This window comes from Salmo salar, chromosome ssa25, assembly GCF_905237065.1.
Source record: "Salmo salar chromosome ssa25, Ssal_v3.1, whole genome shotgun sequence".
In the NCBI taxonomy this organism is placed as follows: Eukaryota; Metazoa; Chordata; class Actinopteri; order Salmoniformes; family Salmonidae; genus Salmo; species Salmo salar.
The window spans coordinates 17,865,082-17,937,170 of NC_059466.1; the positions used below are offsets into that span (position 1 = coordinate 17,865,082).

The 72,089-nt window shown below is 42.7% G+C and overlaps 1 protein-coding gene across 1 annotated transcript; it reads left to right on the forward strand.

The window, feature by feature from the left end:
• Positions 1-4,263: 4,263 nt before the first annotated feature.
• sh3b4 (SH3 domain-binding protein 4) lies at positions 4,264-49,217 on the forward strand (the record flags this gene model as incomplete). Its single annotated transcript, NM_001141055.1, is given in 3 exon segments — positions 4,264-4,377; positions 48,804-49,027; positions 49,123-49,217. Coding segments are annotated over 2 exon segments (216 nt in total), but the record flags the coding sequence as incomplete, so codon positions are not given.
• Positions 49,218-72,089: the final 22,872 nt, after the last annotated feature.

Genomic DNA, 72,089 nt, shown 5'->3' on the forward strand with positions numbered 1-72,089 from the left:
TGGGGAAATCATTTCATTGTTGATTAGATGCTTTTTCATTAATTAGGCTATTTTCTCTTGAACCATGTGTTCTATCCACAAGAAAGTAACGGACAAAATGGACACATATTGTATATAAACATTATTTCTGTCCAATATGAAAGATAAGTTCCAAATGTTTCCAAGAACGTATCGCAAGTGAGGTGTATTAACATTTAGACTGTAAACCCAGAAGACCAATGGATTGCAATACCAATGACCGTATCTGTGAATGGACAAAGCCATTGATCACGCGACACCATTCATTCCTATGTGAAGACTCAATAGCACATTGAAGCCAAATGAAGTCGGCTAAGATGGCGATTCATGGAGAGATAACATGCACACTTTGAGCTACTCCAGGAAGTGATGTTGCAAGGCTAGCTCAGTGCTGCTCCCGCTCAATGAGTAACTCAAGTTGAAGGCCGACCGGGTTACTGATGTTTGCATTAGCAACTAAATTATCCGTATAACGTCTTCTGTGTGCAACATTAAAATAATCGGGTCAAGGACATACATCTGGTGCATTAGAAGCAATTGTTGGTACCATGAGTGTCTTAAAAAAAAAAATTGTGACCATGAAGATCGCCATTTTTCCATTCACTGTAATGGGGGAAGCTGTTTTCTCCTAACAATGCCTGCAGTACTGCAGTCGGCCTTGAACTTCCGTGGTCGGCCTTGAACTTCCGTGGCTTCAATGAGAGAGGGCAGTCCTCCTCTGAGCAATACATTAGGGGGCAGTCCTCCCCTGAGCAATACATTAAGCACAAGCACAGCCTAAATTGCGAACAAATATATATATTGTAGTGTGTGTGTGTGTGTGTTATCTGATGGAATTACTTTCAATTATGTTGTAATGTCACATACATTTACATTTTTGTCATTTAGTAGACGCTCTTATTGTACTTTCTCATATATACACAAGTGAAATCAAGTTGTATTTGTCACATGCGCCAAATACAAGTGGTGTAGACTTTACTGTGAAATGATTGCTTATGAGCCCTTCCCAGCGATGCAGAGTTTAAAATGAATCATAAAAATAAAATAGTAACACAGGAATAAAATAAACAAGAATGGAGCTATGTATAGGGAGGAGAAGTACCACATCAATGTGCAGAGCAGTTGTGGAAAAAGTACCCACTTGTCATACTTGAGTAAAAGGAAAGATAACTTACTCATTACTCAAGTAAAAGTGAAAGTCACCCACTAAAATACTACTTGAGTAAAAGTATTTGATTTTAAATATACTTAAGTATCAAAAGCAAATGTAATTTCAAAAATATACTTAAGTATCAAAAGTGAAAGTATAAATCATAAAACCTTCCTTAAATATGGCAAACCAGACAGCACGATTTTCTTGTTTTTTTAATTTACGGATAGTCAGGGGCACACTCCAACAATCAGACATCATTTACAAGTTAAACATTTGTATTAATTGGACCATTTTCCAATTAATACAGGGTAAAGAGGCTGCGCATCAGGGTAAAGAGGCTGCGCATCAGGATAGATAATAATAAGAGTAAAATAAAGAACAGAGTAGCAGCAGAAAATGATGAGTGTAAAAGTGTGTGAGTGTGCGTGTGTAATGTGTGTTTGTGTTGTGTCGGTATGCATGTGTGTTGTATGTGTGTGTATGTGAATGTGTGTGGGTTTTGTGTGGGAGTGTCAATGTAGTGTGTGTGAATGATTGTGTATATGGTGTGTATACATAGTCTAGTGAGTGTGCGTAGGGTCAGTGCAAGATCGAGTCAGTGCAAAAAAAAATCTAAAATCAAAAAGAAATGTATTTATATAGCCCTTCTTACTTCAGCTGATATCTCAAAGTGCTGTACAGAAACCCAGCCTAAAACCCCAAACAGCAAGTAATGCAGGTGTAGAAGCACGGTGGCTAGGAAAAACTCCCTAGAAAGGCCACAACCTAGGAAGAAACCTAGAGAGGAACCAGGCTATGAGGGTGGCCAGTCCTCTTCTGGCTGTGCCGGGTGGAGATTATAACAGAACATGGCCAAGATGTTCAAATGTTCATAAATGACCAGCATGGTCAAATAATAATAATCACAGTAGTTGTCAAGGGTGCGTAGTTGTCGAGGGTGCAACAAGTCAGCACCTCAAGAGTAAATGTCAGTTGGCTTTTCATAGCCGATCATTGAGAGTATCTCTACCGCTGCTGCTGTCTCTAGAGAGTTGAAAACAGCAGGTCTGGGACAGGTAGCACGTCCGGTGAACAGGTCAGGGTTCCATAGGCAGTTGAAACTGGAGCAGCAGCATGGCCAGGTGGACTGGGGACAGCAAGGAGTCATCATGCCAGGTAGTCCTGAGGCATGGTCCTAGGGCTCAGGTCCTCCAAGAGAGAGAAAGAAAGAAAGAAAGAAAGAAAGAAAGAAAGAAAGAAAGAAAGAAAGAAAGAAAGAAAGAAAGAAAGAATTAGAGAGAGCATACTTAAATTCACACAGGAGACAGGATAAGACAGGAGAAATACTCCAGATATAACAGACTGACCCTAGCCTCCTGACACATAAACTACTGCAGCATAAATACTGGAATCTGAGACAGGAGGGGTCAGGAGACACTGTGGCCCCATCCAATGATACCCCCGGACAGGGCCAAACAGGCAGGATATAACCCCACCCACTTTGCCAAAGCACAGCCCTCACACCACTAGAGGGATATCTTCAACCACCAACTTACCATCCTGAGACAATGCCGAGTATAGCCCACAAAGATGCAGACAGATTGAGTACCATTAATTGACTATTTAGCAGTCTAGCTATTTGCAGTCTTATGGCTTGGTGGTAGAAGCTGTCTAGGAGCCTGTTGGTCTGAGAGCCGATGCTCCGGTACCCCCTGTATATAGCCTCGCTATTGTTATTTTACTGGTGCTCTTTAATTATTTGTTACTTTTATTTTTATTTTAGGTATTTTCTTAACTGCATTGTTGGTTAAGGGCTTGTAAGTAAGCATTTCACTGTAAGGTGAAATATTGTATTTGTTGTACCTGTTGTATTTGGCGCATGTGACAAATAAAATTGTATTTGATTTGTTCAGAGAAAACTGCGTGAATCAGGCCTTCATGGTCGAATTTCTGCAAAGAAACCACTACTAAACGACACCAATAAGAAGAAGAGACTTGCTTGAGCCAAGAAACAGGAGCAATGGACATTAGACCGGTGGAAATCTGTCCTTTTTAAGACTCAGAGTAGGTCAACAGATGATCTCCGCATGTGTGATTCCCACCGTGAAGCATGGAGGAGGAGGTGTGATGGTGTGGGGCTGGTTTGCTGGTGACACTGTCTGTGATTTATTTAGAATTCAAGGCATTCTGGAGCAATATGCCATCCCATCTGCTTTGCTCTTAGTGGGACTATCATTTGTTTTTCAACAGGACAATGACCCAACACACCTCCAGGCTGAGTAAGTGCTGTTTGACCAAGAAAGAGAGTGGTTTGGGATGAGTTGGACCGCAGAGTGAAGGAAAAGCATCCAACAAGTGCTCAGCATATGTGGGAACTCCTTCAAGACTGTTGGAAAAGCATTCCAGGTGAAGCTGGTTAAGAGAATGCCAAGATTGTGCAAAGCTGTCATCAAGGCAAAGGTGTCTAATTTGAAGAATCTAAAATATATTTAGATTTTCTTTAACACTTTTTTGGTTACTACGTGATTCCATGTGAGTTTTGTAATAGTTTGATGTCTTCACTATTATTCTACAATGTAGAAAATAGTAAAAATAAAGAAAAAACCCTTGAATGAGTATTGTAGGTGTGTCCAAACGTTTGACTGGTACTGTACATATTACATCGACTAACCTGTACCCCACCACGTATATAAATTCGTTATTGTTATTTTATTATTGCGTTTTTATTTTTAACTTTAGTTTATTTAGTAAATTTTTTTCATTGTAAATAAGCATTTCACGGTAAGGTCTACAACTGTTGTATTCGACGTATGTGACAAATAACATTGTATTTGATTTCACACATTTGATTTTCACATCAGTTTGAGAACTCTGTGTATAGACCTTACGTATCTGTTATGTGGTATTTTCAAGCAAGATTGTAGTATGGTGAGAATGAGAATAGTAGGCCAGCCTATTATCATATTTCTTCTTTACACTAAAGCCAAGACAGTGAAAAGTTATCTGACTCCTAATGACATCGTTTCCATATGAAACGCCTCAGATCCTCGCCCCTCCCTCTCGCCATGACGTACCTGGGTCCTGCTCTCGCTCTCTCTTCCCATCGCGAAGTCATTCGCCAAAGACTGTGGACACACACTAGGCTACAACTGGATAGTCGGAGATCGCAAAACTACGCCCATTTCATGCATTTATTTCAATGGACTTATTCACAGGACTTTTACCAGGTGAGCTAAGATTTTAAAGTTCTTATTCCCATGTTTTCAAATGTTAAACGTATTCACTCATCCAAACAGAAGTGCTCACGTCGACAAAACCGTTTGCATCATCTAGGTGCGTTCCCGTAGTTTATGCCGCGTTCAAAACAACACGGAACTGGAAATTCTCTGACTTCAATGTGTTCAAGACAACAGGGAACTCTGGAAAAAAACGATACCGATTGGGAAAAATCGTATTGAACGGTCATCCAACTCGAAATTCGAAGTTTGAAACTCGGACATCTTTCTAGTGCATCGACTTTCCGACCTGTCTTGAAAGTACCATTAGATTCAGGTTATTATCACATTTTATGAATAACTTTAGATAAATTCAGAATGTGGACCATATTGTTGGAATGCTCTATCAATGGGATTTGTTATCGTTTTTAATGCTTGGACATTTTTAGGAGCTGTGTTCGGTGAGGAGTAATGCCGCGTTCATAGCTAGTCGGAACTAGAAAACTCGGTTATTTGAGACTTGCTAACTGGTTGTAGTTATACACGTGCCTCGTTCAACCAGTTATCAAGTCAGAAATGTCCGAGTTACCTAGCTCGACTATCACATGAACGCGGCATTACTCCCAGCGCAGCCACTTTACTGCGCAAATGTGGGTGGGTTTTTCTTTCGTTGCGGTCCTAATTTGTAAAAATTTATGACTAGCTCTAGCTACATTGTTGCTTATTTTATTTCCACGACATGCATCCTATACGTCACTAATACAATGTCTGTCTGCCACCGCTCAAGTTTAGCTCCCATCAGTTAGAAAACCAGTTTTGCCTTCTTGAGTAGAATTGACTCCACTCAGCATCACCTATTGAACACAACTTACAATGTTTTATGAGTGGTGCATATGCAACATTGATGTAGCTTAATCAAGTCTCTCCCTGCAATATAAAGTTGGTATAACGGCACTGGGCTCGCATGCGTGACATTCGTTGGCAATTGCCATGGTTTCAAACAATCGAACTCACCCAATATGTAAATTAAGAGTTTGAACCATGAAGCAGTGAATTTATGTTGTGTGGATATGGTGCGCTTTCTGCTGTTCATGTTAAGTTTTCCCAAATTGCATTCAATTTTCCTTTGTGAGTCACTGCGTTCTATTCTAAAACCTTGATAGCAGAGAAAGCTTCACTGGTCAGAATGTTAATTTATGCATTGGATGCTAAGAGGGAAATCTCACAACCTTTTTAAACAGTAAGCCTATTTGTCTGTTCGTTCCTCTATGCTCTTTTGCCAGCGGTGGAAAAAGTACCCAAATCTCATACTTGAGTAAAAGTAAAGATACCTTAATAGAAAACGACTCAAGTAAAAGTTAAAGTAACCCAGTAAAATACTGTAATGACCCGGCTTGGTCATAAAGGAAAAAGAGATGGACTCTAGGTGTGCAGGTCAGAACACAGGTTTATTCCTAAACTGTGCTATTGTTCAGGCCACAGCCCACGCCGCTAAATGCCGAACGTACACAATTATACCAAGTCTAATTAAGGGTTACTCCCATAGGAACAGATCAAGGCCCCGAACAGAAAGAGAGAGAAGATGAGACAGTAATCCCTATTTATGCATTTCCAAATCCCGCGGGATTACCCATCATACCCCCCCAACCTTTCCCTCTGTCCTGACATATTTAACCCCTGCTAGTAGCCATGAGAACCATAACACACCCACAACCACAGAACACAATACCGGGTCGTTACATAGCCCCCCCCTTTCTAAATCCTAGCCCCTAGGGTTACACAACAAAATCCTTAAAACGACCCGGAGGTCGCATCAGTCTCTTGGGCCTCCCCGTGGCTCTCACCGGTGAACCCCCAGAACACTAATCTGCCCCAATGTCATTTCCAGCGCCCTCCGAAGAAGCAGCCCCCATCCCAGGCTCAGGTTGCGCTAGAGTCTCCTCGTTAGACTGTTCCCGTGGGCTCACATCAGAGACCTCACTCCCATTTCCTACCGTTTTCCTCCCTCTGTAGGGTGCCAATCGGTCCCGGTGGACCACCACCTTCCTGCTCCGTGGGGGGACCTCCACCCGGTACGTCACCTCCCCCACTCTCTCTATCACCAGACACGGCCCCACCCATGCACTGTCCAGCTTTGGGCACCGCCCCTTCTTGCGCGTGGGGTTGTGAAGCCACACACATTCTCCCGCTCCAAAGTGACTCCCCCTAGCGCGCGAGTCGTAGTGGCGCTTTTGGCGCACCCCTGCGTTCTCGAGTTGCTCTCTTGCGAAGGTGTGAGCCGCTTCTAACCGGTTCTGCAGACGACACACATAGTTCGGGCCAGGCAAAACCCCGTCGTCATTATCAGGAGGGTGGCCAAACGTCAGTTCGGCTGGGGTGCGCAACTCACGACCTAACATTAGTAGTGCTGGGGAGCACGCAGTCGATTCTTGAACAGCCGACCTACATGCCATAAGAATAAACGGTAAGTGGGTGTCCCAATCTCTCTGGTGTTTTGAGGTAACGATGGCCAGCTGCTGTGCTAACGTTCTGTTAAATCTTTCCACCAGCCCATCACTCTGGGGGTGAAGCGGAGTAGTGCGCGTCTTCTCCGCACCTAACCGTCTACACAACTCTGAGAACACCCGTGACTCGAAGTTTCTCCCCTGGTCGCTGTGAATAGACTGTGGCACCCCAAACCGACTGATTATTCCCCCCACCAACGCATCAGCTACTGTCTCTGCCTCCTGGTCTGGGAGAGCGTAAGCCTCCGGCCACTTGGTGAAGTAGTCCATAGCGGTTAGAATCCACCTGTTACCTCTGTCTGTGGTTGGAAACGGCCCCACTATGTCTACCCCCAGTCTCTCCATGGGCTCCCCTACTGGGAATTGTTGTAGGAGGGCGTGTGACTGACCTGGAGGTCCTTTTTAGCAGCACACTCGTCGCACTGCCTACAAAAGTCCTCAACATCCCTCCTGTGCCTGGCCCAATAGAAGCCTTTACGCATGCGCTTTAACGTTTTGGAGACCCCAAAATGCCCTGCGCCAACTCCCCCATGAAGCTGCTGTAACACGCTCCCCTGCAGCCTTTTGGGCACCACTACCTGCCACGTAATTTCTCCAGTCGCTGGCTTTTTCCACCCCCTCTGGAGCACTCCCTCAGCCACTCTAAGGACTGTGAATTTAGCCCACAGTCCCTTGGTGACTGGTGATAGAGGGGCTACTTCCCCCACGGCGGTCGTCTTCTCTCTTCCACCCACCGCAGCACAGGACGCAGCTCTGCGTCCTCCTCCTGGCGACGCCTCCACTCCCCCAACGTCCACAGCCTCAAGCTCCCGGCACTCTGTCACACTCAGCTGACTCACCGTGGCGGTGACTCCCTCCTCCCTGCACAGTTCTCTCTCTCGCTCCACCCGTTTGGCGCAGTACCCACAGCCATCCTCAGCACACGGGCGGCGGGACAAGGCGTCTGCATTGCTGTGGCGAAGGCCGGCTCTGTGCTCCACCTGGAAGTCGTAGGGTTGCAGCTCCTCCAGCCAGCGGGCAATCTGACCCTCTGGCTCCTTGAAGGAGAGAAGCCACTGCAGGGCGGAGTGATCCGTCCGGACCACAAACGGCAGGCCCCCCAGGTAGTACTTGAAATGGCGTACTGCTGCCATGACAGCCAAAAGCTCTCTCCTTGTCATGCAGTAGCGTTTTTCAGCCTTATCAAAAGTCCTGCTGTAATAAGCTACTACGTGTTCCCCATCAGGACCACGCTGAGACAGCACAGCCCCCAAACCCTCATTGCTAGCGTCGGTGTCCAGGATGAACGGACGGTTCGGGTCTGGTGAGGCCAGGACAGGGGCCTCCATCAGGGCACGTTTGAGAGCCTCAAACGCCCGCTGGTGCTCTTCCCTCCACTGAAAAACAGTGTCCTCCTTGAGAAGGTGGTTCAAAGGAGCCGCTACCCCCGCAAACCCCTTCACAAACCTACGATAGTAGGATGCCAGCCCCAGGAAGCTCTTAACCTCTTTTTTTTCCCCTGGAACTGGCCACCCCCTCACAGCCTCTACTTTGTCTGGCATCGTGCTGATGCCCTCACCACCCAGCTGATGCCCCAGGAACGCCACCTCCCTTTGCATGAAATGGCACTTTCCCGGATGTAATTTTAGCCACGCCCCCGAGATCCTCTCCAACACTCGCCTAAGTGCCCCCAGTGCCCCCTCGAACGATGTGCCGTGCACCAATATGTCGTCTAGGTACACAACACACTCGTCTCTCGGAACCCCCGCCAGCACTCTGTCCATGAGCCTCTCAAAGGTGGCAGGAGCATTACAGAGCCCGAAGCACAGCACCTTGAACTGCCAATGGCCCCTATCTGTGGAGAAGGCTGTTTTTTCACGTGCCCCTGGCGAGAGGGGCACCTGCCAGTAGCCACTGCGCAGATCAAGGGAGGAGAACCACGAGGACCCTCTCACGTGGTCTAGCGACTCATCAATCCTCGGTAGGGGATAAGAGTCTTTAGTGGTGACAGAATTTAGGCCCCTGTAGTCAACACAAAACCTAAGTTTACCCCCTTTCTTAGGCACCATGACGACCGGCGCGGACCATGGGCTATCTGATGGCTCAATGAAATCAGCCCGCAACATGTCAACAATAGCTGTGTCTGCTGCTTCCCTCCTGGCAAGGGGAATACGACGGGGCCGAATTTTAATGGGTCGGGCGTCCCCAGTGTCTATTTCGTGCTGAACTAGGCGCGTTTGTCCTACCTCATCTTCCCCCCAAGCGAAGCTATCTTTAAAGTCCAAAAGCAGCTGCTTTAACTGTCTCTGTTGTCTCTCATCCAGACCCTGACAGTTCTTCAGCCACACAGCCTCGACGGCGTCGATAGCTTCCTCCTTCCCCCCGTCGGGCTGATGGGGTGAAGGAGCCCGTGTGTTTTGGGCTACTGAGCTGCCTGTGCTTGCACCATGATGGGGAGTGAAGGCCGTCGCCGCCGGAGACAGCTGCTGGAATGGCACAACGACCAAGGGAGCAGCCGGGATGACCGGTGGAGTTTCTGCAAGCTTGGAGGAGGACGGAGGGACAGCCCTGCCCCCTGCTGGCTCTCCCGAAGGCGACATTCCCACTGTGGGCCCCCCCGACAGCCTCAAAGTGCCCGACGCTAAGTCCAACTGAGCCCCACAGTTTTTCAAAAAGTCCATTCCCAGTATACAGGGGTCCTGCACCGCTGCTACCCACGCCAGACACCCCACAGTTCTCCCCCCCACAGTCACAGATAGCTGACACTTCCCTAACATGGGGGCTAGCTCCCCCGTGACAGTCCGTAGCTGGACAAGGGTCGGCTCCACCCGCACCCCAACAGGTAGTATGTCTGGTCTCACCAGGGTTACTGTAGAGCCCGTGTCGACCAGGGCCAAACATTCCACCCCCTCTACCTTGACGATGACATTGCAGAAGTCCCCAACGGTGGTACGTCCCACCACAACTGCCGGACTAGGAAACACGGCGGCAGCTACACCCTGGGGGAGCAGGTCCCCACCCTCTTGTCTGCGCTGCTGGGTATCTCTTTTGCTTACAGTGGGTTCGGGGCGGGGGGGTGGGTCCGCGCTGCCCCCCTGCGCGAGAACCCGCCGTCGTTTCCCTGGTGACGGGGAATCTGCCACACTCCCGCTGAATGTGGCCAGGCTGGCCACAACCCCAGCAGACAATAGGAGTTGAGCTGACACTGCGACGCTGCCTGGAGCCCCTCTCCATGACAAGCGAAGCAGTCTTGACTAGCCCGCCCAACTCGTCGACCCACTCTGGTTTCGTGACCCCTGGCACCCCAGCCACCACTGCTCTCACCTCTGGTTGACTGGCGACTTCCACTCTCACTCCCTCACCCCAGATCAGCTCCCTCTTCCCGGCTATCTCCACTGCAGCCCGCAGAGATGGTGGGTCCGCCATCTGAACATGCTTACCCAGTTCGGTGGAAGAGAGCGCTCTAATAAAACTGTCCCGTGCCAGCTCGTCTTACACCCCAATCGGCATAGTTGCATAAGCCCGCCTGGTCAGGCTCAGAATACCACTTGCCATCGCCTTTAATGATTCCCCCTGAAGTCTCTTTTTGTTACTCAGTTCAATCCGCAGCATGTTGGGCTGCGCGTCGCTGCCGAAACGGCCCCCCAATGCCTCCACTAGCGCACCGTAGTCGCCCCTCTCGTCCGAGGCTAGCGTTAACAGGCATTCCGACGCCTCCTCTGTCAGGCTCAGGGCAAGCTGTAACGCTTTCGTCTCGTCAGACCACCTCCCGGCTCTAGCCAACAACTCGAATTGAGTGAAAAAAACGTCCCATTTACCTTGTCCATTGAACTTTGGTAGTTTAGCCGCTACCGTGGCTAATGGCAATAGGCCGCTGCCATCTCTGTTTACATAAGCAGGCCCCGCCATTTCCGCACCCGGTGACGTCGATATCCCCGTCGCCGTGACGTCTGCTCTCGAGCGGTGTGAAGGAAAACCCGCCAGTTCTGCCATCTTGCTGACTGACAATTTAACTCACGCCATGTGGCCCTCCAGCTCTTCTACGGCAGTCGCCGCCCGACCCTCCCGACCGGGCACCCCCGAGCCCACAACGGACACATTGTCCGACTCTTCCTTAATTTTCCGCCTCGCCCCAAGCATCATGACCGTAGATGCGAGTCACGCTAAAGCTAACCCGGTCTATACTGAACAGCTAACTCGCCTAGTCTTGATCCCGTAGTTCGAAAGCACTTCTGACGCCAATGTAATGACCCGGGCTGGGTCATAAAGGAAAAAGAGACGGACTCTAGGTGTGCAGGTCAGAACACAGGTTTATTCCTAAACTGGGCTATTGTTCAGGCCACAGACCACGCCGCTAAATGCTGAACGTACACAATTATACCAAGTCTAATTAAGGGTTACTCCCATAGGAACAGATCAAGGCCCCGAACAGAAAGAGAGAGAAGATGAGACAGTAATCCCTATTTATGCATTTCCAAATCCCGCGGGATTACCCATCATACCCCCCCAACCTTTCCCTCTGTCCTGACATATTTAACCCCTGCTAGTAGCCATGAGAACCATAACACACCCACAACCACAGAACACAATACCGGGTCGTTACAATACTACTTGAGTAAAAGTCTGAAAGTATTTCGTTTTGAATATACTTAAGTATTAAAAGTAGAAGTATACATCGTTTCCAATTCCTTATATTAAGCAAAACAGATGGCACAATGAAACAATATATATATATATTTATATTTACGGATAGCCAGGGGCACACCAACACTCAGACATAATTTATAAAAGAATCTTGTGTTTAGTGAGTACGCCAGAGACAGTATGTTCTACAGTATGACCAGGGATGTTCTCTTGATGCAGTGCATTCGGAAAGTATTCAGACCCCTTGACTTTTTCCACATTTTGTTACGTTACAGCCTTCTAAAATGTATTAAATAGTTTTCCCCCCTCATCAATCTACACACAATACCTCGCAATGACAATGAAAAAACAGGTTTTTAGAAATGGATGCAAATGTATACAAATAATAAACATAAATATCACATTTACATAAGTATTCAGACCATTTACTCAGTACTTTGTTGAAGCACGTTTGGCAGCGACTGGCACACCTCTGCAGATCCTCTCAAGATCTGTCAGGTTGGATGGGGAGTGTCGCTGCACAGCTATTTTCAGCTCTCTCCAGAGATGTTCGATCGGGTTCAAGTCTAGGCTCTGGCTGGGCCACTCAAGGACCTTCAGAGACTTGTCCCAAAGCCACTCCTGCATTGTCTTAGCTGTGTGCTTATGGTCGTTGTCCTGTTGGAAGGTGAACCTTCGCCCCAGTCTGAGGTCCTGAGCGTTCTGGAGCAGGTTTTCATCAAGGATCTCTCTGTACTTCGCTCTGTTCATCTTTCCCTCGATCCTGACTAGTCTCGCAGTCCCTGCTGCTGCAAAACATCCCCACAGCAAGATGCTGCCACCACCATGCTTCACAATAGGGATGGTGCCAGGTGACACTTGGCATTCAGGCCCAAGAGTTCAATCTTGGTTTCTTCAGACCAGAGACTCTTGATTCTCATGGTCTGAGGGTCCTTCAGGTGCATTTTTGCCTACGCAATCTCTACTGCACTCCACACTACCTTTTCCCACCTGGACAAAAGGAACACCTATGTGAGAATGCTGTTCATTGACTACAGATCAGCGTTCAACACCATAGTGCCCACAAATCTCATCACTAAGCTAAGGACCCTGGGACTAAACACCTCCCTCTGCAACTGGATCCGGGACTTCCTGACTGGCCGCCCCCAGGTGGTAAGGGTAGGCAACAACACATTTGCCACGTTGATCCTCAACACGGGGTCCCCTTAGGGGTGCATACTTAGTCCCCTCCTGTACTCCCTGTTCACCCACGACTGTGTGACCAAGCACGACTCCAATACCATCATTAAGTTTGCTGACAACACAACATTGGTAGGCCTGATCACTGACAACGATGAGACAGCCTATATGGAGGAGGTCAGAGACCTGGCAGTGTGGTGCCAGAACAACAACCTCTCCCTCAACGTTAGCAAGACAAAGGAGATGATCGTGGACTACAGGAAAAGGAGGACCGAACATGCCCTCATTCACATCGATGGGGCTGTAGTGGAGCTGGTCGAGAGTTTCAAGTTCCTTGGTGTCAACATCATCGACAAACTAACAAACTATCATGGTCCAAACACACCAAGAAAATCATGAAAAGGGCACGACAATGCCTTTTCCTCTCGAGACTGAAAGGATTTGACATTGGTCCTCAGATCCTCAAACATTTCTAGAGCTGCACAATCAAGAGCATTGTGACTGGTTGCATCACCGCCTGGTATGGCAACTGCTCGGCATCCAATCGTAAGGTGCTACAGAGGGTAGTGCATACAGCCCAGTACATCATTGGGGCCAAGCTTCCTGCCATCCAGGACCTATATACTAGGCATGTCAGAGGAAGGCCCCAAAAAATTGTCAAAGACTCCAGTCACCCAAGTCATAGACTGTTCTCTCTGCTACCACACGGCAAGCGGTACCGGAGCGCCAAGTCTAGGTCCAAAAGGCTCCTTAACAGCTTCTACCCCCAAGCCATAAGACTGCTGAACAATTAATGAAATGGCCACCCGGACTATTTGAATTGACCCCTCCCATTTTTTTTTTACATTGCTGCTACTCACTGTTTATTATCTATGCATAGTCACTTTACCCCTACCTACATGTACAAATTACCTCGACTAACATGTACCCCTGCACATGGACTTCGTACCGGTACCCCTGTATATATCCTCATTGATGTTATTTTATTGTGGTATTATTTTTTACTTTAGTTTATTTAGTAAATATTTTCTTAACTATTTTCTTAACTGCATTGTTGGTTAAGTGCTTGTAAGTCAGCATTTCACGGTAAGGTCTACACCTATTGTATTCGGTGCATGTGACAAATACAATTTGATTTGATTTTGGCAAACTCCAAGCGGGCAGTCGTGTCTTTTACTGAGGAGTGGCTTCCGCCTGGTCTCTCTACCATAAATGCCTGATTGGTGGAGTGCTGCAGAGATGGTTGTCTTTCTCCACAGAGGAACTCTGGAGCTCTGACGGATTGACCATCGGGTTCTTGGTCAAATCAAATTGTATTGGTCACATACACATGGTTAGCAGATGTTAATGCGAGTGTAGCGAAATGCTTCTACTTCTAGTTCTGACAGTGAAGTAATCTAACAAATTCACGACTACTACCTTATACACACAAATGTAAAGGGATGAATAAGAATATGTAGATATAAATATATGGAGGAGCGATGGCCATGCGGCATAGGCAAGATGCAGTAGATGGTATAGAATACAGTATATACATATGAGATGAGTAATGTAGGATATGTAAACATCATTAAAGTGGCGTTATTTAAAGTGACTAGTGATACCTTTATTAAATCCATTTATTAAAGTGGCCAGAGATTTGAGTCTGTATGTTGGCAGCAGCCTCATGGCTGTTTAACAGTCTGATGGCCTTGAGATAGCTGTTTTTCAGTCTCTCAGTCCCAGCTTTGATGCACCTGTACTGACCTAGCCTTCTGGGTGATAGCAGGGTGAACAGGCAGTGGCTCGGGTGGTTATTGTCCTTGATGATCTTTTTGGCCTTCCTGTGACATCGGGTACTGTAGGTGTCCTGGAGGGCAGGTAATTTGCCCCTGGTGATGAGCCGTGCAGACCGCACTACCCTCTGGAGAGCCTAGCAGTTGAGGGTGGTGCAGTTGCAGTACCAGGCAGTGATACAGCCCGACAGGATGCTCTCGATTGTGCATCTGTAAAAGTTTGAGTGTTTTAGGTGACAAGCCACATTTCTTCAGCCTCCTGAGGTTGAAGAGGCGCTGTTGCACCTTCTTCGCCATGCTGTCTGTGTGGGTGGACCATTTCAGTTTGTCCGTGATGTGTACGCCGAGGAACTTAAAACTTTCCACCTTCTCAACTATTGTCCTGTCGGGGCGATAATCATTTAGTTCACCTCCCTTCACCAAGGCCCTTCTCCCCCCAGTTAGGCCAGCCGGCAAGAGTCTTGGTGGTTCCAAACTTCTTCCATTTAGGAATGGAGACCTTCTGTGCTGCACTTTGTCATTATGGGGTATTGTGATGTCATTATGGGGTATTGTGTGTAGATTGATTTTGGGGGGAAAATATTTGATCCATTTTAGAATAAGGCTGTAACGTAACAAAATGTGGACCAGGTCAAGGGGTCTGAATACTTTCTGAATGCACTGTAAGTGTGTGAATTAGACAATTTTCCTGTCCTGCTAAGCATTCAAAATGTAGTAAGTACTTTTGGGTGTCAGGGAAAATATATGTAGTGAAAAGTACAATATTTTCATTAGGAATGTAGTGAAGTAAAAGTTGTCACAAATATAAATAGTAAACTACTTAAGTAGTACTTTCAAGTTTTTTTTACTTAAGTACTTTGCACCTCTGTCTTTTGCTCTCTCCTCACTGAGCAAGGCAACAATTAAAAGTGCTACATGTTCAATCGGACGTCTGCATTGTCTGCATTTACGGTGATATGACCTCTGCAGAAGTCAGGGTATTCGTCCTTCTTGACCTTCGCCAAGCAGCGCAGAGCTGTTGTGAAGGAAGTTGTCATGGAAATTAGTTTGTGTTCATACAGGACCTCCCGCCCTCACCTACGGTCAACCAATCATTTCACTACGGAGCTATATGGAGCCCTCCGCATTGTTATAAAATTTGAGAGGCTCACAGAAATGTGGTACAGAGCTCAATTTGGCCTCTGCGTGCCTTGCTTCAAATATCCATATGGTGCCCCCGACCACATTTCAGATCAAGCATAAATTGGCTCTTACTGTGCTTCTAAACAAGGTATGGTGTGATTCTGCAAACTGGGGTAGATGTTTCCCATTCATGGATGCTAATAACTTTTAGTGACTATTGACGATAGTATCTTCTGGTCGGGGGAGTTTTGTTAACCTGTTAGGGCTAGGGGGCAGTATTGACACGGCTGGATAAAAAAACATACCCGATTTAATCTGGTTACCACTCCTACCCAGTAACTAGAATATGCATATACTTATTACATATGGATAGAAAACACCCTACATTTTCTAAAACTGTTTGAATGGTGTCTGTGAGTATAACAGAACTCATTTGGCAGGCAAAACCCTGAGACATTTTCTGACAGGAAGTGGATACCTGATGTGTTGTATTACCTTTAAACCTATCCCATTGAAAAACACAGGGGCTGAGGAATATTTTGGCACTTCCTATTGCTTCCACTAGATGTCACCAGCCTTTACAAAGTGTTTTGAGTCTTCTGGAGGGAGATCTGACCGAACAAGAGCCATGGAACGATGATGTCCCATTAGACACCTGGCGCGCGAGTTCATGTTGGGTACCCTCGTTCCAATACGTTATAAAAGAGTATGCATTCGTCCACCTTGAATATTATTCATGTTCTGGTTAAAAAGGCCCTAATGATTTATGCTATACAACGTTTGACATGTTTGAACGAACGTAAATATATTTTTTCCCCCTCGTTCATGACGAGAAGTCCGGCTGGCTTAGATCATGTGCTAACAAGACGGAGATTTTTGGACATAAATGATGAGCTTTTTTGAACAAAACTACATTCGTTATGGACCTGTGATACCTGGAAGTGACATCTGATGAAGAGAATCAAAGGTAATGGATTATTTACATAGTATTTTCGATTTTAGATCTCCCCAACATGACGTCTAGTCTGTATCGCAACGCGTATTTCTCTGGGCGCAGTGCTCAGATTATTGCAAAGTGTGATTTCCCAGTAAGGTTATTTTTAAATCTGGCAAGTTGATTGCGTTCAAGGACAATATAATATTTTACCAATGTTTTCTAATTTTAATTATTTAATTTGTGGTGCTGACTTGACTGCCGGTTATTGGAGGGAAACGATTTCCTCAACATCAATGCCATAGTAAAACGCTGTTTTTGGATATAAATATGAACTTGATAGAACTAAAAATGCATGCATTGTCTAACATAATGTCCTAGGAGTGTCATCTGATGGAGATTGTAAAAGGTTAGTGCATCATTTTAGCTGGTTTTATGGTTTTGGTGACCCTGTCTTTGAATTGACAAAACATTACACACAACTCTTGTAAATGTACTGTCCTAACATACTCTAAATTTATGCTTTCGCCGTAAAACCTTTTTGAAATCGTAAAACGTGGTTAGATTAAGGAGATGTTTATCTTTCAAAGGGTGTAAAATAGTTGTATGTTTGAAAAATTTGAATTTTGACATTTATTTGGATTCAAATTTGCCGCTCTTGAAATGCACCTGCTGTTGATGGAGTGCACCACGGGTGGCACGCTAGCGTCCCACCTAGCCCATAGAGGTTAAGAGCCCTGACACTGTCTGCATGGTTTTGGAAACGTAAGGAATTTATCTTCCATATCAGCAAGAAATAATACAAAATTAAAAAAGGTTAAATTACTACACACCTTTTTATAGGGTTCCCACACAGCCATATTCCCATGTTACAGTGCTTGTTAATGGAAAACAGACGGAAGACAGAGTCGACTATCTGTGCAAATTAGCTATCTGCGCCTTGGAACACCTGTGTGTAAATGGAAGACTGACGCCACAAACGTGTTGTCACTGAAAAATACTGCCGCTGCATCCGTGTTAAAAACTGGTTAAAACAGTGTACCGCAGTGGAGGCTGCTGAGGGAGTGGCATCAAACACATGGAAACCATGTGTTTGATGTATTTGATTCCATTCCACTTATTCTGCTCCAGTCATTACCACGAGCCCGTCCTCCCCAATTAAGGTGCCAGCAACCTCCTGTGGTGTACAGTAAGTGTATATTTTGCATTTGTGAATTTATTTGAATGTGATATGAAGGTAGATGGCTTTATGTTTCTAGAACCGTACCGCAATGGAGAATCGATTCACGTTTAGATGGAGTATTTGGCTGTTTTGGCTGCCAGAGCCAATTCGCTTCTAAACAGAACATGTATGATTCTTGGACTATAAGGAGTAACGTTAAGCTCCTTTAGTCCATTATTGGGCTAGGGTAGGCGTAACATGCTAAACAAAAATACGGGACACTCAAATGACTATGTGTTACATTTGGTATGGTATGTATTCATTTGTGGTTGTTCATCATTCATTTCGTGTGATATGTTACGAATTACAATTCGTATGATATTTTACAAATTCCAATTTGTTGTGGCTAATGTTAGCTAGGTGGCTAATGTTAGCTAGGCTAGGAGATAGGGGTTAGGAGTTGGGTTAAGGTTATTAGAAGGGTTAGCTAACATGCTATGTAGTTGCAAAGTAGCTAAAAAGTAGTAAACACCCACCCATCCACGTCCACCAACCACCATTTGTTTTTTGCCTTAAGTAACCTTCTGTCTTATATAACCATAACAAGCATAACATATTATACACATTTGAGTGTCCCGGGTTTTCGTAACTATGTTACATATAATCTATGAGACCAGCCTGAATTCTGTGGACCATTGGTGCAAATAGACACACAGTACGAACAGTAAAACAAAAACTGTAGCCATCGATGACTGCTGTCATGTCTGTCCTCTGTTCTATTTGTTTAATTTCACATATCTGCATTAGAGGAACACCTTGGAGAATAATTATCAGTGTGCATAATTCATCTGCCAGGCCTGCGGAACAGCATATCATCTAAAATGCTTGCCTTTTCCCATCATAATGTCAGTCACCTTCAAGCTTTATAATTGGAACAAAATCTCTACAAAACTAGTTTGCACAGGTGTTTCTTCAAATGACCATTTATAGATAATTAACTTACAACTTTGTGCAACGGGTCCTGTGTGGCTCAGTTGGTAGAGCAGAGCCCTTACAATGCCAGGGTTGTGTGTTCCAAGTCCCACAGGTGACCGGTATGAAAATGTATGCACTCACTGCTGTTAAAACATGACTGTAAATCTGCTAAATTACTAATATGTTGGTAACACTTTACTTGACACCCAGTGTCATAACACGTTATGACAGTCATGTCATAATATGTCATGACCGTTATATATTTAGACCTTTTGTGACAAAAATTGCGTTAATTTGTTGCTGGTTAAGACAAATTATATTTTTCCCGGCAAAGAACTTTCCTTTCGTTTGAAAGTTTTTCTTAAATCCTTTGTTGTAATGAATTATTTACAGCCATGTTTTTTTCATCGTATTTTAAATAGCTTGTATAAAATACACCTTATGACACCGTCAGGAAGAATTATGACCATCATAGTCATATAAGCCAGATAGGCCTATCACGTACATGCCCTTATATCAGTCATCAGTCTAACAGAGGGTGTCTTGTCCTGCTCCTGAAATCTGCTCCTGCATTCATCCCAGTCATCAGCAAAAGAGCATTGGGTAGGTGCATGTCTGACATCACTGTGTGCGCAATTACAATGATAATTTAATATGGTTAATAAAAAAATGTTAGATCGCCTACCTGTTTGTTATGTTGTAATGGAATGTTTTTCCCTATGTGGTAGGTTTTGAGGTTTTTGACACTCTTGTGTCATAACCAGCCATAAAATAACGCAATATATGTCAAAACAGCTCTAAATATACAGTACTCCCAATTTGAAATGGTTTGGGATGAGTTGGACTGCAGAGGGAAGGAAAAGCAGCCAACAAGTGCTCAGCATATGTGGAAACTCCTTCAAGACTGTTGGAAAAATCATTCCAGGTGAAGCTGGTTGAGAGAATGTCAAGAGTGTGCAGAGCTGTCATCAAGCCAAAGGGTGGCTACTTTGAAGAATCTGAAATATAAAATATATTTAGATTTTTTTTAACCCTTGTTTTGGTTACTACGTGATTCCATATGTTGAATTCTTCACTATTATTCTAGAATGTAGACAATAGTTAAAATAAATAAAAACCCTTGAATGAGTAGGTGTGTCCAAACTTTTGACTGGTACTGTATGTGTCATGACAGGTTATGTAATTTGATATGACATGGTTATGACCGTGTCATAACGTGTTATGGCACTGGGTGTCAAGTAAAGTGTTTCCAAAATGTCAAATGTAAATGTGACATTAACCCATGTTGCTATCCAATTCACAACATAGCGTCTACTGTAGATGTAATGGATTCAAATATATTTCACACAGTTTGTGTGTGCCAGAAGAGGGGTCATACTTGGCTCCATAGTCTCGCTTTTTATCTAGTCAGCCGAGGCATGAGAGTGTCTTACTTCGCTAGCGAGTGACATGGAGATCAGACATTTTCGTGGTACTGTACTGTATGCTCTCCAGATATCTTTAGACATGTATCAGTCAACAGACAGACATATTAATATCAATGGAGGCTCCTCACAGGAGGAAGTGGAGGACCGTCCTACTCAGTGAATTTCAGGAAAAAAAATTGTGAAACATTTAAAAAGTTTTAAAAAATAAATAAAACTAATCTAAATATATTCACGTCACCAAATAACTGGTTAAAACACTGTTTTGCAGTGAAAGCCTCCAGAAGCCTCCTCTTGGGTAGCACCATGGTGAAGCCAGAGGACAGCTATTTTCTTCCTCCTCTGATACTGTCGGACCAAGTACGCAACTATAAACACCATGGGACCATGCATCCGTCATTCTGCTCAGGAAGGAGACGCATTCTGTCTCCTAGAGATGAACGTACTTTGGTGTGAAAAGTGCAAATCAATCCCAGAACAACAGCAAAGGACCTTATGAAAATACTGGAGAAAACGGGTACAAAAGTATCTATATCCACTGTAAAACGAGTCCTATATCGACATAACCTGAAAGGCCGCTGAGCAAGGAACACGGTTTTGGAGCACTGCTCCAAAACCGCCCTAAAAAATACCAGATTAAGGTTTGCAACTGCACATGGGGTCAAAGATCGTACTTTTTGGAGAAATGTCCTCTGGTCCGATGAAACAAAAATAGAACTGTTTGGCCATAATGACCATCGTTATGTTCGAAGGAAAAAGGGGGAGGCTTGCAAGCCAAAGAACACCATCCCAACTGTGAGGCACCGGGGTGGCAGCATCATGTTGTGGGGGTGCTTTGCTGCATGAGGGACTGGTGCACTTCACAAAATAGATGGCATCATGAGGGAGGAAAATTATGCGGATATATTGAAGCAATATCTCAAGACATCAGTCAGGAAGTTAAAGCTTGGTCGCAAATGGGTCTTCCAAATGGACAGTGACCCCAAGCATACTTCCAAAGTTGTGGCAAAATGGCAAGGTATTGGAGTGGCCATCAAAGACCTGACCTTAATCCTATAGAACATTTGTGGGCAGAACTGAAAAAGCGTGTGTGAGCAAGGAGGCCTCGAAACCTGTCTCAGTTACACCAGTGCTGTCAGGAGGAATGGGCCAAAATTCACTCAATTTATTGTGGGAAGCTTGTGGAAGGCTACCCAAAACGTTTGTCCCAAGTTAAACAATTTAAAGGCAATGCTACCAAATCCTAATTGAGTGTATGTGAACTTTTGACCCACTGGGAATGTGATGAAAGAAATAAAAGCTGAAATAAATGATTCTCTCTACTATTATTCTGATGTTTCACGTTCTTATAATACAGTGGTGATCCTAACTGGCCTAAAGACAGGGATTTTTTACTAGGATTAAATGTCAGGAATTGTGAAAAACTGAGTTTAAATGTATTTGGCTAAGGTGTATGTAAACTTCCAACTTCAACTGTAGGCCTAAAGGCAGAGACAATAAGAAGACACAGTGGTAGAATAAATTCAACCACACCTTTGTTTCATCACAAAACTGAAGAGCAGCCTTTGTCCGGTGAAGTCCACAAAGCATATTGCATGTAACAAACAGTTACATGACCTACATCATGGTCACGCAATTTCATGTTTCCGACAATGTCGGACCACTAAACAACTATTGATTTAGAACCACAATGAGTTACCGCAAGTCACAAAGAAAACAGGAACTGTGTCAATTATTCCAGCACCATTTCAACTTCAACATTTCAACATCATCAAATCACCAATACTTTGTCTAATACAGTGATATACCAAAATGTACCAAAAGCTATTTAGTCCAATCAACATAAGCTAAATATGATGTGGCTCTCCAAGGTTCTGATTTATGTGTGTGCACATTCAAGCAAGTAGAAAAAAACATGTTCACTCACCCCACTTGTAGAGAAATGACAATTTCATTTTGACGAAAAGGTCTGTCACTGTCATAGAGTACATACTTTTATTTTGTTTTGTCCTAGGCTACCTGGCTAAAATGCTTGCTCACTAGCCTAACTTCCTTTCTACATCTAGCTACATATAGCTACATATTGAACTTCCATCCTCTCAGGCCAGGGGTACAATGTATGAATTAATGGTTGGATCAGAATTGCCACTATAATCATTGGCCAGTAGAGAATTAAGTAAAACCACATTTCCCAATCCCTATTTCCATCCATTGCTAATTACAGAAAGGGACAATTCTATCTAGCTAGCTAGCCACCGGAGGACAACAACACAACGAGATGCAACAATTGAAGTTGTTTCTGTCAATGACGTATGTTCTCAATGCGATTTGATAGGAGTGATGCCAAATCCAAACTGGATTCCCTTGACACTTTTTTTTTGGTGCGCCAGGACCATTCACAGTTGAGCTCACTCAGTTTAGCTCAACGCTGATTAGCTATTTATTTAATACTTTTTTTAACGAGAGAGGCCAGATGCTCGCTGGCTTCCCTTGCATTCAATGCTACGGTCGGCAACAATGTCATACACTTTTGGACCAGACAGCATCACACAGATGGCCTACAGAGACAGAGAGGCTCTGTTTCACTCGCTTGGGTGCTTTCTCTGGTGATGTACATTCAGCCCCTTGCGAATTTAAGGACAATTATGAAACACAGAGAGACGAAAGATACATTATTTGGTGTTTATTTTAGCTTGGTCAATTATTTGGGGTAGCCTGGCTTCCCTTGACGTCCATGAATACACGCCACTGGGAATATGAAAGACTGTAATGGAAATAAGGCCATGCTCATTAACAAAATCGTCCTGCCTAATCTTAAATGGCACTGACCGCCACTGATTGATACACAATATCAATGGCAACATAGTGCAACCAATAATGAGTAGATGAGGACGTTTGTTCTATATGACATTTGAAATTGTAATCTGGTGATACCATTTAATTTCTGATGGATGGAATTTATCTCCATTTCCCATCTTCAGCCTACTCTCTGATGTTCTGTTCAGATCATCTGTTTAATGATCAAAGTCTCTGCCCAAGCATAACTTATTTTTCCTTCTCTCAGCTCGCTCTTGAGTGAAAACTGGAGTTCATTGTGTGAATGAATGTGCATGTGATTCCAGATAAGATGCTCCCACAGTGAGAACGTGCCACAGTCTCTTGGTGTACGTTAGTGCTGAGCCGAGAGTCCAGTTGGTTAGTTACAGCATGCATTACAACATAGAGGGCACACTGGCACAATTGGCATGAGACAGTGCAGCTGCGTTGGCCCCAGGGCACCCTGGCACTCTCTGACACATTGGATTATAGCCAATTATTACCAGGTGTGATTCATGCTAGAGGTTAGGTTGGCTCATTATGTATCGTGGGTTTTAAGTAGACGTGTTCTCCCAAATGTTGAACAGTTTTAAGCAACATTGATTGATGAAGAGGGAGCAGACCAACCTTCCCTGTAGCTTCTGTTTTTTTATTTGTTCCAATATTTTGATTGCCCATTTCCACAGGGATTTATAAACTATATTAACTGGAGAATATTTCTCTACGCTTTATTTGTATAGCCTTTGAAATTCTGGGTCTTTGTGCACAACCAGAGTGTTATCAACCTGGAACATGCAGAGCGGATTGTTGAAAGGTAGATTAGGAAGAGAAACCAGAGGGTACATTTTCCCTTTCATTCCAATGTTTCTATACCATTTGTCATACTCCATGCATGGCAAGACTGGCGTTGTGATAAGAAGTCCACTGAAATGTCTGATTAAATTGCCTGAAATGACAGTGGGAACACACCCTCTAACCCTGACCTTGTTATTGAAAAAAATATATGTTTTCCTCGTCTTCTCCTCTTTACATGATTAAGGCATTGTATCTCTTTGAGTCCAGACATTCTTGGCATTCCTTTTCACTTCTTCCCTTGCACAAATGTACAATGATGTGTTTATATTCAAAGCTTGCAAGTGGATTGAATGAAGTGGAGAGGGATAGCCAAAGCTAGCAGGAAACATATTTTCCCTCAGTTTTCCACAACCATTTAAGGAATAATGCCCGTTTTAGACTCTGCAATGTGATTCACAACCACAACATAGTTTTAATGCATTTTTCTAAAGTGTTGGAGGAAAATTGTATTACCATGTCTGATTTGCAAGACAGGTGTTTGCATGCAGATAGATGCTGGGCTATTAGTCAAATGTTTACCAACCTAGTAAAATCTCTTCACTGTCTGTAAGATTATCTCAGTAGGGTACTAAGGGGTAACTAGCCCCCTCTAAGAACAATGTCTAATTGCTGACACAAAAAAAGAAATGTTTGTAGAAATAAATGCTATGTGGATGAAGGTCATGCTTAGGCGAATAAACTATAAACGGAAATATATGGCTACAGTTGACACTTTTTTAGTTATTTCATTACATTTAGTTTTTTTAGAAAAGGGTGTTTTTTTAAAAGCACCGAGGTAACTTAAAATTACATTCCGGAGCAAAAGGTTTTCAATGGTTGTTTTTAGTTCCCCCAAAAAATATTAATTGGAATATAGTATTGGAATTGAATATAACTAATAGCATGAAATAACATTGGAATATAACATTTGATAAAAATAACTTAACTAATTCATTCAGTGTAACATTGTGACAATTCTCTTATGTTCTGCTATTGCACATTTCTAATTTGTATATAGGTCACAAATAAAGCTATCCCCAGTAAAATTGGAGTACAACTCATGAGCCCACCTCCTGCACTGCTCACACATAATCCAGTCCCCACCTTTGAGAGATGCCAATTGAAAAGCTCTCTCTTTAAAAATGTAGCTATCTATCTAGCTATATGACAACATGTTATGTAAAATAGCTAAAAGGCTATAAAGTAACATTAACTGTAAAGCTATCAGTCACTAGTGGAAACATTTACAATTGCAATTAAGTTACGTTATATTTTTGAATGTATTTTACCACAGACGATCTGGTGGTAAGGTTGCTAGCTAGCACTTCTAGCAGCTTATGCTAACTAGTTAGCTGGCTAGCATTTACTGCTAGTGAAGTTGCTAGCTAGCAAGTTAGCATAAACTAGCTAGAACTGGGCTAGGCATTGTCTAAATGACAGGTAGAAACACATTCATAACCATAAAGTGGTAACTAACCCCCAGGGGCCAGTTACACCCTCTCTCTAAACAGGTGGATTATTTATCTTAAGGCCTTCTGTGATGACACAGACAAAACATTTTGTTGAGCAAGAGCAGTGGGAAAGTGTTGGGAAAATAATTTGGTCACATCTTGTGGTCTTAATGTGAATTACAGAGAGGGGCTGGGGAGGGAGCAGTTACCCCAGGAGGCTAGTTACCCCCTATTTCTCTACCATGTAAGACTGAGTTGATGTCACTGAAGAATCCAGATACTGAAGCTGTCAGAGCTCGCAGACAAAATCAGTCAATGTACACAGTGAGGTGTCTGTTATGGTTCTCATCAACATGTCTTGGATGACATTATCTTTATTAAAGACTTGCCAATGGTCAATATAGCCCCACATAGTACCATGAAGAGTGTATGTCTGTATTATGTTAGAGCTCTATTTTTCTGCAGACTATAAGGACCACATGCTGGTTATAAAACTTACAACACAGTCTAGACACCTACTGAAACGTTTACACCTATTCTTTAGTGCATGCTTTTATTACATTTGAGGTTCAGTGGTAGCCACAGGTATTCAGGCCTCAAAGGTAGTAAAATTGTTTACACAACAGCTTATTATTAGCTAAGACTACCTTCAGATCTGTTACTAAGGTCTGGTTTTGACCAGCCAGGGTGAGGTGAACAACACTATCTGTTTCCTGGGTTATGTGTCATCAGCACTATTTGGTCAATTCCCAAGCAATTTCAAGTACCTCAATCTTGAGTTTGAAGAAGATAAATTCCATCATATTCCCGTGAATTTGCCATATTCCATTGGTTTTTAAAGTGCTTGAATTTCTGTTTAATCACAATAATTGAGTACAATGCACAAGTCAAGAACAAGTCAAGCTGAGTCACAGTTGAAGTTAGGGGATTGGAGGGATGGGCGGGAGGCAGTGGGAGGCATGTGGGATCTTGTTGCCACTCATCAGAAAGGCATTTCCTCCTTGTTGCTGCTCCTCAGGCACTTCCTGTTCACGAACAACCCTCAAACACAGAGGCAAGAACCTCCTCAGTTCCTCTGTGCTGTGCGCCAAAGAGAACATGAACCCAAATCTCTCAGCTATCAATGTCCTGCTCTCAACAGGGTGCTAGCATGTACTGTCTGTGCATCTTAGGCCTTAAACACAGATTTACTACAACTGTAATGACAATAACTGTCAGTGTTCGTCCTCGTTTTTTTCATGTACACAGACTGATTAATGTTCTGAGAATGTTTCCCAGTCTTACATACAGACAGTTAGCCTTCCTCTTGTGTGGAACAGTGTCATTACTCAAAGTGATCTGCAGTACAACAGAAAGGAAGTCATAATCTATTTTCATGATATTCAAACTAGCATTTTGAAATTGTTGCTCATTGCTCACTCATTTTTACAGCTGTGATGACAAGTGATGTCAGGCAACTTCATCTGCAAGCCAGCATTGTTCCACACATGTCTGATGTGCACTTTTATTGCCAAAACAGGTCAGCAGTATCTCAAGCCTAGAGTTGAAATGAATAACAACGGCACATAACCAAATATGATGTATGACATATTTATTACAAACGGGTTGGAACCTAAATTAATTTCTCATTGTTTCGTTCTGAACAGAACCATTATTTTTTTTTGTTCCTCTGTTCCGACCAGCAAAATATAGTTCTGAACCGGTTCGATCACCAAAAAAATAACAGTTTATATCAATCGTTGCTGTTAATTTTTTTATGTGCAGAGCGGCACCAGAATTTCTTGTAGTTAATAAATCCAATGTGAAACGTGATAACTATAGTATCCTTAACTAGCATTGGAAAGTTTAATGCATTCTTCTCTAATAAAAAAAATAATCTCCCATTTCTGAATCATGCTTGTAATGTCAGTAGGCTACTAGACTATGCTTCCGAGGGGGAGGTTCAGGGGCAGGTTGCCTACAAAAGCAAATAAACAAAATTGTAGCAGGACAATCTGCCCGAGAGCCTGTCTATCATAGCCTACACCCCGAATTCGCGCTTCAGCACCGTTCTGACACACGTGCACCTGCTGCTTAAGAGATAGAGAACTAGAGAGCCTTGGCCTAGGCTACTGTTGATTATGAAGATGGAGGCCTTTTTCATTGAAGTAAAACACATGTTAGAGGATAAATCAAATCAAATCAAATGTATTTATATAGCCCTTCTTACATCAGCTGATATCTCAAAGTGCTGTACAGAAACCCAGCCTAAAACCCCAAACAGCAAGCAATGCCGGTGTAGAAGCACGGTGGCTAGGAAAAACTCCCTAGAAAGGCCAAAACCTAGGAAGAAACCTAGAGAGGAACCAGGCTATGAGGGGTGGCCAGTCCTCTTCTGGCTATGCCGAGTGGAGATTATAACAGAACATGGCCAAGATGTTCAAATGTTCAGAAATGACCAGCATGGTCAAATAATAATAATCACAGTAGTTGTCGAGGGTGCAACAAGTCAGCACCTCAAGAGTAAATGTCAGTTGGCTTTTCATAGCCGATCATTGAGAGTATCTCTACCGCTCCTGCTGTCTCTAGAGAGTTGAAAACAGCAGGTCTGGGACAGGTAGCACGTCCGGTGAACAGGTCAGGGTTCCATAGCCGCAGGCAGAACAGTTGAAACTGGATCAGCAGCACGGCCAGGTGGACTGGGGACAGCAAGGAGTCATCATGTCAGGTAGTCCTGAGGCATGGTCCTAGGGCTCAGGTCCTCCGAGAGAAAGAAAGAAAGAAAGAAAGAAAGAATTAAAGAGAGTATACTTAAATTCACACAGGACACCGGATAAGACAGGAGAAATACTCCAAATATAACAGACTGACCCTAGCCCCCCGACACATAAACTACTGCAGCATAAATACTGGAGGATGAGACAGGGGGGGGTCAGACGCTGTGCCCCATAAAGAGTAGACCTATGCCTACAGTGAAAGCCTACAAGAGAAATGTTCTCCATGTGGACAAGTTTTAATATAGTAGTGGACTAAGATGAGAAGAACTCGCTATTAAGGTAGAATGATCATTTGTTTTATCATTATTATTGTATATCATTACTGTAAGCCTATTTATTTATCGAAACCAGTTCTTTAAATATGCTAAATTGAAACATTTTTGTTGGCTAAATTAAGGTTGATTTATAAGTAGGCATATAGTACCAAAAATCCCAAATTTGGACTCATCAGACCAAAGAACAGATTTCCGCCACTCTAATGTCAATTGCTCGTGTTTATTGGCCCAAGCAAGGTTCTTCTTATTTCTTTGCAGCAATTCAACCATGAAGGCCTGATTCACCACAGTCTCCTCTGAACAGTAGATGTTGAGATGTGTCTGTTACTTGAACTCTGTGAAGCATTTATTTGGGCTGCCATTTCTGAGGCTGGTAACTCTAATCAACTTATCCTATGCAGCAGAGGTAACTCTGGGTCTTCCTTTCCTGTGGCATTCCTCATAAGAGCCAGTTTCATCATAGCGCTTGATGGTTTTTGCGACTCCTGAAATTATCCGGATCTACTGACCTTCATGTCTTAAAGTAATGGTGGACTGTCGTTTCTCTTTGCTTATTTAAGCTGTTCTTGCCATAATATTGACTTGGTATTTTCCCAAATAGGGCTATCTTCTGTAATGTTGGCTTTCGCCGACTGGTCGAGCACCGGTACACTGCCAAGTAAAACTAATACTAATACTAGTGATGCACAGTGGACGCCTAAGCCTATAGGCCCTATGCATGCAATGCCGTGATGTATCTTGTGCTCAAATCTGACAGCTGAACCGAACCGTAAGGTGGAAAATTATTGCTTTAAGAAAGTAAAAAACTAAACATAAAATAGGCTTTAAAGGTTTACATATCCTACACATCAAAGTACAAGAAACTGTTTTTTAAATTTGTTATATGCTGTTTTTAACCTCTATGGGCTAGGTGGGACGCTTGCGTCCCACCTACGTAACAGCCACTGCCAGCCTGTGGCGCGATTTTCAAAACCTTAAAAATCCTATTACTTCAATTTCTCAAACATATGACTATTTTACAGCCATTTAAAGACAAGACTCTCGTTAATCTAACCACACTGTCCGATTTCAAAAAGGCTTTACAACGAAAGCAAAACATTAGATTATGTCAGCAGAGTACCAAGCCAGAAATAATCAGACACCCATTTTTCAAGCCAGCATATAATGTCACCAAAACCCAGAAGACAGCTAAATGCAGCACTCACCTTTGATGATCTTCATCAGATGACAACCCTAGGACATTATGTTATACAATACATGCATGTTTTGTTCAATCAAGTTCATATTTATATCAAAAACCAGCTTTTTACATTAGCTTGTGACGTTCAGAACTAGCATACCCCCGCAAACTTCCGGGGAATTCGCTAACATTTTACTAAATTACTCACGATAAACGTTCACAAAAAGCATAACAATTATTTTAAGAATTATAGATACAGACCTCCTCTATGCACTCGATATGTCCGATTTTAAAATAGCTTTTGGTGAAAGCACATTTTGCAATATTCTAAGTACATAGCCCAGGCATCACGGGCTCGCTATTTAGACACCCGGCAAGTTTAGCACTCACCATAATCATATTTACTATTATAAAAGTTTGATTACCTTTTGTTGTCTTCGTCAGAATGCACACCCAGGACTGCTACTTCAATAACAAATGTTGGTTTGGTCCAAAATAATCCATCGTTATATCCGAATAGCGGCGTTTTGTTCGTGCGTTCCAGACACTATCCGAAATAGTAAAGAAGTGTCGCGCGCATGGCGCAATTCGTGACAATAAAATTCTAAATATTCCATTACCGTACTTCGAAGCATGTCAACCGCTGTTTAAAATCAATTTTTAAATGTAAATGTATGGTAAATGTAAATGTTCCCGGTCACGTGTCTGGCGCTACATTTTTTTTAGGAAACCCTGGCACACACGCTTGCAAAGATTTTCTGGCAGGCAGGCTCACACTGGAACAGCCGTTTATTTTTTTGTGGGACGGGGGAAAAATGTTGGGAACGTAAAAGCACATTAACCAGTTCCCATGATTTTAAAATTATGTTTCTGTTTTGCAACATTATAGATCACTTTCGTTCGCGGTTCTGATTCTGTTCCTCGAAAATGACATTATTTTTGTCACGCCCTGATTGTAGCGATCCTTAGTATTCTCTATGTTTGGTTAGGTCTGGGTGTGACTCGGGTGGGAAAGTCTATGTTTTCTGTTTCTTTGTTTGTGGGCCGAGTATGGTTCCCAATCAGAGGCAGCTGTCTATCGTTGTCTCTGATTGGGAATCATACTTAGGCAACCTGTTTTCCACCTGTGTTTGGGGGGAGGTTATTTTCTGTTTAGTGTCTGTGCCTGACAGAACTGTTCGCTTTCGTTTTGTTGCTTTTGGATATTCTTGTTTGAGTGTTTCTTGAAATAAAGTATCATGAACACTTACCACGCTGCGCCTTGGTCCACTTCTCCTTCTATCAACGAGCGTTACAATTTTCAGGTTTTCGGTTATTTTCCCTGAACCGGTTCCAACCCCTGATTTTACAAACACGGTACACACCAGTGAAATCTCATCATAGGACTGCTTGGTCCATCTGGTGTCAGTAAACATTTCAATGTAATTAATCATGCTAGTAAATTTATCAGCTTCATTCTTTAATCAGATCTGGAGTACAATGTGCGCAGTCAGTCAGGCATGCAATGCCACTGTCTATAGGGAGACAACACAATGACCTGTACTCTCCTACAGAGGGACGACTCTACATTGAACATTAATCACATCACCTTGGTGTCTGAGTCCATATCCTGTGTGGAGGATGATGGTGGATTGAGAATATCTTCATAGCTGAATACATTATCTTGACAAAGTAGAGGCAATTAGCAAATGACACAGTGACTTTGATGTAGATGGCTGATAAGGTTCTCATTGTTTTGACTGTTGGAGCTATTAAACAATACACAATGTCCTTTGTAGGCATTGTTTTACTTGGGAACTCTTTCCCTTTGAAACTTGAAAGAAGGGTCACCTCCTTCCCTATTTCAGTTGGTCCACTTGAGTTCCACACTAATTCTCAACTTCACACCAAGACAATGACAACTGTAGAGCCCTTTTTCAATTTTCACATTCAGCAGATTGTCTGATAACCGAGAGTAGCCTAGATTTAGCAGTAGAGTGGAGAATAAAGTGCCAGTTCAAGAAACACACTTTCTGGGATTATTTTAATTATGCAGCCTGTCTCTTATTTTCTTGTACTTGCATGGTAGGAGAGATATACTGTACTACTGTTGGGCGGTATACCGCATTTTGAAAAACCCACAAGAGTTTTTCAATAAATATGAATATTTGTAGCAATCTTTTAACCCCTGTGCAGCCTCGGGACGGACATCCAGCGAAAAATCCTATCACCATTAGCATAACAAAATTTAATTAAAAAAAAATTCCATTTTTTTTTCAAATTATATCGTTTTATAGATACACCTCTCCTGAATCGAACCACATTGTCCGATTTCAAAAAGGCTTTACAGCAAAATCAAAACATTAGATTATGTTAGAGGAGTATATCGTAAAAGTACCCACAGCCATTTTCCGACCAACCACATGCATCACAAATAACCAAAAAACAGCTAAATGCAGCACTAACCTTTGACAATCTTCATCAGATGACACACCTAGGACATCATGTTACACAATACATGCATTCTTTTGTTCGATAAAGTTCATATTTATATATAAAAACAGCATTTTACATCGGTGCGTAACGTTGACTAACTATTTTCCCTCAAATGCATCCGATGAAACAGCGCTACAATTTACTAAATTACTATTCGAAAACATTTTTAAAATCTAATATTGTCATTCTAAGATTTATAGATGAATATCTCTTGAAAGCACCTGTAATGCCAGATTTAAAAATAACTTTACTGGGTAATCACACTTAGCGATAAAAGGGGATGCGATACTCAGAACAATAGGCTAGCAATACAGGTCAGCGCCATCTTGGAACAATCACATATCAAATCTAGTCTTGTATACTATTGTCAATAATCCCTTACCTTTGATTATCTTCATCCTTAGGCACTTCCAGGAATCCCAGGTCCACAACAAATGTATTTTCGTTCGAAAAAGTTCATCCTTTATGTTCCATTAGCTTGTTGTTGTTAGCGCGTTCTGAAGGCTGCACCAAAAGTTCCGACGTGCGCGGGGCTACTCTTTCAACAAAATGCATTTTTTTCTTATTTAGGTTCGTTCAAACATGTCAAACGTTGTATAACATAAATCTTTAGGGCCTTTTTCAACCAGAGCTCCAATAAGATTCGAGGGGGACGATTGCATTGTGTTTCAAAACGTTTCGAAAGGGGAGGATAGCTAGGGGCGCCGGCGTCATAATGGTGATGGCCCTCTCTGTGTGACCACGTTCCACAGCGTGTCATTCTGTCAGTTTTCACAGTAGGAGACTCAAATCACTTTGTAAAGACTGGGGACATCTAGTGGAAGCAATAGGAAGTGCTCAATGAACCATAGCTCACGGTGTGATTAATAGGCAACGTGATGAAGTTGAGTCCGCAATTCAGAATTCCACTTCCTGTTTCGATCTGTCTCGGGGTTTTGACTGCCATATGAGTTCTGTTATACTCACAGACACCATTCAAACAGTTTTAGAAACTTTAGGGTGTTTTCTATCCACAAGTATTAATTATATGCATATCCTAGCTTCTGAGTTTGAGTAGTAGGCCGTTTAAAATGGGCACGAATTTCTTTCAAAATGCGCTGTGGCGCCCCCTATCCTAGGCGACCGTCAAGAGGTTAAGTTAATACCTGCAGTCAACTTGTGCAATACATTAGGCAATAAAGCAGATTGCGTTCTTAATTTCACCTGTCACAAATATTTTACATTAAAAGCTTACCATAGTGTCCCAGAACAGTTGAGCCAGTCACGTGTTTGTTTTAAAGAGCACAACAAGAGAAGCATGAGCTGGTGAGTCCATAGTGTTCTATTGGAGAGTGTCTGTTGTGTGGCGGTAATGAAGTTACACTTGTATGCAATTCACAACTAAATGTTTGCCATCAGATATCTTATAACTGCATTCTGCCATGTTTTAGAAGTCCGAGAGCTCTGTTAAAGGCACAGCAGCCATTTTTCCCCTGTGCTTCCTACTAGCGTTTTTTCCTCCGTTCTTCTCCCATCTGCTCCCCTCTTCTCGGTGTACACATATGGCTCTTTCTTCAGAAAAGCATGCATCAAATCTTTGTTCATTTGCACAATTTCTCTCATTCACTTTTGCTTGTAAATGTCCACACTCACCAAAAAGACATTCGTAGCTACTAGATATGTTTGTATAACTTTATGAGCTGGATTTACCTATCTTAGCAATTATTTCATGTTAGTTTTCGCTTGTAAGCATTTAGCTAACAGTGTCTTTGGGATTTTGCTATTACTTGTGCTAATCTTATTAGCATTTTAGTAATAGAGGCCCAATAGGATTTGTGTGTTTTTAGCGCCCCCTTGTGTGCGATGTCAGTGATACCGTAAATCCAGGGATGGCAGAAGAACGGTATGAAAATCTCAATACCGCCCAAGCCTATTAACTGTACTGTATTTAATTACCAAAGCCCATTCATTTACATTTCAGTGAACATATTGATTGCTTTTGTGTTTTTGCAGGATGTATTTAATGACATGTTACACCTTAGATGAGGATTATGAGCACATGTATCTGACCTGGATGTAAAAGACAGGTGTAGCATTGTCATCTGCTACTCTGTAATAAAACCCATTTGCACCAGCCTTCCCCTGGGGGGCCTGAACACAGTAGGAACCAAATCACTGGATATAAGGTGTGGTGTGGATGATAGATTCATAGTGCATTTCCCCTGTAGGGATTTAAGAGAAAGGGCATTTAGGTTGTTCTGTCATGGCCTCAGCACTGTTTCAGAGTGTGATAGGCTAATCCGCTTACACTGCCTGGTGCTGCAGTTGAGTTACCTGCCACCTACCGCCGCATGGTGATGGTAGGCTCCTTGGAGCAGCAGAGGTTGAACTTATAAACATGTAGTGTTTATATTCATGCTGTGGTGTGTCTATGCCAGGGTCTGCTTATGTGGGCAAGATGCACTAAAATCAGCCTATCCTCTGCTGATTGCACCCCCATCTTTCTCTCTCTCTTTGTCTGCCTCTGTCTCTCTCTGCCTCTCTCTCTCTCTCACTGCCTCTCTGAAGTTGAGAATGCTGACAGGAAGTATGGGTAAAAGTACGAGTCAAATTAGGGCAGCACACAAGGGACCATCTGATTTCATATAACCAGCAGCCACGTAGACTAACCAACCCAACCACCCATATTATTATGGCAGTTTGTCACTCATAAATAATTATGTTGTTCATTGTTTCTTTAGGTGACTAATGATTGGCAGGTGAGGTTTAGAAATAGATGGCCTGCAGTAATGGTACTTATCAGGGTTTAATTAAAGGTACCACCTGTAGGTTGATTGATTTGGTTTAACCTGTTTTTAAAGACAGATGAAGAAACCTCATGAATGCAAACCTCACACCCCCTCTTTGTCATTCATTAGTCTAATGGCACCATCAGCAGTGGCAAAACATCTTTGCTTTTTGTTTGGTTTAAATTGACTTCTTCCACTGTTTTTGAGAGATATTTTCAGTGATAGCAAGACAGTGTTTCCCCCCTTCAACCCCCTTGTGCAACCTAATGCTGGAAACAAATATCTTTATGTTGTCATCCAGATTCACATGTATTTATTTTCCAAGCTAAAGCACACTACATTTTACAAAAAAGTTTGCTCTGCTTCGTGTTTTCCTTTTTGCCATGGAAAACTATTGTGATAACAGTGTCATCACAGCCCTACTGATGAATGTGTAATATCCCGCTAAAGCATCTGCGTTTGTTCGATTCCTCACAAAACTAGACACATTTCTGTGGGATTTGCATGGAATTTCATCGATAGAAGGGTACTTTGGAGGAAGGATAGTTGACATCTATGACATTTGTATCATAAAGCTTAATTAAGAAATAATTAATTGAAGTTGGAGCATTTGACATTTTGGTCTTACCAAGGCCTCCTTTAAGACTCCATAATGTTTCATCTGTAGGTGCTACAAAGCAAAATATGGGGTCATATGACGCTTTACACCTTGCTCTATAGTATGAGTAGTATTTTTATTTCAATAAAAACATTCTTACATTTATTTATGAATTTGAAAAAATATGAATATTGAAAATAAACCATTTTTAATTTGCCAAATGTTTCAATATATTGTTGAACATAGTATACTCTATGGACGTGTCAAAGTTCCAGTGTGGGATCTCTGCTAGTTACTTTATACAGAGAAATTGGCATTATAGGCAATGTACCTAATCACAGCCCTCCTTTTACTTGCATCATTGCACATCCTGCAAATCACCAGCAGCGGTTGATCATTTTGAATACATTTAACTCTGACAATGCTTACAAATTGGATCATAACTCTAAAAGTAGCAGATATCCCACTCTGGAACTTTGATATAAAGTGCCTTCGTATTCAGACCCCTTGACTTTTTACACATTTTGGTACGTTACAGACTTATTCTAAAATTTATGAATTTGTTTTTTTCCCCTTTTAGAAATGTTTTCTAATAAATAAAATAAAAAATGAAATATCACATTTACATAAGTATTCAGACTCTTTACTCAGTGCTTTATTGAAACACCTTTGGCAGTGATTACAGCCTTGAGTCTTCTTGGGTATGATGCTACAAGCTTGGCACACCTGTATTTGTGGAGGTTCTCCCATTCTTCTCTGCAGATCCTCTCAAGCTCTGTCAGGTTGGATGGGGAGCATCGCTGCACCGCTATTTTCAGGTCTCTCCAGAGATGTTTGATTGGATTCATGTCCATGCTCTGGCTGGCCACTCAAGGACATTCAAAGACTTGTCCCGAAGCCACTCCTGCATTGTCTTGGCTGTGTGCTTAGGGTCGTTGTCCTGTTGGATGGTGAACCGTTGCTCCAGTCTGAGGTCCTGAGCACTCTGGAGCAGGTTTTCTCTATACTTTGCTCCATTCATCTTTCCTTCTATCCTGACTAGTCTCCCAGTCCCTGCCGCTGAAAAACATCTCCACAGAATGATGCTGCCACCACCATGCTTCACCGTAGGGATGGTGCTAGGTTTCCTCCAGACGTGAAGCTTTGCATTCAGGCCAAAGAGTTCAATCTTGGTTTCATCAGACTAGAGAATCTTGTTTCTCATGGTCTGAGAGTCTTTAGGAGCCTTTTGGCAAACTCCAAGCGGGCTGTCATGTGCCTTTTACTGAGGAGTGGCTTACTGAGGAGTGGCTTCCGTCTGGCCACTCCACCATAAACGCCTGATTGGTGGAGTGCTGCAGACATGATTGTCCTTCTGGAAGATTCTCCCATCTCCACAGAGGAACTATGGTGCTCTGTCAGAGTGACCATTGGGTTCTTGGTCACCTCCCTGACCAAGGCCATTCTCCCCGATTGCTCAGTTTGGCCGGGTGGCCAGCTCTAGGAAGAGTCATGGTTCCAAGCTTCTTCCATTTAAGAATGATGGAGGCCACTGTGTTCTTGGGGACCTTCAATGCTGCAGACATTTTTTGGTACCCTTCCCCAGATTTGTTCATTCCTTTGCCTCATGTCTTGGTTTTAGCTCTGATATGCACTGTCAACAGTGGGATCTTATATAGACAGGCATGTGCCTTTCCAAATCATGTCCAATCAATTGAATTTACCACAGGTGGACTCCAATCAAGTTGTAGAAACATCTCAAGGATGATCGATGGAAACAGGATGCACCTGAGCTCAATTACAAGTCTCATAGCAAAGGGCCTCAATACTTATGTAAATAAGGTATTTCTGTTTTTTATATTTAATGCATTTGCTAACATTTCTAAATACCCATTTTCTCTTTGTCATTATGGGGCATTGTGTGTAGATTGCTGAGGAGTTTTTTATTAATGTAATACATTTTAGAGTAAGGCTGTAATGTAACAAAATGTGGAAAATGTCAAGGGGTCTGAATATTTTCTGAAGGCACTGTATATATGTATTTGTAAGGGATAATCAATGAGGGGCTATGCATTCTATGGAAAATAATGAATGACGTGGAAGGTGTGTTCCACGACCTGCTAGCGGAGTGGAACTAACCTTCCATGGAGTTGCATTATTTTACTGAGAACGCATAGAGACCCGAGTTTATTATCCCTTTAATAACATGGCTATAATTTAACACATTTTCCATTAGGAAAGTAGAAATGTGCTCAACATCCACTGAAGTAGCTAGCAAGTTTACTAGATATACAGTAGTTGCCTTTTGTAACCAAACAAATAGACTTGCTAGTTTAGCTAACCAGACCATCAGTCCTAGCTTGCTATTATGAAAATTGAATTCAACAATGCCAATAATGTCGACCTTTTGCTTTCAAAGCAGCTCAAACATGTAAGAATGAACTAAAGCTATTGAATTCCACCGTGCTGATATACCGTGCGTTATAGGGAAATGATGCACACTCTAGAATGCCCTTCAAGCCAATCAAAAACGAGTATCCAACAAGGCCATAGTATGAATTATTTTCAACAATATATTGAAAGATATTCCTAATCAAAAATGGTTGATTTTCAATATTCATGTATATATTTGACACTGTTGTATTCGGGCGCATGTGACAAATAAAGTTTGATTTGATTTATAGTATTCATATATAAATGTAAGAATATTGAAATTGATATAAAAATACTACTCATTACAGAGCAAGCAGCATGACACCAATTTTGTTTGTAGCACCTACAATGCTAGGGCCAAATTGAAATGTTTCTAACAGAACAACTACAAAATTACTATGCATGATTATGGTAGTAATTGAAAGAACACTTAGGAGATTATGAGAAAATGATCAGACCTAAGGTGAGGACACAACAGTTCACCTTACACAAGACTGAATCCAAACATTATAGTGTTGACATTATGCATTTTACATTTACTGTACTTTTAACTACTTTTTTTTACTGTACTTTTCAATAACAAAATCTGAAAATACTCTGGAAACATTCAGTAACATAATAAGAATATTCATGTGACATTTTGGAGTAGGTTCAAGATAAGAAAAAAAAAACATCACAATGGTTTGAGTGAGAGTTCTAACTGGTGTTTCCAAGTGGCCACACACCTCTTCAAACTGTGCACAGTTCCTAAGTAATTTAAATGCAATTTTATTACTCAAGGAAAGACCCGTCAACATTAAGGAACTGAAGCAGCACACTTGTAGTTTTTTATTTGGAACAGAGCCCTGTCTCCCCACCACCACACAATTACTGTTGTTATTTACGCAATCCAAAAACGTTCCATTATAAATCGCAATCTGGGACATATTCTATTGTCTACATGTCTATCTAAGTTATAAAATATGATCTTACAGTGTCAGGCTTTTAAAAGGCACCAAAGACAAACAGATTGTAATTTTGGTATGCATTGAATGGGGAGTCATGAATGCATTCAAGCTTGTGGTCCACAGCGTATAACGCTAGAATGCCTCTGGGACATTCTAATGCCTTGATTCCATCAGAAATACACAGCTAAATTATTGAATAAAAATATTTGTTGTGGTATTGATTACAATTGAAATGACTTATGTATGAATTCAGTGTATTTTATGGATATTGTCTAGGGCTATTGTTCCTTGAGATTGAATTATTTTACTGGATGATATGAATTGCCACAATTATGTTTGTTCTTCAAATTAGGTATTTCATTAAATCAGAAAATTGTCGTAAATAGTCCAAATTAATTTGACAAAATGTTTTAAAGGTTACCGTAATTTCCAGACTATTAAGCGCACCTGAATATAAGCCGCACCCACTGAATAAAAAAATTATAAAAAAAAATTGAACATAAATAAGCCGCACATGTCTATAAGCCGCAGGTGCCTACCGGTACATTGAAACAAATTAACTTTACACAGGCTTTAACGAAACACGGCTTGTAACAAAAATAAATAGGCTTTAACGAAACACGGCTTGTAACAAAAAAGAAAAAAATTGCAGTAAGCTTTAGTTGTCTTTTTGCACTGAGTCAATTCCTCACGCTGCTGTTTCCAACGTCTTATCAGCGACTCATTAAGACCAAGCTCCCGTGCAGCAGCTCTATTTCCTTTTCTAACAGCCAGATCAATCGCCTTCAACTTGAAAGCTGCATCATATGCATTTCTCCGTGTCTTTGCCATGATGAGGGTGACAAAATGACTACCGTAGCTCCATGCCGCCAAAAAACTGAGCACGTCACAGAATGTTTTTTTAAAAATTTTTTTTTTTAATTGAAAGCGGGAAAAATCCATATATTAGCCGCGTCATTGCTTAAGCCGCGAGGTTCAAAGCCTGGGAAAAAAGTTGCGGCTTATAGTCCGGAATTTACGGTACATTTCAAATCAAACAAATTGTGTGATGGGCACCTTTTCAAATAAAAAAATGGGTCTCTAAAATTAACAGAACAGATGCTCAATTAAGTTCCGGGTCCATACGTGTTAAGAGAAGAGGTCAGTTACATTAGTGAAAGAATTTCAACAAGTGTTTGCAACTCTCTTTTTGAATTGCAGTATTTCATTTATTTAAAAAAATATGTGTTTAACAACTGACCCACAGATTTCTTCTTAAAGAATCTTGTAAGAGTCTGCTGACTTCCACAGCCTTCAAGCTTCCTTTTAAGAGGCCTTTTCTCAGCAACCTGCAATACATGTATGATCGAAGAATGAAGCCGGTGTTAATCATGAGCTTTGCTACACAGAAAGCAGCAGTTGACTACTCCATTGTCAACACTTCGATTAAATCATTATATCAAATTAGGGAGCCAAATGAAGGTCTCTCTTAACAATGTGATTCAGTATGCTACAGACGAGTCACTCACTTTAATGATACAGTTTGGCAAGTTCTAATGGACTTCGTAAAAAAAATACAAACTACATCTTTAGTTTACTTGTCCTGATGCGATACCATGCATGATTTATGAAGGATATACAGTGCCTTCAGAAAGTATTCATACCCCTTATTTTTCTCACCAAGCTACACACAATACCCCATCATGAAAAAGTGAAAACATGTTTTTAGACATTTTAGAAAATATATTAAAAATCAAATACAGATAAAACGCATTCATATACAGTTGAAGTCGGAAGTTTACATACACCTAGGCTGGAGTCATTAAAACTCGTTTTTCAACCACTCCACAAAGGTCTTGTTAACAAACTATAGTTTTGGCAAGTCGGTTAGGACATCTACTTTGTGCATGACACAAGTAATTTTTCCAACAATTGCTTGCAGACAGATTATTTCACTTATAATTCACTGTATCACAATTCCAGTGGGTCAGAAGTTAACATACACTAAGTTGACTGTGCCTTCAAACAGCTTGGGAAAATCCAGAAAATTATGTCATGGCTTTAGAAGCTTCTGATAGTCTAATTGACATCATTTGAGTCAATTGGAGGTGTACCTGTGGATGTATTTCAAGGCCTACCTTCAAACTAAGTGCCTCTTTGCTTGACATCATGGGAAAATCAAAAGAAATCAGCCAAGACCCCAGAATCTTTTATGGAGACTTCCACAACTCTGATTCATCCTTGGAAGCAATTTCCAAATGCCTGAAGGTACCACGTTCATCTGTACAAACAATAGTACGCAAGTATAAACACCATGGGACCACGCAGCTGTCATATCGCTCAGGAAGGAGACGGCAAAGGACCTTGTGAAGATGCTGGAGGAAACAGGTACAAAAGTATCTATATCCACAGTAAAACGAGTCCTATATTGACATAACCTGAAAGGCTGCTCAGCAAGGAAGAAGCCACTGCTCCAAAACTGCCATAAAAAAGCCAGACTATTGTTTGCAACTGCACATGGGGACAAAGATTGTACTTTTTGGAGAAATGTCCTCTGGTCTGATGAAACAAAAATAGAACTGTTTGGCCATAATGACCATTGTTATGTTTGGAGGAAAAATGGGGAGGCTTGCAAGCCGAAGAACACCATCCCAACCATGAAGCACGGGGTGGCAGCATCATGTTGTGGGGGTGCTTTACTGCAGGAGGGACTGGTGCACTTCACAAAATAGATGGCTTCATGAGGGTGGGAAATGATGTGGATATATTGAAGCAACATCTCAAGACATCAGTCAGGAAGTTAAAGCTTGGTCGCAAATGGGTCTTCCAAATGGACAATGACCCCAAGCATACTTCCAAAGTTGTGGCAAAATGGCTTAAGGACAACAAAGTCAAGGTATTGGAGTGGCCATCACAAAGCCCTGACCTCAATCCTATAGAAAATGTGTGGGCAGAACTGAAAAGTGTGTGCGAGCAAGGAGGCCTACAAACCTGACTCAGTTACTCCAACTCTGTCAGGAGGAATGTTGGCCCAAATTCCCCTAACTTATTGTGGGAAGGTTTTGGAAGGCTACCCAAAACATTAGACCCAAGTTAAACAATTTAAAGGCAATGCTACCAAATACTAATTGAGTGTATGTAAACTTCTGACCCACTGGGAATGTGATGAAAAAAATAAAAGCTGAAATAAATCATTCTCCCTACTATTATTCTGACATTTCACATTCTTAAAATAAAGTGGGGATCCTAACTGACGTAAGACAGGGAATTTGTACTAGGATTAAATGTCAGGAATTGTGAAAAACGGAGTTTAAATGTATTTGACTAAGGTGTATGTAAACTTCTGACTTCAACTGTAAGTATTCACACACTGAGTCAATACATGTTAGAATCACCTTTGGCAGAGATTACAGCTGTGAGTCTTTCTGGGCAATTCTCTAAGAGCTTTGCACTCCTGGATTGTTATTCTTTTCAACATTTTCAAAATTCGCCCCTACTTATTTGTTTTAAGGTATCCGTGACCAACATATGTATATCTGTGTTCCCAGTCATGTGAAATCCATAGATTAGGGTCTAATGAATTTATTTCAATTGACTGTTTCCTTATTTGAACTCTAACTTGTTGAATTTTTATTTTTGATCAGTGTAATTATTTTTTAAATTATGCTTAAGGATACCAATGTCAAATACAGTGGGATCCAGAATTATTGGATCCCTTGATAAAGATGAGCAAAAAAGACTGTATTAAATAAAATATACAAATACTGATCTATATTGTATGCTCCAAAACATACAATTTATATTATTTTATACTAATTCAATTGCTCAGAGAAAGAGATTTCTTGTTATCCTCGAAAGGGACGGTGCTGGAATATTGTAAAAAAGGATAACGAGAATAATCTTTCTCTGAGCAATTGTATTAGTATAAAATAATATAATTTGTATGTATTTTTTCATACAATATAGCTAAGTACGTGTATAATTTATTTTATACAGTCTTTTTTGCTCATCTTTATCAAGGGATCCAATAATTCTGAACATCACTGTATATGTCTACAATCCTTCCTCCAAAGGAGCCTTCTATGAATTACATTTTGTGAAAACCCACCAAAAATCTTGGCATTTTGTTCTTGTTTTTGAGGAATCACCCTACTGGAATAAATCCCTGACTAGTTATCTTCCCATTATGTGAACCAACGAGGCAGAGATTATGGCTGAGCAGCTAAGCAGAGCAGAAAGGGCTTCTGAGATGTGAAGTGAGACTCTAAATGACATGCCATTGTTAGTGACGTTGGCTTGAAAACTACTTTAGCTTTCTCTTTCAAAACACTTTGTTAATGTGCTACTTTTGCAACTAGATTTACATATTGGGTATCATCTTCTTTACCAATTTGATTCTGTGTGTTATATTCCAGATGTAACTTTCCGCTATTGTCCTTCTTGATCTGCTGCTGTGAGGTCAAGCACTGAAGGGTGGTCACTGGTCAAGGTCAGGGGATAGGTCATAGAGATGTAGACCACCCAGGTGTAATGTGTCAAAGCAAATGGACAAAGTAGAGTAGTCCTGCCTGAAGAGGTGGATATACTCCCAAAAGGCCCACCTGGCGAAGGAAAGACGCGCTGTGTGAAAAATTGTAAACTCTGAAAAAAAGGTGCGATCTAGAACCTTAAAGGGTTCTTCGGCTGTCCCCATAGGAGAACCCTTTGAATACCCCTTGTTGATTGCAGGCAGAACCATTTTGGTTACAGGTAGAACCCTTTTGGGTTCCATGTAGAACCCTTTCTACAGAGCGTTCTATGGAGACAGCCGAAGAACCCTTTTTTAACCCTTTTTTTCTTTCACAGTCAGGACAACCCAAGCTGTACTGTGCAAGTACGCTAATAGTAGGCTTACTATTGAAACAGATAAAGGAGTCAGAAATTCATGCACAGGTTTCTGCCAGGTAAGCACAGGCTATTTTGTAGCTAGTTAACATTTTAATTGCGAACGTTTTTGGGATTAGGCCTATCATTAGCGCCATGTTCCTTAATTGTTTGAAACCTCTACATTTTACTTCATATTATGAGGGATGTCTTACCTTGCTTCAAAGTAGCCTATAGCCCACCATAGAAACGTGAGGCAATTATTTTATAAAGACGTCCTCATATGCGTTCTCCTGTTCTATTGGGTTTCATTAATCTTTCTTTCATTGTCTAGCAGCCAAAGGCATTATCCTAGTCATATTAGCAACCCATAATAGTTGTTGCGTCTTTAGATCTCCCTCTTTCAAAATTTCTAATGGATATATCCACCTCTGTCCATGAAACGGCTGGCATGTGCAAATAAATAATAGTTTATCAACATTTTAAGCTGAACATTTTGATCTGTTCTGTCAGCCTTATTAATTGATACGGCGTATACCTCCACTACTCTGCTTTGATATCCATTGTGGGGCTTTTTATTTATTTAACTATGCAAGTTAGTTAACTTCTATGGGCTAGCGTCCCACTTGCAGGACATAGCCAGTGACATATCAGGGCGGCAAATTCAAAAACAACACAATGTCATAATTCAACTTTCTCAAACATACAACTATTTTACACCATTTTAAAGATAGACTTCTCGTTAATCTAACCACATTGTCCGATTTCAAAAAGGCTTTACAGCGAAAGCAAAACATTAGATTATGTTAGGAGAGTACATAGACAAAAATAATCACACAGCCATTTTCCAAGCAAGGACATGTGTCAATAAAACCCAAAACACAGCTAAATGAAGCACTAAACTTTGACGATCTTCATCAGATGACACTCCTAGGACATTATGTTACACAATACATGTATGTTTTGTTCGATAAAGTTCATATTTATATCCAAAAACAGCATTTTACATTGGCGCGTGATGTTCAGAAAATGTATTCCCACCAAAACGACCGGTGAATGTGCACATCAATTTACAAAAATACTCATCATAAACGTTGACAGAATATATAACAATTATTTTAAGAATTATAGATAGACTACCCCTGGATGCAACCGTGGTGTCAGATTTTAAAATAGCTTTATGGAGAAAGCACATTTTTCAATATTCTGAGTACATAGCTCAGCCATCACGGTGAGCTATTGAGACACCCGCCAAGTTCGGGGCAACCTAAACTCAGAATTAGTATTAGAAATATTCTCTTACCTTTGCTGATCTTCGTCAGAATGCACTCCCAGGACTGCTACTTCCACAAGAAATGTTGTTTTGGTTTGAAATAATCCATATTTATGTACAAATACCTCCGTTTTGTTCGTGCGTACAGATCACTTATCCAAAGGCATAACGCGCGAGTGCAGAACGAGAGACAAAGTCAAAATGTTCCATTACCGTACTAAGAAGCATGTCAAACGCTGTTTAAAATCAATCTTTATCGTATTTTTAACGTAAAATTGCGATAAAATTCTAATCAGACAATAGCATATTTATTCAAGAACAAAAAGAAGGAACGGCATGCTTGTGTGACCGCGCATATCCAATCCCTTTGTTGCCAGGCAGACCACTCAGTAACTGAGCTCCTAAACTCTTCCCAGTGACAGGAGAAGGCTCAAACCACTTTCTGAAGGCTTTAGACAGCCAATGGAAGCCTTAGGAAGTGCAACGTCCCCCACAGACACTGTAGTTTCGATAGAGAATCAAAAGAAGAACTACAATTCTCAGACTTTCCACTTCCTGCTTGAATTTTTCTCAGGTTTCTGCCTGCCATATGAGTTCTGTTATACTCACAGACAGCATTCAAACAGTTTTAGAAACTTCAGAGTGTTTTCTATCCAAGCTACTAATAATATGCATATTCTAGTTTCTGGGCCAGAGTAGTAACCTGTTTAAATTGGGTACGTTTTTCATCCGGCCGTGAAAATACTGCCCCCTAGCCCAGACGGGTTAAGAACAAATTCTTATTTACAATGACAGCGTGTTAACTGCCTTGTTCAGGGGCAGAACAAGAGATTTTTACCTTGTCAGTTCAGGGATTTGATCTAGCAACCTTTCGGTTATTGACCCAACGCTCTAGCCACTAGGCTACCTGCCATGGTTAAGAAGAGGGGAAACACAACGCCCACTGAAAAATAAGTGTGTATACGGCGTATACCCTCCACTACACCACTGCATGGACCTGTACATTTGACAATCAAATTCCCCCATACTCTTTATCAATGGCTCGTGTTGGCAGTCTTAATAAGGACAGAGGGGTTCATCTTCACCACTTTGTGAAGCAATGTTGCATTCCTCACATCACACTTTTTTTCTCTCTTGCTGGTGCCAGGCTGGAGCACCCTTAGAATCACTCATGCTCTAGTAAAAACATGTCAGTGGTGTCATAAGACCTTTCCTCCATGAACACCCCCTCCGCAGAACCTATGAAGTTACTGAATTATAGATGAATTGTAGTTTGTTGTGTATCAAGAAACAGTGCTGTGTTCTACTGACCCACATCTGGTTACAAGAATAGGGCAAGAGAGTTGAGATGTACGTTTTGTTTATTGTATTCTGCTGCATTTTGACCTATTCAGTCTGGTTTTCAAAGAGGTTTTAGAGTTTGGTGTTATTGGTACATAATCTCTTTGTCAGGCGAGCATCTATAATAGTCACAACTGAAAGCCAGTGGTCACCAACCGGTCGACCATTCCTAGTCGATCACCAAACATTTCAGTGGAAAAGCCAACGATAAAGGCTGTGATAAAGTCTTGCGCTCCTTTTATTTTATCATTCATGTTGCACTGTTGGCGGTAGGTGCAGTTGATTCAGAAGCCTTGCTCACCGGGTAAGCAAAGTATTTTCTATTTTGAACCATTGAATTTGTCTGAAAAGAGGAACTCTGCCTACCAGGCGGACCGGGAGATCTGTGGCTAAATCAAGTGCCTCTACTGCGCTGGACAATCGGATAGCTCAAATCACAGTGCCTACAGAGCTTCTACGACCCCAGCCACAGCAAAGTTTGACACTACCCTAAGTAAGATTTAATAACTTTTAAAACCATGACCACAGGGAGACTGTCAAAGAATACAGCAAAGAGCTGCTGTTTTTCTAAGAGAGTTAATGTAAAAAAAAATATTCAGCACTGTCAACACTATTACAAAACAGAAAACGTGCTTCTCCCTACTTCCAGCTGAGACTAATGGCGTGTTAAAACAACTGGGGACTCGGAAATCTCTGACTTCCAACTTCCGTGCGTTCAAGACAACTGGAAGAAAACGTGATCCAACTGGGGAAATAAATAAATTATTTATATATTATATATATATATAACATATATTATTTATTTGTATTTAACCTTCATTTAAGTAGAGAAGTCAGTTAAGAACAAATTCTTATTTACAATGACGGCCTACCCCGGCCAAACCCTAACCACAATGACGCTGGGCCATTTATGCGCAGCCCTATGGGACTCCCAATTCCAAGTTGGAAACTCTGGCAACTTTCTAGACCCCTGACTTATCGACCTGAAGATCACTGACATCCCAGTTGTCTTGAAAGCACCATGACCATCAGATGCAGGTAAACCAGTAACATAAAAAAATAGAATTATTTCAATTCATGCTCAGCTGTGCTTCGCAAGTGCTACTCCAACTGATCTATTTTGTAATCAAAGCTCACGTTTTTAAATATAATATGGTCTGAGAAGAACAATATTGGCAGGCCAGGCATATAGCCAATATGCTGTGATAATAAATTAGGCCTACTGCACAAACCTCATTCTTACAGAACTGTTTTTATTAGGTTAATGTTACATCTTTTAAGTCATTTTTTAAAATAATCCTGAGGGGTAGATCTTGACTCAGAAAAGGTTGTTGACCACTGCTCTCAGTCATATTACAGTTCAAATTGTATACTGTGTGCTGTTGCCTTCATACTGCACAGGAGAGTAGGCAGGGGAGTTTGGCACTTTACACAAACCACCTCTCCTTGAGTGTGGGAGAGGCAGCAGATGTGACTGTTTTTTTTATGTGTGTTGCCATTGGGTCATCTAAAAAATATGTGGAAAGAGAATGGAGACTAGCTGAGATAAGGTCTGGATTTTCCCATAAGACATCAGCGAGTAGCAACACCTGGTCTGTTGTTTTGTTAAAAGCAGTAATAAATGTAAGGCTTCGTGTAGGTTGTCTTGACCAAAACATTGTTTTTAGCCAAAAAGTAGGCTATAATAAAAGTTGTTATGTTGTGATTCACGCCTATTTTGTCAGATTATTTTGGGCTGCAGCTCAAAGTGCTGTCTACTCTCCCGTCTGAAGTATCTGAGTCTGTGGGCTAAAATGTTTACTTGAATTCAAATTGAGCTTTTTGGATATGCACTTCATTTATCATTCTGTTTCCGTATGGGTCTTTAGCTATCCCCTTTCTTCCTCTAGGTCCTTTTTGATGGCCCTCAGTGCAAAACTATCCTCTCCAAAGGATGATCAAGGATAAAAAAGTTTCACAGGGAAGGGAATGGATATGGAAATTAGCTCTACACACTATTTGTAACATACATATTCTAGAAATTGCTTTCACTGATATCTCCTGATGGTTCGATTTTCTTTCGAAGTACAGGAGAACTAACTGAGTGGAGTGAAACCCACAAACGCTTCAAAGTTAAAACAACATTTGGAGGACCCAGGGGTTTACTATTTCAAGCATAGCGTAATGAAGCGCCCTGCTAACATCAACAGGATATATTTCAAAGACGAGAGGAGGCAAAAAAGTTATTAAGCTGTCAGTTGCATTCTCTCATGGCGACCTGCCTTTGGTATAGTATAACATAATGTAGAATGTCAAGGTTGTAGACCAAAGAGAGATGAGCTTAATACAATTCAGTGTCTATAGGGTTTCACATGAATTTCCAATAATAGTAATGCATACCTTGACATCTCACACTGAATGTTCTCTCCACCCATCTCGAGGTAGAGGAATTTGTGTTTTGTGTGTGCAGAAATGACATGGTCAGACCCACCCCCAACCACACACACATAGAGACACTAGGGATTTGTGTTTTTCTTGTAATTGCCACATCCAAAATCCTATCTTCTGGGATGTGGAACTTGTAAATATCTGGGGGATATTTACATTCTGTCACCATTTGGCAATCCATTATTTGTGCTTTTAATTATATTAGTGAGCAGGTTGCAAGTCTGATATATTGTTCTAATCAAAATGCATCAGGCCCATTTAATGAGATTGTCAAGTGTCGCTAAAAGCTAATTAGATATAAATAAGCCATTAGTTAATCCAGTTTTTTTCTATTTCATCTCCAGAGACTATGAAAGGCTGTTGACGACTAACTCTGCCATTGGCTGAAAGGGAACCCAGTAGAGCAGCCTGAGCACATAGGTTGTGTGTGCAGGGAAAGAACCAACAATGGCCGCCAATAGAATCAGGGCGACCAACAACATTGCACTGCCACGCTGCAAGTCAGAGGGGACACTCATTGATCTCAGTGATGGAGTCTCTGAATCTAACTGCCTCACAGATGTCAAAGGTACGCTAATGAAGTTGATTCATATTTGAGATATTTTGTTGTAGTATTGATTACCTGATAACAGATGTACTTTTTTTGGTGTTCTTTTTTTGCAGTGCCTTCTCCCAGTGCCTTAAGACTGGACGCCACTGCCTCCTTTGGCACTGCCAGGGAAGTCGTTGCCATTAAGGATTACTGTCCCTCCAGCCTTACCACCCTCAAGTTCTCCAAGGGAGAACATCTCTTTGTGCTGGACACATCGGGTGGAGAGTGGTGGTACGCCCACAACAACACTGAGATGGGTTACATCCCTGCGGCATACGTCCAACCCATCAGCTACCGGGACTCCTCCTTCAGTGACAGCGGTATGATCGACAGCTTAGGAGACTGCTCTGTTGAGGAGGGAGCCAAGGAGCTGGACCTCCTTGAAGATTGGACCGGGGTGATCCTGAAACCCACTGCCCCCCAAAACGGGAACCCTTTTGCCCCCCATCACCAGCCCCTTAGTCGTAGCGCCACCAACCCTTTCCTCAATGGAGCCCTTCAGGGTTCGCTGGATCAGAACAGTAATGAGAACAGTAAGTCAGTGGATCTTCTTCTTTTTGACACCGCACCCTCTGTCCCACCAAACTCCACCAGCAGCACTGTCAACATCAATGGCTTTGGCAGTGGCATCTTTGATCTGAACCACATCAGCCCCAGCCTGGGAGTGGGTCAGACCTTACGCAGGGACAACCCATTCTTCAGAAGCAAGCGATCCTATAGTCTCTCAGAACTTTCCATCCTGCAGGCTCAGAATGACGCCCCAAAGGCATCCTCCAGTTTCTTTGGAGGCCTGAAAGCCCCTGCGCCTGAGCAGTTCCAGAGCCGAGAGGATTTCCGGGAAGCATGGCTCAATCACCGCAAGCAAGCCAGGTCCTGCCATGACCTGGACTCCTTGGGCCAGAACCCAGGCTGGGGCCAAACGCAGCCGGTAGAGACCAACATTGTCTGCCGTCTAGACAGTTCTGGAGGAGCTGTCCAGCTTCCAGACACCAACATCAGCATTCACATCCCTGAGGGCCACGTGGCCCCTGGAGACACCCAGCAGATCTCTATGAAGGCCCTGCTGGACCCGCCTCTGGAACTCAACAACGACCGCTGCACCACTGTGAGCCCAGTTGTGGAGATCAAACTCAGCAACATGGAGACCAAAACCACAGTCACCCTTGAGATGAACGTGTCAGTTGTGGTGAAGAAGGAGAGCAGACAGACGACAGAGGTCATGTGTGTGAGGAGTGACTGCAAGGAGGGCCCCTACACACCAATCCCACAGGCGTACATGTATGGGGACACCGTCCAGGTCTGTCTGGATAACCTTGAGCCCTGCATGTATGTGTCTGTTGTGGCCCAGGCACAGTCGGTTGCTCCAGACACCACAGTTTGGGATAACGTGGTGAAAAAGGTCACCCTGGGCGTCTATGGGCCTAAGCACATTCACCCATCCTTTAAGACTGTGGTGGCTATCTTCGGGCATGACTGTGCCCCAAAGACATTACTGGTGAGTGAGGTGGGGAGGCAGGCCCACTCTGCTCCTCCAGTGGCCCTTCAGCTCTGGGGGAAGCACCAGTTTGTCCTGGCTAGACCACAGGATCTTCGGGTCGGGGTTTACTCCAATATGGCCAACTATGAGGTCAAGGACAGTGAGCAGGCCAGGGTGGTCAGGGGGTTCCAGGTCAAACTAGGAAAGGTTAGCCGGCTTGTCTATGTGATCGCCTCACGCACGGCTGACGATGTCTCAGATTTCACATTGCGGGTCCAGGTCAAGGATGACCAGGACTGTATTCTTGCCCAGTTCTGCGTTCAAACACCAACACCTCCACCCAAGACTGGTCCACGGACGTCTGCGCAGAGGCGGTTCCTGAAGAAGAAGGAAGTAGGGAAAATTGTTCTGTCCCCTCTGGCCATCACTAACAAGTACCCTGTGTTCCATGACCGACGAATCCACAACCTGAAGTTTGGTAAATTTATCAAAACAGTCATCCGTCAGACCAAGAACCAATACTTACTGGAGTACAAAAAGGGGGATTACGTTGCCCTTCTGAGCGAGGAGAAAATCAAACTGAAGGGACAGTTGTGGACTAAGGAATGGTACATTGGTTACTATCATGGTAGGACAGGACTTGTCCATGCAAAAAATGTTTTGGTGGTGGGGAAAGTGAAGCCCATTTACTTCAGCGGTGCTGAACTTACCACTACACTCTTACTGGAGCAGATACTTAAGCCCAGCAAGTTCCTGACGTACATCTATGCCTCTGTAAGGACTATTCTGATGGAGAACATAGGAAGCTGGAGGGCGTTTGCTGATGCCCTGGGTTACGTCAACCTACCACTGACACATTTCTGCCATACAGAGCCCGACAGTGAGCCTGAGAGGGTGGCGTCTGTTCTGGAGAAGCTGAAGGAGGACTGCAACAATGCAGATGGCAAGGAGAGGAAGTCCTTCCAGAAGGAACTGATGACTGTAAGTAATGGCCTAAGGCAGGGTTCCCCAACTGGAGGCCCGCAAACCAAATTTGGCTCATGAGTGGTGTTATTCCCCCCCTCCATCCCAAAGATTTCAGAGCAAAAAAAATATAAAAATATACAGTACTAGCCAAAAGTTTGGACATGTACTCATTCCAAGGTTTTTCTTTAGTTTTACTATCCATGTAGTAACTAAGAAAGTGTTAAAAATATATATATATATAGTATCCACCCTTTGCCTTGATGAAGCTTTGCACACTCTTGGCATTATCTCAACCAGCTTCATGAGGTAGTCACCTGGAATGAATTTCAATGAACAGGTTTGCCTTGTTAAAAGTTCATTTGTGGAATTTCTTTCCTTAATGCGTTTGAGCCAATCAGTTCTGTTTTGACAAGCTAGGGGTGGTATACAGAAGATAGCCTTATTTGATAAAATACCAAGTCCATATTATGGCAAGAACAGCTCAAATAAGCAAAGAGACATGAGAGTTCATCATTACTTTAAGACATGAAGGTCAGTCAATACGGAAAATTTCAAGAACTTTTAAGGTTTCTTCAAGTGCAGTCGCAAAAACCATCAAGCGCTATGATGAAACTGGCTCTCATGAGGGCCACCACAGGAAAGGAAGACCTAGAGTTACCTCTGCTGCAGAGGATAAGTTGATTAGAGTTACCAGCCGCAGAAATTGCAGCCCAAATAAATGCGTCACAGAGTTCAAGTAACAGACACATCTCAACATCAACTGTTCAGAGGAGACTATGTGAATCAGGCCTTCATGCTCTAATTGCTGCAAATAAATCACTAGTAAAGGACACCAATAAGATGAAGAGACTTTCTTTGGCCAAGAAACACTTGCAATGGACATTAAAACGGTGGAAATCTATCCTTTGGTCTGATGAGTCCAAGTTCGAGATTTTTGGTTCCAACCGCCGTGTCTTTGTAAGACGCATAGTAGGTGAACGGATGATCTCCACATGTGTGGTTCCCACCGTGAAGCATGGAGGAGGAGGTGTGATGGTGTTGGGGGTGCTTTGCTCGTGACACTCTCTGTGATTAAATTTAGAATGTATTTAGAATTCAAGGCACACTTAACCAGCATGCTACCGCAACATTCTGCAGCGATACACCATCCCATCTGGTTTGCGCTTAGTGGGACTATCATTGGTTTTTCCACAAAACAATGACTCAACACACCTCCAGGCTGTGTAAGGGCTATTTGACCAAGAAGGAGAGTGATGGAGTGCTGCATCAGATGATCTGGCCTCCACAATCACCTGACCTCAACCCAAATCAGGTGGTTTGGGATGAGTTGGACTGCAGAGTGAAGGAAAAGCAGCCAAAAAGTGCTCAACATGTGTGGGAACTACTTCAAGACTGTTGGAAAAGCATTCTAGGTGAAGCTAGTTGAGAGAATGCCAAGAGTGTGCAAAGCTGTCATCAAGGCAAAGGGTGACTACTTTGAAGAATCTCAAATATAAAATATATATTTTGATTTGTCTAACACTTTTTTGGTTACTACATGATTCCATATGTGTTATTTAATAGTTTTGATGTCTTCACTATTATTCTACAATATAGTACAAATAAAGAGAAATCCCAGAATGAGTAGGTGTTCAAACTTTTGACTGGTACTGTGTGTGTGTGTGTGTACAGTTGAAGTCGGAAGTTTACATGCACCTTAGTCAAATACATTTAAACTCAGTTTTTCACAATTCCCGACATTTAATCCTAAGAATATTTCCCTGTCTTACGTCAGTTAGGATCACCACTTTATTTTAAGAATGTGAAATGTCAGAATAATAGTAGAGAGAATTATTTATTTCAACTGTTATTTCTTTCATCACATTCCCAGTGAGTCAGAAGTTTACATACACTCAATTAGTATTTGGTAACATTGCCTTCAAATTGTTTAACTTGGGTCAAATGTTTCGGGTAGCCTTCCACAAGCTTCCCACAATAAATTGGGTGAATTTTGGCCCATTCCTCCTGACAGAGCTGGTGTAACTGAGTCAGGTTTGTAGGCCTCCTTGCTCGCACATGCTTTTTCAGTTCTGCCCACAAATTTTCTATGGGATTGAGGTCAGGTCTTTGTGATGGCCTTAACTTCTTGACTGATGTTTTGAGATGTTGCTTCAATATATCCACATAATTTTCCTCCCTCATGATGCCATCTATTTTGTGAAGTGCACCAGTCCCTCCTGCAGCAAAGCACCCCCAAAACATGATGCTGCCACCCCCGTGCTTCACGGTTGGGATGGTGTTCTTCGGCTTGCAAGCCTCCCCCTTTTTCCTCCACACATAACGATGACCATTATGACCAAACATTTCTATTTTTGTTTCATCAGACCAGAGGACATTTCTCCAAAAAGTATGATCTTTGTCCCCATGTGCAGTTGCAAACCGTAGCCTGGCTTTTTTATTGTGGTTTTGGAGCAGTGGCTTCTTCCTTGCTGAGCGGACTTTCAGGTTATGTCGATATAGGACTCGTTTTACTGTGGATATAGATACTTTTGTACCTGTTTCCTCCAGCATCTTCACAAGGTCCTTTGCTGTTGTTCTGGGATTGATTTGCACCTTTCACACCAAAGTACCATCATCTCAAGGAGACAGAACACGTATCAGAAGCTTCTAAAGCCATGACATCATTTTCTGGAATTTTCCAAGCTGTTTAAAGGCACAGTCAACTTAGTGTATGTAAACTTCTGACCCACTGGAATTGTGATACAGTGAATTATAAGTGAAATAATCTATCTGTAAACAATTATTGGAAAAATTACTTGTGTCATGCACAAAGTAGATGTCCTAACCGACTTGCCAAAACTATAGTTTGTTAACAAGACCTTTGTGGAGTGGTTGAAAAACGAGTTTTAATGACTCCAACCTAAGTGTATGTAAACTTCCGACTTCAACTGAATATATATATTCACTGTATCACAATTTCAGTGGGACAGAAGTTTACATACACTAAGTTGACTGTGCCTTTAAACAACTTGGAAAATTCCAGAAAATGATGTTATGGCTTTAGAAGCTTCTGATAGGCGACTTGACATAATTTGAGTCAATTGGAGGTGTACCTGTGGATGTTTTTCAAGGCCTACCTTCAAACTCAGTGCCTCTTTGCTTGACATCATGGGAAAATCAACAGAAATCAGCCAAGACCTCAGAAAAAAATCTGGTCACAAGGCGGGTTCACCCTTGGGAGCAATTTCCAAACGCCTGAAGGTACTACGTTCATCTGTACAAACAATAGTACGCAAGTATAAACACCATGGGACCAGGCAGTCGTCATACCGCTCAGGAAGGAGATGCGTTCTGTCTCCTAGAGATGAACGTGCTTTGGTGCGTAAAGAGCAAATCAATCGTTGAAAATGTGATGGAAACTACAATTTTTTATTCCGTACATGGGAATTTAACCACAAAAGTAATTTTATGTGCACTTCATTATCATGCACAGCCTTTTATCCACAACAAGTCAATTTGATAGAAACGCTTCGCTGGTGGGAAAATGCTCATATTTATAATATTTGCATGAATATCTGTCGCCAATTGGTTGGATACCTAGGTTATGTGTTTAGCACTTTTGTTTCTTCTGTTTGTTCTAGTGTGCATATTTGTGTCTTGTGTTTGGTCTTGTGTGTGCACTGTGCCTGCATCTGTCTCTATCCTTGTGTGTCTAGCTTAGGTCTTTTTCAGGTTAGTCGTGGCTTCGGTTCCTTATCTATTTACTGCTGCCTGAGGCTATGGTCCAGTGGGCTAATTCTGTTGAGTGTGCAGTCAATAAGTGCTGCGTGGGCATCAGGGTCTTATGGGGACTAGGGAGTTGTGGAGAGCAGCAGAATATTTTGGCAGAGCACAAACCCACACCTCTGTCTCGAAAACATTGAGTTAGAGATACTGTACGTGGCTCATTCGTAAATCCAAATGATGGCTCAGCCTGCGTTAATAATTCTCCGTCTTTATTTCTAGTCAATGTGTAAATCAAAACCTACAGGAAAATAACAGTACTGTCAAACAATTTTTATGAAAAAGTCCTTGGTTTGATTTTGGAAGTCATAATCAGTGTTTTGACCATTGTAGAGGGTGTCGAGCAGTGGCCGCTGAGGCTAGGATGGCTCATCATAATGGCTGGAATTGAGTGTAATGGCTGGAATGTATTGGATGGATTGGTATCAAACATATTAAAACCATGTGTTTGATGCTCTCAATGATCGGCTATGAAAAGCCAACTGACATTTACTCTGAGGTGCTGACTGGTTGCACCCTCGACAACTACTGTGATTATTATTATTTGACCATGCTGGTCATTTATGAACATTTGAACATCTTGGCCATGTTCTGTTATAATCTCCACCCGGCACAGCCAGAAGAGGACTGGTCACCCCTCATAGCCTGGTTCCTCTCTAGGTTTCTTCCTAGGTTTTGGCCTTTCTAGGGAGTTTTTCCTAGCCACCGTGCTTGTACACCTGCATTGCTTGCTGTTTAGGGTTTTAGGCTGGGTTTCTGTACAGCACTTTGAGATATCAGCTGATGTAAGAAGGGCTATATAAATACATTTGAATTTGATTTGATTCCATTCACTCCGTTATGTGCCGTCCTCGCCTCAGCAGCCTCCGCTGGTGTCGAGAATACTACATGACTTAACATCAGTGGTTACCCTAGGATGTTTTTCAGCAGCAGTTGCAAAGTTAGCGGGGAGGGTGTGGTAGTGGGCATGACCAATGGTGCGGTTTTAGAAGCCCTCCTCTTGGACGCAGACACAAAATGTTGCTTTTTTAAAGCTTATTTTCTTGCAATTCTACACATTTTGCTATGGGGTGGAGAGAACATTTTACATGTTTAAAGCTAATTTCCTACAATTCTACACATTTTACCCAGGCCTTATGCCATGTTCTTATGCTTTCTGAGTGACTCAAACATTATAACAAAAATCTATATGTATCTGCCATGACACTTTTTGAATTTTAGATTCTCCCTGACTGTCTAGTTTTTATTTTGGTGATTGTTAGTTCTTAAAGATGATCTTATTTAAAAAATGTATACTGTAGCTCCATTATCTTTTCTACATGCTTTATATCATGTTTTAGTCGTCCCGATAAAACATTTTTGGGTGTGGGGTCAACAATTTAGCCCTGCCTCTTTTAAATGAATATAGAGGAAACACTGAACATGATTGAAGAATAGAGCCATAGAAGCATGTCACACTGTATGGATTAGCAGTATATCTGATGAATATTCTTCACCTCATGTTGCTGAGGGTGTGGTAGAAAGTATCACTTTGCTCTCTGTTCTCTTTGATAGGTGACATTCATGTCACGCCGTAACAATGACATTGATATTAGGTGAGACGGTTTCCCCTCAAATGTGTCTGAGACGGAAGAGAGGGCACACACCAGATATAACTTTTGTTGTCATCTTTAAACATCTGCATTATTCACTCAGCTCTGTCCCCATTGGTGACCCTGGCATGTCAAGACTGTCATTAACACTGTAGCCTCACCCCACCCACCAATAGACCAGAAACCAGCAGGTTTAGGCCTGACTTGGAAACTTTCCTGCAAACCCAACCCTTGTCTGTCTGTTTCGTTTCTCACATTATTGTCATCAAGACAGTTTCATTCAGTATTTCCCAGTATTGCCTTTGGCAAAATTGGCAGCAGGCCTTGCAATAAGTTTCTATACAGACCAAAATTGAAAAACTTTTCAATATGTAGTCTCTCCTTCCCTCATGTTTCAAAGTGTTGACAACCTCTGAGATGTTATGTTGATTTGAAATCGTCGATTCTTGTCATCTGCGTGTCAATATCATTCCAAGTTGGAAACAGTATGTGTCGTGTAGGAACGTTCACAAACTTAAAGAGAAAGAATACTCAGCGTCCGCCTCACTCGCTCTCAGAGCCTACATAATGATTTTCTTTTTTTTTCAATAACATTCCTTTGTAGAAGTCTCTCAGAGGTCATGGTCATAATAGAACAGGCTCTGAGGTAAGATGGAACGTAAACACTATATAATTTACGTCGGGTTGTAAACACCAATTACAACCATTTATAGACATGGGGGAGCTTCAGTGTGGAGAAGAACTATATATAAAGACGAGCCCGTGGTGGATAAAGACATGTCCTCCACAACACTTCCCATTTCTCAGGCTGTTGTTTGGTGTACACTTTGTAATGATGTGATACAATCAGTACTATTATTTGGGTGTGTTTTCCCTTTTCAAATGTACATAGAACATCTTGGCAAATAGGATGCACTTCATTGGATGGACCTTTGGAAGCGATGGTGCAGCAACCAGTAATACTGATATCATTACGGAATTCAAAGTATTCACAAAGCAAGTGGCATACTTAGAGCAAACTCATCCAGCCTTGCATGCATAGAATGTACAACTGCTGAAGAATAACTATCAAAGACGTTAACAAACACTCTTTTAGTTTATTTATGGAAAATACTGCTATCTAAACAACTTCACACAAGGTTATTTGGTACTTATGCAATAAGAGTTGAAATGGGCACTATAAAGTTAGAATCCACTTCCTTCCACTGAGAGGATGTTAGTGTTATTTAAGCCCGGCTGAGATATCCTCACATTCCACGGCAGGCTAGAAGGGAACCAACGCATACCGGATGGATAACATTTAGCAACCAGTGTGTCTACACCAACCCACCTATCCAGCTTCACAAATTAGGATTGATGTCTAGGTTAGGCTAATCCAATATAGGTAACCGCTGTTCCTGTGTGCACAACAATAACAAAACAGTTGCTGCTTGTTCACCCTGGTTTTTCTAGAGGAGTTTTGTGTACTGATTTTTTTTTTGCAACTGTTTATCCCCCAAACAATAGATTACTTACATTCTGGTGGGCTTCAATTGCGGTCTTCTGAGGCTTCGTATGTGGCTGTCAATTTATTTACCATCTCCTACGTCTCTCGGCAATTAAGTGTTTTCTCTGACACTGAAAATAATCCCTCCTGATTCGCTTGCATATCATTTGACGGAGAGCTAAGAGTGTATTTTTAGATACAAAGCAAAGGAAATAAAAAATATTGTGTGCACCTCAGAGGGAGATGACAGCCTTTGTGCTTGAGCATCTGAAGGCATGCACATTTTCTCTCATTGTTCAGGAAGAAAGGAATTATCAGCAGTGTTAGGCATGGGCCTATATCCACACATCCCAAATAGAGAGAGATTCCTCTTATTTCCCCCCTCCACTTCCCCCCTTTGTCCTTTTCTTAGTTGGTAGAACTGCATTGCCTGTAGTAATTGCCTATTGAAGCATAATCACAATTAATTAGCACTTTCTATTTCAAAACAAATATATGGAAAATGATTTTGCATATGGTAATGGTGAACACATTGAGCTCTACTGCGAAACCACAAAACAGCAGTGCCCATGCTAAATCCAACTCTAGCAGCGAGCTTGTGAATTAATAACCTGCAATGCCTATGAGGTTATCTAATCACCGCATATGATAAAGTATGTTTTGTACATTCTGTTAATTGTGCATTTTTATTTCATTCAAGACTCAGCCCTGATATGCTTTTGTTATCTAGCTAATTTGCCCATGACTGATTGTGTAGGAGTTGAGCTATGGATGTATAATTCAGAGCTGGGTTAATCAAGTACTAATTGTAGTTCAGTCTAATCTACATTTGACAACAAAAAAACAAAATAGATTTTGAGCCTGATAATTAAGTCGACCACAACCAGAAAGTATTCTCTTCCTGGTACATACATACAATCCTCTAGGCTTTAGAGAACAAGCCTGTAACAGGTGCGCTGGGAGTCAGGAAGCAAGTTCAAAGAGTGAATCATTTAATCAATAAACGAAACATAATACAAAACAAGAAACACGAACAACGCACAGACATGAAACTGAAACTGAAACAATATCACCTGGGGAAGGAACCAAAGGGAGTGACATATATAGGGAAGGTAATCAGGGAGGTAATGGAGTCCAGGTGAGTTTGATGACGTGCTGGTGCGTGTAACTAGGGTGACAGGTGTGCACCATAATGAGCAGCCTGGTGACCTAGAGTGCCGGAGAGGGAGTATATGTGACAGTACCCCCTCCGCAACATGCGGCTCCAGCCGCAGGACACCGACCAAAGGACGATCCCGGGGATCAGGAGCGGACCGGTCACCTCTGCTGAGGCGTGGGAGCCTGGCGACCTAGAGCGCCTGAGAGGGAGTATACGTGACAGTACCCCCTCCCTGGTGAACAGCTCCACCCGCAGGACGCCAACCAAGTGGTCGATCCCGGGGATCAGGAGCGGACCGGTCGCCTTCGCTGGAAACCAGATGAGCCGGCCGAGGCGTAGGAGCCCGGCGAGTCAGACGAGGCGTAGGAGCCCGACGAGGCGTAGGAGCCCGATGAGCCAGCTGATGCTTGAGAGTCCGACGAGCCGGGCGAGGCGTGAGAGTCCGACGAGCCGGGCGAGGCGTGAGAGTCCGACGAGCCGGGCGAGGCGTGAGAGCCCGACGAGCCGGGCGAGGCGTGAGAGCCCGACGAGCCGGGCGAGGCGTGAGAGCCCGACGAGCCGGGCGAGGCGTGAGAGCCCGACGAGCCGGGCGAGGCGTGAGAGCCCGACGAGCCGGGCGAGGCGTGAGAGCCCGACGAGCCGGGCGAGGCGTGAGAGCCCGACGAGGCGTGAGAGCCCGACGAGCCGGGCGAGCCCGACGAGCCGGGCGACGCGTGAGAGCCCGACGAGGCGTGAGAGCCCGACGAGCCGGCCGAGGCGTAGGAGCCCGACGAGCCGGCCGAGGCGTAGGAGCCCGACGAGCCGGCCGAGGCGTAGGAGCCCGACGAGGACTCCACGGTAGCTCCGAAGCTGACATACCTTCTACCACAAAAAACCCCCAAAAAAACACTCCCTGATGTTTCCCTTGGGTGAGGGGTTATGGGTGAGGAGTGAATAATTTTATCAATAAATGATACATAATACAAAAACAAGAAACACAAACAGCGCACAGACATGAAACTGAAACAGAACAATAAAGCCTGGGGAAGGATCCAAAAGGAGTGACATATATAGGGAAGGTAATCAGGGAGGTGATGTAGACCAGGTGAGTTTGATGATGTGCTGGTGCGCGTAACGATGGTGGCAGGTGTGCACCATAATGCGCAGCCTGGTGACCTAGAGTGCCAGAGAGGGAGTATATGTGACAGTACCCCCTCCCCAACGTGCAGCTCCAGCCGCAGGACGCCGACCAAAGGGACAATCATGGGGATCAGGAGCGGACTGGTCACCTCTGCTGAGGCGTGGGAGCCTGGCTACCTAGAGCGCCGGAGAGGGAGTATACGTGACCTTACCCCCTCCCTGGTGCGCAGCTCCACCCGCAGGACACCAACCAAGTGGACGATTCCAGGGATCAGGAGCGGACCAGTTGCCTCCGCTGAGGCGCGGAGGCCAGACAATCTGGCTGAGGCATGAGAGTCCGACGAGCCAGATGAGGACTCCCTGGTAGCTCCGGTACTGACACCCAGACCCGACATGCCATACAAAAAATACCACCTTCCCTTAGGTGAAGGATTATTCAGAAACGTGTGCGCTGGGAGTCGGGAAGCAAGTTTAAGGAGTGGATAATTTAATCAATATATGAAACATAATACAAAACAAGAAACACAACGCACAGACATGAAACTGAAACAGAAACAATAACGCCTGGGGAAGGAACCAAAGGGAGTGACATACAGTTGAAGTCGGAAGTTTACATACACCTTAGCCAAGTACACTTAAACTCAGTTTTCCTGACATTTAATCCTAGTAACAATTCCCTGTCTTAGGTCAGTTAGTATCACCACTTAATTTTAAGAATGTGAAATGTCAGAATAATATTAGAGAGAATGATTTATTTCAGCTTTTATTTCTTTCGTCACATTCCCAGTGGGTCAGAAGTTTACATACACTCAATTAGTATTTGGTAGCATTGCCTTTAAATTGTTTAACTTGGGTCAAATGTTTCGGGTAGCCTTCCACAAGCTTCCCACAATAAGTTGGGTGAATTTGGGCCCATTCCTCCTGACAGAGCTGGTGTAACTGAGTCAGGTTTGTAGGCCTCCTTGCTCGCACATGCTTTTTTCAGTTCTGCCCACAAATTTTCTATGGGATTGAGTTCAGGTCTTTGTGATGGCCACTCCAATACCTTGACTTTGTTGTCCTTAAGCCATTTTGCCACAACGTTGGAAGTATGCTTGGGGTCATTGTTCATTTGGAAGACCTATTTGCGACCAAGCTTTAACTTCCTGATTGATGTCTTGAGATTGCTTCAATATATCCACATCATTTCCCCCCCTCATGATGGCATCTATTTTGTGAAGTGCACCAGTCCCTCCTGCAGCAAAGCACCCCCACAACATGATGCTGCCACCCCTGTGCTTCACGGTTGGGATGGTGTTCTTCGGCTTGCAAGCCCCCCACTTTTTCCTCCAAACATAACAATGGCCATTATGGCCAAACAGTTCTATTTTTGTTTCATCAGACCAGTGGACATTTCTCCAAAAAGTACGATCTTTGTCCCCATGTGCAGTTGCAAACCGTAGCCTGGCTTTTTAATGGCGGTTTTGGAGCAGTGGCTTCTTCCTTGCTCAGCAGAATTTCAGGTTATGTCGATATAGGACTCGTTTTACTGTGGATATAGATACTTTTTGTACCTGTTTCCTCCAGCATCTTCACAAGGTCCTTTGCTGTTGTTCTGGGATTGATTTGCACTTTTTGCACCGAAGTACGTTCATCTCTAGGAGACAGAACGCGTCTCCTTCCTGAGCGGTATGACGGCTGCGTGGTCCCATGGTGTTTATACTTGAGTACAATTTTTTGTACAGATGATCGTGGTACCTTCAGGAGTTTGGAAATTGCTCCCAAGGATGAAACAGACTTCTGGAGGTCTCCAATTTCTTTCTGAGGTTTTGGCTGATTTCTTTTTTGATTTCCCAATGATTTCAAGTAAAGAGGCACTGAGTTTGAAGGTAGGAAAACATACATGTCATCTATGCACTTAAATAGCGAAAGGGAGACGCTTTTCCCTGTGGTTTATTTTCATGCCAGCCAGGTAGACTATACTCCTGTTATAAATGTAAGCAATGTGCTTAATATTAGGTAAGTTGAGAAATAAATATTCAGTGCATTCGGAAAGTATTCAGAACCCTTGACTTTTTCCATGTTTTGTTAAGTTACAGACCATTTCTAAAATGGATTAAATAGGTTTTTTCCCTCATCAATCTACACACAAAACTCCATAATGAAAAATCTACATTTATAAAAACAAAACAACTGTAATCGCATATACATAAGTATTCAGAACCTTTACTCAGTACTTTGTTGAAGCACCTTTGGCAGGGATTACAGCCTCAAATCTTCTTGGGTATAACACTACAAGCTTGGCACACCTGTATTTGGGGAGTTTCTCCCATTCTTCTCTGCAGATCCTATCAAGCTCTGTCAGGTTGGATGGGTAGCGTCACTGCACAGCTATTTTCAGGTCCCTCCAGAGATGTTCAATCGGGTTCAACTCCGGGTTCTGGCTGGGCCACTCAAGGACATTCAGAGACTTGTCCCGAAGCCACTCCTGCATTGTCTTGGCTGTGTGCTTAGGGTCGTTGTCCTGTTGGATGGTGAACCGTTGCCCCAGTCTGAGGTCCTGAGCGCTCTGGAGTAGGTTTTCATCAAGGATCTCTCTGTACTTTGCTCCTTTCCTCTTTCCTTCTATCTTGACTAGTCTCCCTGTCCCTGCCGCTGAAAAACATCCCCACAGCATAATGCTACCACCTCCATTCTTTACCGTAGGGATGGTGCCAGGTTTCCTCCAGCCGTGACGCTTGGCAATCAGGCCAAAGAGTTCAATATTGGTTTCATCAGACCAGATAATCTTGTTTCTCATGATCTGAGAGTCTTTAGGTTGTCTTTGCGCAAACTCCAAGCGTGCTGTCATGTTCATTTTACTGAGGAGTGACTTCCGTCTGGCCACTACCATAAAGGCCTGATTGGTGTAGTGCTGCAGAAATGATTGTCCATCTGAAAGATTCTCCCATCTCCACAGAGGAACTCTGGAGCCATGTCAGAGTGACCATCGGGTTCCTGGTTACCTCCCTGACCAAGGCCCTTCTCCCCCGATTGTTCAGTTTGGCCGGGTGGCCAGCTCTAGGAAGAGTCTTGGTGGTTCCAAACGTCTTCCATTTAAGACGGATGGCGGCCACTGTGTTCTTGGGGACCTTCAATGCTGCAGAAATGTTTTGGTACCCTTCCTACGGACAATTCCTTCAACCTCATGGCTAAGTCTCTGCTTTGACATGCACTGTCAATTTTAGAACAAGGATGTAATGTAACAAAATGTGGACAAAGTCAAGGGGTCTGAATACTTTCCAAATGCACTGTAGTAGGCCTAGCCTAAAGAAAGTTGATCCTCCTCTTTTTAGTAGAGGCCATCACTCTGTTTTCTCGCTCAATTGCATAGCATATTGAAATGTTGCGCAGCATTAATTGTTTAATTAGATTTTAGAATACATTTGTAATGATGTCAGAGTGATTAGAGGGACAATAGAGTGCTGAGTACCATGAAGTTACCAAGTTTGGTAGGCTACTAATGACTGTCAGCAGCATCAGAGTTTGGATAAGCCTAATTACTGTAACTAAACGGTCACGTGGAATTTGACTACCTTCATAACTCGTGACCACCGCTGTGGCGGTAATACGGTCACCACAACAGCCCTAGCCACTGCTTTTTGCACACATTTGCGTGTGTCTGGCAGTGCATAGTGAATGTGTGTGTGTATGTATGCACCTGCTGTAACCCAGTCTAAGTTCATATTTGTGCCCTGCTTTTAACAATGTATTGTATTCCTTTCGCTGTGTAATTTGTTATATTACTGACTCACACATAGGAAGGAAATGACAAAGCCTCTAAATCAGTTTACTAACCTGTCCCTTATCCCCCTCATCCTTGTAAGGTTTAAGGCCCCTGTAAGTCCTAACATTATGGAAGCATTTCAACTGCACATGCATCCTGTGTTTACAAAATGGCCACTTGCATAGTATGTGTGCAATAATCACCACATTAACGCTTGGCGGTCAGTGAGCTCTATTGATTTCACCATTTCAGCCAAATGCACTTGAGTCTAGATGAAATTAAAACTGTAATTTGTCCTCAGCATTAAGCTTTTTCAGCTATGTCTCCCAACTTTTTTAATATTCAGGGCAGGACAAGATCATCAGCACAATAATAATACTTAAACAATTCCCAAGGGTTGACTTGACACATACTCTCTTTTGCTTTGTTTTGTCTGACAGTTTTATGAAATCCCGAATAGAAAGAACCCAATATTCTGTGAGATAGAGAGATGGAGGTTCTCACTCATACTTTGTCCGACCTGCCTTACTGTATGTATGAAATCAAGCCCCAGCTTTGGAATCTCTGCTCTGACATCAAACATCCAGCCCTGTCACTGACTGACCGACTAAAATAAGCAGAAACACCATATTGTTGTTTATTGTGTGTATTGAGTCTTTTAGACTCTTAGTGGGATTGTATCAACCCCAGTCTGAGGACTAGAGGTCTGTGTGTAATGGCCGTCGCGTTTGGCGTCTGATGGACGTGGGCAAAGACATGTCTCTGTGGAGGATCATTGCCCCACATGTTTCCTGTCTTATTGTTGAGACTAAACAGAAGTGCCAGTTATGGACCAAGAGGCGCCTGCATTCCACACCACCTCCCATTGCCCCTCACATAGCCCCTCTACCTCAACTCAGCTATGACCAGACAACTATGCAGAAACACTCTACAGGGCTGCCTGTTCTGTCTGGTGTTGTTGGGCCATGAATTGGAGGCCAGTGAGTGTCCTATGTACTGTTGTGTGTGTATATATATACTGACTTCAGTTTTAAGACGGGTTCTGAGCCACCACTGCACCCATTCCTCAAATAGGATTTGGAAAAAGAGGAAAAATCTGGAGGAGGTTCTAAACTGTGCGGGTGGGCACCCCACTGTGTCCTGCACTAAGAGGGATTTAGTTCCCACTCACGCACACAACTCTGTAGCAGACCCTCCCGAGTCCCAATCCTCATCCTACGCTTTGAATTATTTGCGGAGAGAGAGAGTGAGAGATCCCTGCAGTTGATAGCACTCGGGAGTAATAATAACAATCTATTTCTGGAAGATGACTTTGAAAGCGGCCATCGGGATGATCATGTGCAGTTAGCTCTGTGTTGCCATTTTTTAACACAGCCCCCATTTTTTTCCTGCATCCCGAGACTCCATCTTCTGTTCTTCACTTCCTGCTCAACACTCTCCCTTCCTCCTTCCTTCAGCAGTAGGGTGTGGCCAACTGCTGTGCTGGTACAGTTGACAGCAATACATATCTGTCTCTCTCTGGAGACACGTTGTTTGTGTGTTTTTCGTCTTCTGCCAGTCTGGGTAGAATGGCAGAGGTTCACGCAGAGGGCGGAGTGTCACGAAAAGAACCCAGAATTCTCTCATCTCAGCTCAGCAGACTGTTTGGTTGAGGGTATAAAGGCGATCAGGTGGATTTGTGTATCCAGAACAGGAAAACAGTAAGAGTAGTACACGTTGAAAGTACACATTGAAAGGGAAAAGTAGAACTAAGTAGAGCAGGGGTTCTCAAACTTTTTGGGGCCGGGGACCCCTTTTGTAATAGCTAATTCACCAGGGACTCCCTCATAACTCCAGTGAGAAAAAAATAGCTTACAAGGAGTTTTACTATGACTTTGGCAGTGCATGGCAGGACAAACCAAGTCTTGGGCCCTGCGAAGGAACATTTTAAAGGCCCACCTCTTGGCATTGGAGATAACATTTAGCAGTTTAAGCTAATTCTACACGCCTCTGTTTTGGTAAAAAGCTGAGGGATGGGCCTGGAGAAATGTAACCACTCTCAAATTCATAGACAGGGCTATGGATGCAAGGACTGACCATCCATAATATCTACATTTTATAGTTTTAGCAATGTTTCAGGCAATATATTGTTTGTTTGCATTTAATTTACATTGTTTACAAACATTGGGATATATTTTGGGTTCTGCTTATATTTTGGGTTCTGATTGGGTAGGACAGTTGAACTAAGCTCATGAGGCATTTATAAATCATGTTCTTCAAGAATAAATGGGCTATATCATGGTATGCCATACCAAAAATGGATGTAGCAACTAAGGATTCTAGCTTTAAATTAAATATCTAATAACTGGTTGAAAAATGTATAATTGGTGAAGCACTGTGGATACCAATATCCCATGTGACCCTCCCAGTCCCATGTTTCCCAAGGTTAAGAGTATATGAGCAGATAAATAATATTACATTGTATTTCATTGTATTTTATTACACCCTCAAATTATTCTACGGATCCTTTAGCCAAAATGTGTTTCGTCTGTTGGTAGAAATACTCTTAAAAGATATGAAATGTTACTTTGAGATCTGGCTGTGGACCCCTGCAGTAGAACCCCTGAAGTAGAGGGCAAGACTATGACTGAGATACAGATTAGAGTGAGTGGCTAAGATGGGAAGAGCGACACGGGAACCTTTCAGACAGAAATGGAGATGGAGAGCGAGATGATAGAAGAGAGGGGGAAAAGATGGAAGTATAGACAAAGCCAAGGAATGGGAGGATGAGGAGGAGGAGGCTGGAGAGACAATAGATTGCTATTCTTCAAGAAGCATCACATTTATCAAATGAACTCCCTCAGTTCTCAGCCTGACAATGATCACTCTGGGCTATCCTTAGATCTTGCTTTCATACACTTTTGTTTTCAACTAGAAGACGATACCTCGAAGACTGATTCACACTGTGTAAAGACACATACCGCAGAGATCCCCCCCGCCCGCCCGACCGCCCCTTTCAGAAATATGCCTGACAGAGTTGCATTCTCACTTTGACAGTGAGATGATTTATGGAGTTGAGAAGATGCAGTGTCTCTATGCACTGATGTCTGCATTGATGTCTTTGTGACATTTAGCTAAACCAGTCGCATGCAGACACACACACACACACACTCGGACACACCCACACACACAAAACACCAATCCCTTGTGCCTCAGTGACATTTTGACAATAAAAGCACAGCATATACATTGAGTATACCAAACACTGGGAACACTTTCCTAATTTTGAGTTGCGCCACTCCCCCTTTACCCTCAGAAAAGCCTCAATTCGTCGGGCATGGACTCTACAAGGTGTCGAAAGTGTTCCACAGGGATGCTGGCCCATGTTGACTCCAATGCTTCCCACAGTTGTGTCAAGTTGACTAGATATCCTTTGGGTGGTGGACCATTCTTGATACACACGGGAAACTGTTGAGTGTAAAAAAATAACAGCAGTATTGCAGTTCTTGACACAAACGGGTGCGCATGGCACTTAAATCTTTTGTCTTGCCCATTCACCCTCTGCCCATTCAACCTCTTTTTTTCACACCTCTAGTACTGAGATGCAGTGCCTTAGACCGCTGTGCCACTCGGGAGCCCTCTGAATGGCACACATACACAATCCGTCTCAAGGCTTAGAAATCCTTCTTTAACCTGTCATTTCCTCTTAATCTACACTGATTTGAAGTGGATTTAAATAGTGACACCAATAAGGGACCATAGCTTTCAACTGGATTCACCTGGTCAGTCTATGTCATGGAAAGATCAAGTTTTGTTAATATTTTGTATACTCAGTGTGTAATTAAGCTATAAGACACGAGGGGGTGTGGTATATGGCCAATATACCACAGCTAAGGGCTGTTCTTATGCACGACGCAATGCAGAGTACCTGGACACAGCCCTTAGCCGTAGTATATTGGCCATATATCACAAACCCCCGAGGTGCCTTATTGCTATTATAAACAGGTTAACAATGTAATTAGAGCAGTAAAAATATATGTTTTGTCATACCCATGGTATATGGTCTCATATACCACAGCTGTCAGCCAATCAGCATTCAGGGCTCGAACCACCCAGTTTATAATTCCTCTTCAGCTGTCTGTGATGGTCTTTGGCCTAAATCTGTGTAAATGGCAGTTAGCTCAAACTTCCTTGAATCCGGTCACAATGCCGACGTGGTTATCATACGACTCTTGACAGCATGAATTTATGACATGTCAAGTGTGTCATGCGTCATTACAGTAGTAACACTGCATCTCCTATTCAGTCTTAAAGCCTTTTGCTATGTTCATTATATTCTGTGATCATAAACGCTCACCCCACATCCATGCAGCCCCTCACCCCTGAACAGTGGACATATTGACGACTATATCCAACCCTTAGTGTGAATAGATGTCATTTCTGGATCTCCACTCTTGCCCTCATAATCTTTGGTAATACTTGGCAGCAGCCTGCACCAAGTCACAGTGAAGGGGAGGGATCAGGCACAGATTACCATGCAGTTTGACTGGAGCTTGCAGTATTAACAGTGTGAGGCGAACAGAGAGGCACATGGGAGAGAAGCATGGTGGAATGGGCATACTGGCTCTGTCAATGATTTATCCATCTCTCAGTTCTAACAAGGACGAGAGACGTGTTTATATTGTGAAGGCGCAGTTGTGTGGCGGAAGTTCAACTCACGAATATAAACCTAATAAGAATGTCATTAAGAATGTTTGTTTTGTTCCTGACTGTTTCCTTAATGAACCAGTAACAGGCTGTTAGCTTTGTGGTCAGAAGAGGGCCTTCACCTAGATCTCAAGAAGTATTTGCTTTTGTCAACCCAGGCAAACAGTGTAGTAGATCAGCACTGAACTACTCTCTGTGTGCGTTGTTTGTACAGTCAACTGGTTTTATATGTGGAGCATTGTCTGTTAGCAAGACTCCTAGCTGTGTCGGGATCTAGCTGGAGGTGACATGGGAAGTACTCTCCTTGATTTCTGCAGGGATTTCCTGTTACTGTTATCCGGAGAGGAAGCAGGTGCTTGTCTGAAGCCTTATCTTTCAGTAGGACTCTTCCTTCCACAACATACACAAACACACAGAAACACACGTACGGAAATACATACTAACAAATGCACACAGATGGGATCGTTCAATGTCCTTATTCTAAATCATTCTGCATAAGAATGTCTGCATAGTTACTAAAATGGAAATGAACTCCATGTTGCTTTAGCAGAAATAATCTGATTATATAATGTAGTCTGGGCTGACGTGGAAATCCCCTCTGCTTTTTTACTCTGATCTGGGCCGAAACGGTGCATTCCTGGCAAACTGTTAACAGGAGCTCCAGGCATCCAGCACACTATCTCATCCGTGTGTGTGTGTGTGTGTGTGTGTGTGTGTGTGTGTAAGAGAGACAAGCATCACCACATTCCTTCACCTCCTTGACCCCCCTCCCTGCCTGTTTCCTGTCATTCCATGCGTTCCTGGCCATGGAACTAAAGCCCAAATCAGAGCTTTAGTTGGCTGCACTTTAATGTCCCATTTATTCTCCCTGGCTCTGTTGAGTCTGCTAGTCAGAGAGAAGCTCACTGTGTTTAACCATGTATTCTGTGGTTGCCGAGTATCATTTAAGGGAAGGCTCTTGGGCGTGTGCATGGGTTTGTTGTGAGTTCATGTATTTGCATTTGTTTGTGTGGCTGCATTTGACTTTGCAAATGTACACGTGTGCAGCACATCAGTCTTGCCCTGTGATTCTCGTTGCCTATTTTCAGATTCAATGAGCACACAGGCATGGTTTAGTTTCACCCCAACTTGACACGACATGGTGGGGGGGTTAAAAGGTGAAGGATTGGTCTGGATGACACAAACAAATTAGACATACAGAAACATAAGCCACACGAGCCAGTCAAATGTCTCTCTTTCTCCTTTTTAAGTAGTGTAGTTTTGGTTCCCTGCTGTTAGCTGTGCTCCATAATGGCACGTAGTCCCCTGCTCAGCTCCCCTGCCTATCGCTGAGTTAATCAAACAGCTAGCTAGCTGGAGCCAGAGAGTTGGAGCCTGCATGGCCTTGGAATGCTGTAGCCCTCCTGGTGAGGTGGTGCTTAGCGGCTCAGTTCCCGTCAGGCCTTCTGGAATACATCTGAAGAAATGACACAGACTTGAGATGATGGAAAATAGGATGTTTTGGGAACAATGTGAAGCATAGCCAAGAAACGAAATGCATGGGCTCTTATTCTTGTGTTCTTGTGTGTTTGTTTATGTGGGTTTTGTATGTTATCCTGTCCTGACCAGCGTCTCCTTGTCTATGAGCCAATCATTTCATGGAATTGCATTGATAAGAATGTACAGTGTGTTTATTTTTTATCCTGACCAGTCTGTCTCTCTGTCTTCCTTCTCAGGCGTTGCTGAAGATGGACTGCCAGGGCCTGGTGGCCAGGCTGGTGATGGACTTTGTCCTGCTGACCACAGCAGTGGAGGTGGCCGGTCGATGGAGAGAGCTGGCTGAGAGGTTGTCCAAGGTGTCCCGTCTGCAGATGGATGCATATGAGGCACCCCACAGAAACAAGAATGGAGTAGTGGACAATGAGGTAAGTGGTTTGGATGGCATGATCCTACTGAAACTTTGTCGGCAACTACAGTGCCTTGCGAAAGTATTCGGCCCCCTTGAACTTTTCGAACTTTTGCCACATTTCAGGCTTCAAACATAAAGATATAAAACTGTAATTTTTTGTGAAGAATCAACAACAAGTGGGACACAATCATGAAGTGGAACGAAATTTATTGGATATTTCAAACTTTTTTAACAAATAAAAAACAGAAAAATTGTCCGTGCAAAATTATTCAGCCCCTTTACTTTCAGTGCAGCAAACTCTCTCCAGAAGTTCAGTGAGGATCTCTGAATGATCCAATGTTGACCTAAATGACTAATGATGATAAATAGAATCCACCTGTGTGTAATCAAGTCTCCGTATAAATGCACCTGCTCTGTGATAGTCTCAGAGGTCCGTTTAAAGCGCAGAGAGCATCATGAAGAACAAGGAACACACCAGGCAGGTCCGAGATACTGTTGTGGAGAAGTTTAAAGCCGGATTTGGATACAAAAAGATTTCCCAAGCTTTAAACATCCCAAGGAGCACTGTGCAAGCGATAATATTGAAATGGAAGGAGTATCAGACCACTGCTAATCTAAGAAAATCCCGGCCGTCCCTCTAAACTTTCAGCTCATACAAGGAGAAGACTGATCAGAGATGCAGCCAAGAGGCCCATGATCACTCTGGATGAACTGCAGAGATCTACAGCTGAGCTGGGAGACTCTGTCCATAGGACAACAATCAGTCGTATACTGCACAAATCTGGCCTTTATGGAAGAGTGGCAAGAAGAAAGCCATTTCTTAAAGATATCCATAAAAAGTGTCGTTTAAAGTTTGCCACTAGCCACCTGGGAGAGACACCAAACATGTGGAAGAAGGTGCTCTGGTCAGATGAAACCAAAATCAAACTTTTTGGCAACAATGCAAAACGTTATGTTTGGCGTAAAAGCAACACAGCTCATCACCCTGAACACACCATCCCCACTGTCAAACATGGTGGTGGCAGCATCATGGTTTGGGCCTGCTTTTCTTCAGCAGGGGCAGGGAAGATGGTTAAAATTGATGGGAAGATGGATAGAGCCAAATACAGGACCATTCTGGAAGAAAACCTGATGGAGTCTGCAAAAGACCTGAGACTG